The sequence below is a fragment of the Chiloscyllium punctatum genome, chromosome 36 (assembly GCF_047496795.1).
Source record: "Chiloscyllium punctatum isolate Juve2018m chromosome 36, sChiPun1.3, whole genome shotgun sequence".
NCBI classification, from domain to species: Eukaryota; Metazoa; Chordata; class Chondrichthyes; order Orectolobiformes; family Hemiscylliidae; genus Chiloscyllium; species Chiloscyllium punctatum.
This window is the reverse complement of record NC_092774.1, coordinates 161,887-233,975: the sequence shown is the minus strand read 5'-3', so window position 1 is coordinate 233,975 and position 72,089 is coordinate 161,887. Positions and strand designations below refer to the sequence as shown.

At 41.4% G+C, this 72,089-nt stretch overlaps 1 protein-coding gene across 1 annotated transcript; it reads right to left on the bottom strand.

The window, feature by feature from the left end:
- Window positions 1-15,135: 15,135 nt before the first annotated feature.
- LOC140461059 (scavenger receptor cysteine-rich type 1 protein M130-like) lies at window positions 15,136-71,636 on the bottom strand. The gene is made up of 29 exons (XM_072555842.1): window positions 71,478-71,636; window positions 69,000-69,314; window positions 66,991-67,308; window positions 64,587-64,904; window positions 63,100-63,417; window positions 62,959-63,015; window positions 62,560-62,877; window positions 62,397-62,438; window positions 62,102-62,218; window positions 60,628-60,735; window positions 59,035-59,148; window positions 58,485-58,604; window positions 57,800-57,931; window positions 46,265-46,318; window positions 35,235-35,267; window positions 34,199-34,513; window positions 33,319-33,633; window positions 30,748-31,062; window positions 28,739-29,056; window positions 26,379-26,696; window positions 24,891-25,208; window positions 24,750-24,806; window positions 24,351-24,668; window positions 24,189-24,230; window positions 23,888-24,004; window positions 20,084-20,191; window positions 18,479-18,592; window positions 17,244-17,375; window positions 15,136-15,188 (listed from the first exon to the last, which is right to left on the bottom strand). Exons 1-29 carry the CDS (start codon window positions 71,620-71,622, stop codon window positions 15,136-15,138), a joined length of 5,349 nt encoding a protein of 1,782 aa, XP_072411943.1. The 5' UTR covers window positions 71,623-71,636.
- Between the last annotated feature and the right edge of the window lie 453 nt (window positions 71,637-72,089).

Below are 72,089 nucleotides of genomic sequence, written 5' to 3'. Positions count from 1 at the left end.
TACCTCACACAAGAGCAATTCTTTTACACTGCTTCTGCAGGATTTCGCTAAGATCTGAGCTGAAGTATTGTGAGTAATTTTGATCACCGTGTAGAAGATACAGTGCTTTGTGACAGAATGATTGCAGTGACAGATTAATCGCCTGATACCTGCAATAGCAGATTTGTGGAGCAATGAGACTGACTGGGTTTAAATGCACTAGTGTTCGGAAGAACGAGAAATGATCTCACTGAAATGCAATTAATTATGAAAGGCCTGGGTAAGATGGTGCAGATTTGATGTTCCACTTGGCTTCGGGTATCCAGATAAAACAGAGTTTCACGGTCTGAGATTAGGAGGCAGGTTATTTCGATCAGGGTGAAGACAGCTTTCCTATTTCAGGTGATAGTGAGCTTGTGGAATTCTCGAACACAGATGACTGTCGTTCAATACATTCTATAAGAGATGTATAGATTTCCTGGCGTGAAAGTGTTTGCATGTAGTCTGTTGGAAGATAAAGGCAAAATATACAGTACCAGATGACTATTCGGCGGCTTTCTTGATGTGGGGGGGTGGTGGGTAGAGAGAGGGAGTGGTGGGGACAGAGAGATAGAGAGAGAAAGACAGACAGACAGAGGGAGAGAGAAAGAGACAGAGACAGAGAGAGACAGAGACAGAGACGACTGGTGGTGATTTTAAGCGGAGCCTCAGGATAGTGGTGAGTTTGAGAAGGAGAGCAGTCAAGGTATTCCCAGCTGATGTCAAAAATTGTTAACTGGACTGTCTGGGTTTAGCTTGCAATGCAGAGTAATGCCAGAAAGTAATTTAGAATTGTGTTGACATATGGGTCTCAGTGTCATACATAATCCACAGAAACAGACACTTCGGTACACCATACCTATGTTGACCAGCAAACAACCGAGTGGAAGATGTGCACAGCAAACAGCAAGGATTTCGGCACCAATGCTTGCGTTACACCGACGGTCACAAGATTCCAATCATTAAAAAAAAACCTCCACTATCTCTCTTTGCCTCCAATTTGCAAGCCTGTTTTGAATCTAGTTTTCCAACTTACCTTTGATCTCATGGGCATTGAACTTTTTGATCAGTTTTCCCTGTGGGAGCATGTCAAAGGCCTTGCCGACATTCATGTTAACCACACCATATGCAATACCCTGGCAAATATGTTGAATATATGAACCATCTTTCTGAAAGACTCAGTTAAAAAATCACACATGATCTCTCTCCAATGAATCAATGCTAACGATCCCTGATCAATTCCTACCTTTCCAAGTGTTTATTCATTCTGCCCCTCTAATTTTTTTTCCACTCCTTTCCCTGACTGTGACAGTTGATTTTTTTTCTACTTCTACTTCGCCTATTCCTGATGCCTTTATCAATGAAAAGCATCAACTATCTCCGGCCCACTGCTATTTTGTCTCGCTCCAATGAAGTGTTCAATATTTCCACCAGGGCCCCAATAATCTCCTGCCATGCACATGGAAGCCTGGTAAACAGTAACAGGCCCTGCGATTTATGCAACGTTATGCCCGCCACAGGATCAAACGCCTCTTCTTTCTTAGCCATGACATGTCTAACAACTTCACTACCCCAACTGCAATGTTTTTTTTTCTGAATAGAGGTAAAAGGTATTCAGTCAGCAACTCGCTCATGTCCTCAGTCTCAACGCACAGGCTACGCCATTGATCTTTAATACACCGCACTGTTCCCCTTTTCCTGGTAATATACCTACAAAATGTCTGCCGGTGGTAGTTGAGAGTGTTTTTTTTTTAAATTCTATACATCAAAGATGCGTGGTGGCTCCTCTGTTTCCAGCTTATTTTAAGAACACAGAAAACACATTGACACACACCTATCCACACGAACTCACATCCACTCATACAGACAGACAGACAGAAAGACAGACAGAGAGACAGACAGGCACACACACACACACATACACATACACTCTCTCTCATACTCTCCTGGTGTGTTCTTTTGCTCTGTTCCTGACGTATCATTCTGTCAAAATTTCGATATTTCTATAATTCCAATGCTTCCAGGATCTATACGTCCTTGCCTTCCACTCTTTCACAAGCACACCGGCTATGAATTCCCACTTTTTAAAGACTATCACTTTCCAAATGTCGAAGCAGCTGCTCCAAGTCTGTGTCTGCCTTTTCCTATGTAATGTTATTGAATCTGTTCTCAATTGTGATATCTGAATTTCTGCACTCTTTTTCTCTCTTTCCATAATGGCATTGAAGCTTACAAATTTGCGGTCACTATCCCAAAAATATGTTCGTTCACAGACGCTGCAATAATTTTAGAAGCTTCATTCCCCTGTTATTGGGTCTAGCACTGACCTATCTCCAGAAGGACAGTTGACATACTGACATAAAATGATCTCCTTGATGCGTTTTAAAAATTCTATCCTGTCTGCCCCTTTCACACTGACGTGAACCCGGGGAATGCAAGCAAAAATGAAACACCTTGCGCGTATTAATTCACCCCTCTCACTTTTTCAAAGATGAAGCAGTGTTGTCCGGCCGAACAGCCTAACGCTGACACTAAATTGTGTTTGTCTATGTGAATCCAATGTACGCTAATAGTTTTACATGCTCAGCCAACTACCCAATAGATATTTTTTACTTGTAAACTATCCGATGCTAATGAATTGGGCAGCCAGTCACAATTGTTTATTCACACGTTTATATTCTTCTTAATGTAATTTAGAATTCTCTCGGTTGGCATGCATTTTTAAGCATTCCTAACTGGCCTTGAACGGAGTGACTTGCTGAGCGAATTCAGTGATCAGTTAAGATTGAACTGCTGAACATTATTCTGGTTCTAGATTTAGAAATAGGCAAGGTGTATTTAGAATGGCAGGTTTCCTTCCATTTCGTGACATGAGTAGACCAGGTAAACTGTTATGATATTTGATTCATGGTCAGATACAGTTCTTGTTTAATAATAAAATAATTGAAATTCCACCATCTGCTATGGCGTGCTTTGTCATCAAGTTGCAGGGCCTCCGGATGACTGGCTCGGTATAATTTCATCTCCTTCACTATCTCTCCTCAGAACCCACATTCCAATCCATCCACCACCTCATGTATGCAAAACATAGAATTTCTACTTCAGAAACCCGTTGGCCCATGTAAATCATGCCATATTTAAGATCTTTACATTCTGGCAATTGTTTCCTAGTAATGGATAGAGCAATACAAAAGAAGATGAGCGATAAATTCCAATTAGTTCAGAGTTTGAACAACAGTTTCTTGCATTTTATAACATGTGGAGCAGAAAAAGGGACAGATCAGATTTTCTGGTGTGTGCTGCCATAAATGGAAATGCAGGTCATGTTCTGTACAACTTCACTGCGGCCGACTTCTCATGAGTATTTAAAAGTTATTCATGGGAGATGGTCATCTGTCGCTTGGCCAGCATTTGTTACCCATCTCTATTTGCCCCTTGAGAACGCGGTGGTGAACAGCCTTTTTGAATCTTTGTAGTTCATATCGTATAGACAGACCCACAATGCCGTTAGGAAAGAAAATCCTGGAGTGTGACACCGCAACAGTGAATGGGAACATATGTCCAAGTTAGTGCAAATGGGAACTTTCAGTGTTCCCCCAGATCTGGTGGACTTATTATTTTGGACTGCAGTGGTCGTGTGTTTGGAAGGTGCTGTGAGGGGCCTTGGTGAATTACTGCAGTACATTTTGAAATTGGTGCACATTGCTATTCCTGGGAGTTGGTTGTTGATGTCTGTGCATATTATGCCAATAAAGTGGGCTGTTTTGCCTTCCATGATGTCAAGCTGCTGGAGTGTTGTTGCACCTGAAACCACCCGAGCTTGTGGGAAGTAGTCTATTACTCGTTTTCACCATACTCGGATGCAAAAAGATACGCTGAGGTTTTCATCATTGTCTAAGTTTAATTGAGAGGTAATATCGAATGGTAACTTAGAATGAGCATTAGATTGCAGTTTATTGCGTTGCAAGTGCTGTTTGATAACACTGCTGATGAACTGTTCAATTCTTCAATGCTTGAGAAGAGTATACTGATAAGATAATATTGGCGAAGTTTAATTTTTCTTGCTATTTGTGTGAGAACGCACATGGTTAATCTTCCACAGTGACAGTCGACAGTAAAAGTACCGAGAAATTTAAACAACGGTCATTGTGTTCAGTTACTCTTCCCAGGGTGATGGCTTCTTGTGAACTGTGGGTCAAGCCACTCGTGATACAAAATTGGCTTTGTTGCAGAAGACAAAAGGAAGTTGTGGATGTGTGTATTTTGTTCAAATTCTGTGACCAGTATTGATCCAACAGGGTCAGTGATGGGACGTCAGTTGTTTGAAATATGGATAAGTGATTTGGATGAAAACGTAGATGGTCAGATCAGGAACTTACTGAGAGCCACAATTATCATTAATATCCATTTACAGTATTAATGGGTAATATTACACATATTTAGTGTATGGTACTTCACAAAGTACTACTTTATTACGATCAAACCTTTTGCTCTGTTTACTCTGGTTGTCTCTTTCCCTCGAGCATCACAGATGAACAATACATAAACCAGCATTATCCTGCTATCTTCAGTTCTGAATAACACTCAATAGACCTTATATTTCTACCTATTTTCTGCACCTTTTCCTGGTCTTAACTCAGACTTCCAACAAGCTCATAACTTTGATTGAGTTATCTTGGTTGTGAAACTGTATGAAGTTAATTGCATTCTGTTACAGTTATCCCCATAGCCAAAAATATCCCGTTTTACTTTTGCTGTTATGCTCTATTTGCCCAAACGATATTGCCTGAGTAATGTCTCACAGATATTCTGCAGAATTTCACAACGTATATGGGTTGTGTTAAATTTGCCAAACATCTGAAGGAATTCTTATTTTTTTCAGAGCGCAGCAAACTACATGAGCATACGTTATGTTTTCAGACATTCTGCACAATCTCCCTTGTTGAACCAGGAAGACATGGAGTACTGCCTGAGAGTATGTGAAAACATATTTTACAACCGATAGCCATTTGCAATTTCGCAAGATTAACGGAAGCGTCAATGCATGAAAAACAGCTTCTCAGTCTGCAGAACGGTCACTGTGTGTCGTGCGTTTCTGTTCAATCAACAGGAAACACCTGCCACCGTGGTAAATTCTGTATGCAAGTTTTTTTTTCGTCTGTTTATCCTTTAAAATTAAAAACTACAAATAGTAAAAGAAATGCAAATTCCGAATGAGAATTCAGAATTCATATAATCCCACTGTGTATTTCATCAAGGCACAGCGTTGTTCATGCCACCTTCTGTGGTAATGCATTCTGGTCACCTGTTAACATCCCAAAATGCATCGCTATCTCTTGTCAGGTTAAACGTTATCTGCTGTTTCTCCACCCAAATGCCCAATTGATCTATAACTTGTTACTCCCTTTGACATCCTTCTTCGTTTTTTACAACTCCCCAATTTTCGTGTCGTCTGCAAGCTTACTAACCAGACTACCCACACTTTCACATTAAATATGTAAATTTCAAACCTAAGGTGTCTCTCCACTGATCCTTGTGAAAAACCACTCGTCACTGATCTGCAGTTTGGGAAAAACATGGTTCTACGATCATTGTCTGTCTTCAATGGTAAATTCAAATTTGGATCAAACTTTCCAAATCCCCATGGATACCATCTTACTTAATCTTCTGAATGAACCTCCCATCAGAGATTTTGTCAAATACTTTATGAAAATCCTTGTCCTTCAGGAAAGCACTTCCCTCTTGCTCTTGACCGACCACGTGCATCAAATTACCGTTGTTTGGATCAAGATCCATCTGCTGTTTCCGTGTTTAACGTTCCTAATGATCAGTAGCCTTCTGTATCCTTTGACAGATTTCCTCACTAATCACATTTCTGCCAATTCCATGTTGTCTGGAAATTTTCTAATCAGATCAACAATATGTTTTACAAACAGTAGAGGTCGCAACAAAAATCCCTGTGGAACGCAATTGGTCACAGATCTCCAGTCAGAAAAAAAAAGAGTTCGCAAAGTATACCCTCTGAATTCTCTAACCAAGACAATTTTGGATGCAGCTTACGAACTCACAACCATACATCCCATGTGCTTTCGTCCGTTAGAATGTTGGAGCTTGTTTAATTATTTAGTAAAGTCGTTGTAGACAGCAACGTATACTGCTCTACCCTCAATATCCATCTTCATAACTTCCCCCAAAAAATCTTCCCCACACAAACCCTTGGCAACTAATCCTAATAAGACGTTTTTTTCCAAATATGAATAAGTCCTGTCCTGCAGAATTGTCTCTCAGAAGTTACCTGACATGGATGTAAGACACAGTGAACTGTAATTCCCTGAATCAACCGTGTTGACATTTTTAAACAAACGAAACGCAATGGCAGTTCTCCAGTGTCCTCATCTTTTTGGAGAGAGGATGCATTGATCACTGGCAAAGCCTGAGCAATTAACCCAGCCCCCAACTCCTTCAGTACCCTGGGATAAATTTCTGCAGCCCCGGAGCCATATTTCACCTAATATATTTGAACAATTCTAAAACGACTTCACTCCTGAGGTTGACATGCCCCAGAATATCAAGATATTCCTCCCTAAGCATGCCAGCATCCATCCCATTCTCCCTTTTGAATACTTAGGTGAGGTATTCGTGAAGGACCTGACCTCTTCCGCTGGCTCGAGGCATAATTTCCCTCATTTGTCCTTTAATCAATTGGCATCTAACTCTTGTTAATAACAATAATTTTCCTTGGTCCAAATTGCCAAGAACATGGCCTCTCTAATTCCTCTGTTCATTTCTTTCCTGCTTTCTTTATACCCCTCAAGTGTCTGAGTTCAATTCAACTTTCTGAATGCATGCTTTATTTTCTCCTTCTGACTAAACTTTCGATGTCAGTTGTCACTCGCAATTTGCGATTCTTGTCATCCTGAGCTTTAAAACTCACAGGAACCTGTTGATGGAGGTAGTTAAAAATTGAAAATATATTTGGACAGTTCCATGAATCGGAAATGTTCCGAGGGTTATGGGAAAAATGAGTGCAAATTGGATTGGTTTAGTTTGGGAAACTTGATTCTAATCAATGGGCCTTTAAATAGCTTCCACCTGTCAAAAATAGATTTCCCCAGAAAGAAGAGTCGACTAAATGTAATTTTTCCAGTTGCTTCCAAATACTATTATCATTTGCATTCCCTGTTCCTATGATGACTGTTCCTAAAACAGCTCAGCCCTGAAACCTTCGTCGCAAACAAAGGCAGAAATTGCTGGAAAATACGCAACAGGTCAGGTAGGTATTGAACAGACGAAGAATTAATGTTTCGGGTTCTTTGACCATTTTTTTTATCAATTCTGACTGCAGCTCGGAGACTGATGATAGATATGCTGGAGAAGCTGTTGAGGAGGATGAAGGAGTAGACAATAGGTGGCGATGGAACACAGAGATGAAAACAGTTGGGCAGCCAAAGGAATGTTAAAATGTCAACTTTGGAAGGTTTCAAAACATCACAGTGTTCTCTAGCAAGCGTCCTTCTCACAGTCTTGCATTAGCAATCCAAAGAAACTCAGCACAAATTGGACGAACAATATCTCATTTTGCGCTTGGGACCTGTGCAACCATTCTGGAGTCAAAATCTAGTTCAATACGTTTGGTGCTGAGGCACCTTCCTGCATATCCTTAACTAAGCCTCTCACATTGGCATTTTTTTCATCACTCGGGCTGCTATTGTACATGCTCACACAAGCACAGACAATTGCACTTGCTCTCAATTTCACGAACTCACTGACATACTCAGACACAATTACACTCATGTTCTCGCACTCATTGATACACTCACTCACAACCACTAACTAACATTCGCACAGAATAGACAGACAATTACACACTCTCTCACTCACTATTGCACGCAGAGAAACACAATTGCAATCGTACCTCTTACTAACAGACATTGACAGAGACAATTCCTCTTACACATGCACTAACTGATGCAGACGTACAAACACACACACAACTGCACTCAGTCTTCGTGACACTCACTCACTAACTCTCACTGACAGATATTTGCATTCGCACTACTACTTTTGTTGACAAATGTCCATCATGTGATTGCACGGACCCATTTCGCAAATTAACATGAGTTTATTGTGCAAATGAATGAGTTCATTGAACAGATGAACCCCTTTCCTGAGAACATACCGAAAAACATTATGTATACATGTTTATGAGAGTGTCTGCATGCCTGTGTCTGCACATGCGCGTGTGTATATGTGTGCTTGGTTCTGTGTTTGAGAAGGTGGGTGTGAGCTGCCTTCTTGAACGCTGCAGCTCATGTGCAATCGGGTAGACCCAAAATGTCCCTTAGGCAGATAATTTCAGGATTCTGACACAGTTACTGTTGCTGCACTATCCGCATTGACTCCCTCAATGATGCACACAGGTGGCAATGAGAGAGGCCAGGTACTCTGCTTTTTCTGTGTGTGGTGTAGACAGCTACTGGATTGCAACGTGTAAATGGACCCTGTTTGTTCAGCATCTCCCATTCATATCAACCTCCACATGGCTCCACTGTGTACCTGGAGGGCGCTCTTCTGCTGTAAAAATGAATGACTACTTACACCGTGTTACCCTGCCAGGCCAGCAGAAGTGCCATTGTGGGCGGCACGGTGGCACAGTGGTTAGCACTGCTGCCTCCACGACTGACTGTGTGGAGTTTGCACGTTCTCCCCGTGTCTGCGTGGGTCTCCTCCGGGTGCTCCGGTTTCCTCCCACAGTCCAAAGATGTGCAGGTCAGGTGAATTGGCCATGCTAAATTGCCCGTAGTGTTAGGTAAGGGGTCGATGTAGATGTAGGGGTATGGGTGGGTACGCTTCGGCGAGGCGGTGTGGACTTGTTGGGCCGAAGGGCCTGTTTCCACACTGTAAGTAATCTAATCTAATCTAATCTAATGTCCTTCACTCATAGGAAACCAGCTTCTCGACAGAGCGGAAGAGACTTGATTCTGAGAGTAACCGACCAGGATAATTACAACAATGGATTGAAGTTTCTACAATGAACTTTACTGGCTTTCCAGAATTGGAAATCTCTAACGTCTCGGGTACAGGACGTGATTTGGATTATTCAGGGCGTCTATGCCCCATTCTGACTATCACTGGCGTTCCTGGTATGCATCTGGTGGGGCCACAGCGTCCAGTTCGGCCACTTTGGTGTACCACGCTGAATTCTGCTCACCCTGCTATCGGAAGCATGTTATTAAAATGGAAAGAAAGCACAAATATTTACACTGCTCTTACCCTGACTGCAAGGTTTGCGTTGTAAGGAGAGGTTGGATAGGCTGAGACATTTTTCTCTCTGTACTATAGCGAACTGAAGAATAGCCTTACAAAGGTTTATAAAATCACGGTGGACATAGATAACGTGAATGGACAAGGTGTATTTTTTTTCCCAGTCTTGAGGATTCCAAGTCTTGAGTGCATGAGCTCAAGGTGAGCGGGGCAAGATTTACAAAGGAACTGAGTGGCAGCTTTGTCATGTGATCCGTTTATGGAGGGAGCTGTCGGAGGAAGTGCTGGAGGCTGGTATATTACTGTATGTAAAAGGCATCTGGATGAGTATATGGGTCATAAGGGTTTAGAGACAAATGGGACAAGTTTAGATTGGGAATCCTGGTGGACGTGGATGAGTCAAGCTGAAATATCTATTTCCGTGATGTGTGACTCTATGACTCAATTATCATCCATCCACCAGTTCTAGTGGAGTCTGTTAACTCCAGTGCTGCTTTCCCCTAACCATATTTTCTGAACACGTGCATCCCTTTCCCAGAGATAACCCGAACCCCAATCCCTATGCACCATAAGAGCATCAGACATCGGAACATACAGATCTACACCACAGAAGAGAAGGAGCATTTGAACCATTCAATGACAAACCTGATTCTCTTCAACTCCACTTACCTACCTTCTCTCCTCGATTCCCTTCCCTGATTAAGAAAAAAATATCTCTTTCATCCTCGCACGTGTTTGAGTTCAGGCAATGACTCAGTGAGACTGACATGGGATGCTTCATGTTGAAAGTGCCAGTTAATGTTCTGAAGTAGCTGGGTTCACGTCCTGATTTTTTTCGATGCTGGAAGTTTGATTTCAATACCAACATGAAGTTTAGCTTTTGACAGGGACCATGGAAACATCTGTCCTTAACTCACAGACTGCAGGGAGTCGTTAACTCGTGTAACATTGAGGAAGTATTTCAATGTGCAATGTCAAGGAAACGAGTGAAAGTCGTATTGAAACAGTGGGGCGAATTTTCCTTGACGGAGAGCATGGGCTGAATATGCTTTTCCTAAGGCGGACATGGCTATGAAACGATGACGCATCTCTGAGTCGGTTGCCGACCCCAATAATCTGTTTCTCTGTCTGCAGATGCGACCAAAGCATTGTTTCACGTTTAGGTACCAACCGCTTCCCTCTGAGCGCCCACCTTCCCCCTCCATTTCCACTCACTCGCTTTATACATCATGCCTGCCCTCATAGACCTATGGACTTTTTTTCCTGGTCAGGTACTGCCAGCCTATTAATTATCCAGGTCTTCACATCGAACGACCTCCCAGACTTCAAGTGGAAACCATTCCCAAGTCAATTTCCCTTATATTCTTATATTTTCTTCCTATATCTCGCTCCAGTTCCCTTCTTAAATCCAAACTTTTGAATGCAAGGTTCAGAGGAGTGTCGGAAATACACATTATATTAGAGGTGTGATAGCACTGTAGGGGAGGCAGAGGAAGATTCACCAGGATGTTGCCCCATCTGCAGAGTTTTGTTCATGGAGGAAGAGTAGAAAGACTGGGGTCGTTTCCGTCAACGCAGAGGAGAACGAGAGAGGAGACCATAGTAATGTGTAAAATGGTGAGAGACATCGATATGGCTGCCAGAAAGTAACTTTATCACTTAACGGAGGGATCAATGTGTGGGGGCATAGGTTGAGAGTAAAGAGCAGGAGACTTAGTAGAGTGGAGGTAAAGAAAAATGAGGGTGGGTGGCAGACTGAAGCTCAGTACCTGCAAGAGGCAGAAACCATCATCAGGTCAATGAAGTAATTGAGATCCAAAGGCAGGCTATGACACCTGCGAAGGGCGAGAAAATTGGATTAGAATCGTAAGGTGGATGAATTCCATCACTGTGGACCCAAGTTTTGAAAAAAATGTGAGAGTAATGTGGCCCGTGTACACAACAGCATTGTTCTTCAGTTAAATATTAAAATATTGTCAGGCCAGTAACAAACTCAAAAAATCTTTTCTCATGCTGCAGTATTTTCTTTGGTGAATATTGAGTTTTGTTTTTAGAAATTGAGCCAATTGGCTGTTCAATTCCATCGTCATCTTCCTGTAGCATTACAGCTCCAACTTCTGTATTGCCAGGGTAGATTGCAACTTTGAAAGGTTTCAAAAACATTGGTTTAAATAAAATTGGGGCAGTGGTTAATCTGGCTTTTAAAATCCCAAATGCCTCCTTATATTGTTCTGTTCACCGAAACTTTGTGTTCGTCTTTAGTAAATCCATCAACGGTGCTACCATGTGGCTGAAGTTTAGAACAAATGACTGATAGAAACAGTTAATTCAAATAGTCAAAGCAACTCTTTCTTCGAGGAGTTTCGTGGACATTCCTCGATGGACATTGTCTTCAGCTTCCTTGGGGTTTATCCTTCCATGTCTGGTGCGCGTCCCAAGAACATCACCTTATGGGCAACATTCTACGAACATGAGTGAAGGTTTGTCGTTCAGAATTCCCTGAGCCAAGCTGCTCCAATACAGTTACAATACTGGTGTCTGTGCGACAATGAGAAGAATTGCCCAGGTTCGTCTGTGCACAAAAACCAGGACAAATCCAAGCTGGCATGTTGCCATCCCTAACGCCTTCTTCCAATCATGTGTAAAGTGATGGTAAGTGTCATCAAGAGTGCTATCAAGGAATACCTGCTCAGCAATAACGTGCACAGTGACGCCCATTTTGGGTTCTGGCAAGTTGAAACAGCTCCTGACCGCATTACAGCCTTGGTTCAAACATGGACAAAGGAGCTGAATTTCAAAAGTGAGGTGAGAGTGATAGATGCTGATAACAAAACTACATTCGAGCAAGTCCAGCATCAAGGAGCTCTAGCAAACTTGGAAACAATGGATATCAGAGTCAAACTCTCCACTGGTTGGAATAAAACCTGACATGTAGGAAGTTTGTCATGGTTGATGGATGTGCGGTATAAGAAATCAAGCGCATCTGAATAAGTTCCTCAGGGAGATGGAGCAAGAGGGACAGGATGGGCGGGGGGAGGAGAAAGTGAAAGAGTGGCAGACAGTGAGGGAGAGGAAGGAGGAGAAGGAGGGATAAGGAGTGTGGAGAGGGGGTGGAGAGATGGAGACATGTAGAGAATTACGGAGAAAAGGAAAGAGGAAGGAAGAGCGAGGTGACAGTGGGACAGGGAGAGGGAGAGAGAGAGAGAGACGGGGAGTGAGAGGAGAGAAGAAAAGACAGAGAGAAAAAGAGATGAGGACAAATGTCTCTCTCCCGATTGCTCCCTTGTGTTGCAAGTGATACAATGCCCCCCTCTGCTGGCCTGCCCGTACCACTGCACAGGAGTTGATGCAGCGTGAAAGCCATCAGATATACCGTCAAAGACAGAGAGAGAGCAACTCACAGCAGCATCAACAGATACATAAAGACACCCATATATATTCCCACACACATAGACACACTGGCGCACATACACTCCACATAGACACAGGCACACAGACATGCTCACAGAGTAAAAGATGTTCATGTCGAGAAATGCACGAGTTCCCTCTGCAATATGGAATTAATTTATCTTTGGACTGTTTCCTGACATTGTTCACATTGAATCAAACGTTTTCCTGGCAATTGATTTCAGGCACCTCCCAGTGAAGTTGTTTTTGTAAGGAGACATGATTAATGTTCTTGCACGTTGAGCAATTTACAGTTCTGTGTAATCTCCTGAGTCAGATTCTAGGTGATGAAAGAATAAAACTTCTACATGCGCATTGTTTGATGAAGGAAGTAACTATGTAACCTAAGAGATTCACAAGCTTGGATACTTTTTCAAGAAAAAAGTATTTGCCACCTATGCATTGGTATTGGGTAGCATTGTCTCACTTGGACAACGAGACGAGGCAGGTTTGGCGGGTGGGGGGGGAGAAAGAGAATGAGAGAGAAACTTCAATCCGTTGCCTAACACTTCTTACTTTATTATTTCATTCAGACTTCCCTCTCAGACAAAGTGTATCTCATTGCAGGCAGATGCAGACACACTGATACAAACAGACCAAAATGCAAAGACACATATATGGAATCTCTCATCAACATGATCATCAGAGTTACATCATTTTGAACAAGACGGATGACTGAGAGAAAGTGGGGAGCGGTTTAACACTATTTGAACAGATTCAACATTTCCAGTAAACAGAGACTCCACTGCACGGAGACAAAGTCACAGATATCAGCTCTGGATCTGTTTTTTTATTATATCTGTCTCTACCTTTTCACTCTGGTTCTCCCACCCAACCCTCCTTTCCTGTTTAGACCTGAAAATATTACCCCACACATTGCTGCCTCGCAAATATGCCGTGCCTCAAGTCATACCTGTCTGAAGTTTCCTCCTTTCTGCCAGTTCAAAATTAACACCTCCCCGCCAAAAAAAATTGTGACTCCACAATTTGTTCCCCTTCGCAAATTTGGCGTCCTACCCTAAACGTGCCCCTCCAAACAGAGCATGCTGACTTCTAACCACGTCCTTTTCATGGTCCCACAGCTGCACGCTTTTTTTTAAGCAGTAATTAATTTTCCAGACTAACAGATTCTGAATGTCCTTGTTATTTATTTTTGTGTGTATTTAGAGCTCAGGAAAACACTTGTAGATAATGAGGGTCAACATGGTGAAGTTACCAACAACTAGTGTAATCAGCAGTGTAATCAGTTGACACTTGAGTAATCTGTAACTGATAGACGGATCAAGGCGATTCCACGACAAAACAAATCAGCGAACAACGAACAGTCCTGTACAAAACCAGGCCTTCCAGCCAACAAGTCAATGCTGACATATGATAACTTACAAAATTCAATTTTACGCTTTCATGGCCTATTTTCCCAGCCTATTCATGTATCTTTCAAGATGTCTGCCAAATTTGCCACCAATTCCTCTGGTAGCACACTCAAGTCATATGCCATCCTCTGTGCAACGGACCTGCATCTCACTTATCGTTAAAATTTAATCCATTTTATCTTAAACCGAAGTTGTATAGTAATTGACATTGCTAAACAAGGAAAACACTCCAGCTGTACAATCGAAACGTGCCTCTGCTCCTTCTGCAAACTACGTTCAGATCGTTCTGTTGGCCTCTGAATTTCAAGTGACAATGAAATAAATTTGCCCAATCTCTCCTTGTGGATAATACATCCCCAACCAGGCAATATCTGGTTTATCTGTAGCCGCACCAAAGCCTCCATGTCACTTCGGTGGAGTGGCAACCAGAACCGTTTGTCATCTTCCAAGTGTGGCCGAATTAAATTTCGACAACACGCAACCTGACTGGATAAAAATTGTACGACGTATTTCCTGACTAATGCAGGGAACCTTGTCGTGTGCCTCCTTGATTACCGAACCCACCTGCGTTGCAACTTTCATGGAAAATGCAGATTGTAAGACAAGATCGTTCTGCATGTTAACATTCCAAGTATACTTCCCTCCTGCAATCAGCTTTCCAACGTAATCGCAAAAGCACAAGTATTCTCATATTCAGAGATGCATTTGCACAAGGACAACGAATTACAACCACTCTCACTTACTCAGTGACACTCACACACATACACTGTGGCACTGACATTAATACAAGGACTGAAAATCCCAAAACAAACTTGTTATCACTGCATTTTTATTGATGAATTGTATTCTACATTTTGTAACATCACTTTCAGAAATATTCCGAGTTCATTGAGTATATGTTAATGGAGATAACATTTCAGTCAATAAACAGCAAAACACTACTTCATAGAACGCTTTGACTTGACAAGTTTAAAATCCTCCTTCATGCGGTATGAGAAAGCAAAGCAATTACACATGGAATTTCCTCAATAACTCATTGACAAGCCACAGGACCATCGTCCACTATTGTGACTTCAAACTTCCACACTGAGAAATGAATTACATAATATAGTCACACATAAAAAATAACTCCGATGCACTCTGTTTATACCCACTTTTAACTCATTAAAACACACAGCATGCAATGTTTCAAGTATATTTTAAATGTATATATATATGCAAATATATATATTTCAATGCCAAAGTAAATGCTGTTCAATTATGAACAATTGCAGCTTATATTGAGAAGAATGTTTTGCAAATTCAAAGCGATAGTCGGTGACATCTCGCAATATTAGGACGTCCCATGTTGAAACAGAATCTAAAATCGACCTGAAATGATAAAGAAAATAATTTGAGTCCACGCATTCAATTTGCCTCTGGCTCTATTCACAGCACATGAGTCAACCAATACCTAGCTGAAGCTCTCACTCCATGGAGTAGGGACAAGACTAATTCTGCCTCTGCAATGTCAGACTGATGACGGGCCATATTTGGAAGGCACAATGACATGTTTCTCTATCTGTGTGTTCAGTTGGATGGAAACGAGAGCCTGGAAATTATTCTGAAGAGTAGCAGAGATGTGTGCAGCAAGTGATCACTGGGCCAATATTTATTCTACAAACAACAAGCTCACTGAAAATATTATATAATGATCATCGCCTCTGGTTTGTGCGAATATTGGCCGGGCAATATCCTAAATTATAGTAGTTATGAAATGTTCAAAAGTATATCATTGGCCATGCACGATTTTGCAGGTGAGATGTTGATTGAAAGTGCAAGATAAACAAATATCTATGGTTTCTTTCGCTCTTCTAAAACAATTTAATAGATCTCTGTGAAACAATAAAAGTTGCTTTCTTCATTAATTTAAACTAGCCTCACGTTTGTCAAGTTTTCCAAGATGACTTTCAACATTACATAATGCTCAAGATATTTCAGAATTTTGCAGAAAGCCGAGGCATCCCATTCTCTCCTCTGCATCCGAAACATTGGAACTCAGAGGGAAACGTAGCAATTATGGGTTTGATGCGTACGTTGTAAAATTTTGGATCGCACATCCAGTGCATGTCAACAGTGAAAGTGCCACCGATATGCGAGTTATCAGGGGAAGTCAGATGGATTTTCTGTTTGGACAACAGAGGTAACATGGCAATGGCTGAATCATTGCTCTATCGAATCATGCAGTGCAGTGAAGCTCACTTGGCCATTCGTAATCAGAATCAAACAACGGGAATTGCTAGAAAAACTCAGCATGTCTGGACACATGTTTGGAAGGCATCAAAGTTAAAGTTACAGGCCCGGTGACCCTTCATCAAAGAAACATAGGAGCTTGGTTGTCGGTGTGGTGACCCTTACATGTTACAGGAGGGTTCTCACAACAGTAATTAACCAACTCTCTGTGAAAAAGGAGGGAAGGTGAAGAATAATGGAAGCGGATAACTGGGAACACATTGAACATTGGAGCAGCTTTTCTTTTCCAAAAGTCTATTCGAAAACACTGAAATGGTTAAGCAGTTGATCAGATAGTTTGGGTTTCAAAGGCAGCCGTAAGTTATTGCCATTTGTAATGTTCTGCTTCAGGAGATGTATTCGTCTTCGGGAATGGGTGTGAGTGCAGTTCCTGAAAACAACCACATCAAACGCACGCCTCTTTGCACATTCCAAGAAAAGGTCCTAGGCTCCGTAGTGCCTGTGAGCTGCAAGAACTAAACCATTCAAAATGTTGAGCATGGAAAACCCCATCTTTCGTATTCTCCATACAGCCAGGTGATGACGCATTGAAACAGCAATTTTGTAGATTTGTAATTACAAAATTGGGTGAAGATCAGCGATTCGAAGAACTGACACGACGCAGTGTATGATGAATAGCATCGAATTCATTTTTTAAAGACGGTTCTTATGCTGTTGGAAAAAAAAATCGTTCTCCAATAATACATTTCTTTCTTCGTGACAAGCTGTGGGGATAAGGCACAGGTAGCTTTGGACGTTGTTCTTGGACTTTCCAGTGAGTATAATATTATCATGGAATGAAAAGGAATTATGGAAGTGTGAATGCGTAGAAAGGTGTTTAAAGATGTGAGTATCTGTTATTCAACTCACCCAGTGAACAAAGACCACTGTCATCATCTGTAAGTGTGAGGGGTTCTTCAGGATCACTGTCCAATTGTAACTTTCCATCATGAGATTCTGCATCTTCAGTCTCAACATCGTCATAGTCACCACGAATTCGACCTAGTGGGAAAGATGAGCATCACTGATACAAATTGAAATACACAACAACGATAACGAGAAAACAAGGTTACTGCCTCAGATAAGGCAAGTGCTGGAAACTGAGAACAGAAGAGTTAGGTCGGTCATCGTAATTCTGAAGAGACGGAATGAGCAGAGTTGGTGCAAATTAGGATTGTTTTCTCTGGATATCAGAAGGTGAAAGGTTTTCTGATCGAATTGTTCAAGATAATAACCCGGATAAGATAGGGTATACACAGAAAACTACTTCAACTGATTAGACTATTTTAGCTCGAGGTATTATGCACAGAATTAATGCCAGACCGTTCAGGGGAAGATGTCAAGAAACGACAAAGCTGGACAGGATTTGGAAATATATTTCCCAAAAATTAGCTGATGACTGAACAATTCTTAATTTTAAATGTGGTCGAGATTATTGTTGGTCAAAGGTATTTATGCTCATGCTTCAAAGACAAGGAGGTGGATTTAGGCCACACCATAGTTTGGAATTATCTCATTGAATGCAGTAAGAGTTATGAAGGGCTGAGAAACCTACCGCTGTATCTATCTTGCAATTGATTGACTTGGAGCTGAGCATGCAGAGTTGCTGCCATGGCTGCGATGAGTCATGAAATGATAACGACTGTAGTTGGGGAAGAAAGGAACGAACATTTCACTATGGTGGAGAGATCAAAGATCAGGGATCATACATTTCAGAGAAGTGATGGGAGAAGTAAACAGGAAATCTTCGACACTCTGCCAGGAAGGTTGATAGAGGCAAAAGACAACCATAATAGTATTTAGTGGTACACTTGCAATGTCTAGAGATACAAGGCTGTGGGCCAAGGGGTGCTGGCAAATACGATTAGAATGATAACCTGGTTGTTTTTGGCCGGCACGAGCCGGACAGACAAGGTCCATGATCATGTGGTATCAAAACAGAGGTTTTCACTTTAACTAACACTCCTTATGAAACAGCCAGTGCTCACACTATCTTGTGAATGCAGTGGTCACATTACCTTGTGAGGGTTGCCATCGTGAAATTTTGGACAGTGTCGACAATGTAGGACAAAAAATGAATTGACAGAAAGTGAAGCCATACACACCTGGAATGCTGTTGGATTCCACCTCAAGATTTTCAGATCCGGGATTATTGTCAGTCAGGTTGTGGCTGGTGTAGTATTCAATGCGATTGAGTGAGTCAATGGAAGCATAAATTACTAAAAATAAAAATGGTGAGTTATTTTCAAGCTCGAATTCCAAGAGAATCCATGACCAAAAAGATTTCGAATAAGCTGAAAATGTGTTGCTGGAAACGCGCAGCAGGTCAGACAGCATCCAAGGAGCAGGCGAATCGACGTTTCGGGCATGAGTCCTGAGGAAGGGTTCATGGCCGAAACGTCGATTCTCCTGCTCCTTGGATGCTGCCTGACCTGCTGCGCTTTTTCAGCAACACATTTTCAGCCCTGATCTCCAGCATCTGCAGTCCTCACTTTCTCCTCGAAGACTTAGAATGAGGCAAGTATTCTTCAGCCAGAGGCTTGTGAATCTATGGAACACAGATGGCCATGGAGGCAAATCAGTGTGTATCTTAAAACAGAAATACAAAAGTTATTGATTAATAAGGGGATAAAAACATCCCAGGAGAAGGCAAAGCAAAGTGGATGAGAAGCACATCAATCCTTATTGAATAGCAGAATAAACTCGATGAGCCAAATGATCTAATCCTGCTCCTTTATGTCGCAGACTTATGGACTGTAGTTGAAGGATTTATGTTATTAATTGTCGGGTGACAACAGAAAGTATTGTTCTTTAATCGTGACTGCAGAACTATCTGGAATAATGTCAAGTGAACCCACTGCGGAAAAGAATATGATATAAGAACTAAGAGCAGGAGTACTCCATCTGGCCGTTCCAGCCAGCTCTGCCGTTCAATAAGATCATAACTGATCTTTTCTTGGCTTCAGTTCGACTTACTCATGATTTTAATGTTCACAACATCATTCACCCCAGCTCTAAAATCATCTGATGAGGCAGGGAATTCCATAAATTCTCATTCCTGTGGGTGAAAATGTTCCTCCTCAATTTAGTCCTAAATCTGCTATCTGTACTTTTCAGGCCATGTCCGTTCAAGTAATAGTCATTTCTAATTTTATTCCAACCAAAATGGATAATTTCACATTTATCATCTTCCAGACATTTTATTTCCATTCACTTACACTGTGTCTGAACACCTGCAACGTTTCAGAGTCATATGCAGACTTTCAGCACCACTCATCTTCTGTGACTCATCATATTTGTTTATACATTGATTCCTCAATTTTGCTTCCACTCTTTGGTGCTGTGTGATCCCTACTTATTGCAAACTTTATATTATTTTAAAATCAATGACGAATTGATTAGTTGTCCAGCTTTCTGCAGGGGTTTGGGTGGAACCAGGTTAGAAGTGAAATTGATAGTTCAGTTTGCTTTTTCAAATACATGCCAGAAATAATCTATCATGAGTGTAGGGCAGTGGGAATTATCATATTGAAATTCTTCATCTCACTAAATGCGGACAGAGACACAGTTATTGAGATAGCTTCCCACACAAGACGACCGTGTTTTAACTATTAATCATGTTCATTCAGTCATTAATCATGTAAGACTGCAAATTGAATGGAAGCTATACTTATCCAGTCACGATTCACTGTACAATACGAAATACATACCTGGTCCATTTTTGTGACCCGTCCTCTTGCCACGGGGCACATTCTCAATTTCTTCATAGATTCCTTGGTACAAACCAAGACTTGAGCCTCTGCCACCAAGGTAAAGTTCTGTTGAATAAAAGACATACTGGTCAGCATTTGTAGCTGAACACTCGCAGAAACAAAGTCTTTGTTTCTGAAGAACCTTTAGAGAGAAGAATGAGTTCACACAATGCTGGTGATTAGAATCTTCACACAACGTTAACTGATCGCTGAAGGCAGAAGATCTTGGAAAAAACAAATGAACACGCCATGATTAATTTCCTTGTCACATCAGTTACCGAACCCTAGCAGTTAAACAGAAAGAGCGAGTTGCACTTGTTGGTACAAATATGGGTATTTTGTTCGAATTTTGCTGATTCAAATATTTACTCAAGAAAATTTTCAGCTCACAATGGTGCATGTGAGTCAAAATGTTGAGTGCAGAAAATGAAACTCTTTAATTCAATGGACAAACTAAAATGTTAATAACCTATAGAACATAGAACATAGAACATCGAAGAATACAGCGCAGTACAGGCCCTTCGGCCCTCGATGTTGCGCCGATCAAAGCCCACCTAACCTAAACTAACCCACTATCCTCCATATACCTATCCAATGCCCGCTTAAATACCCATAAAGAGGGAGAGTCCACTACTGCTACTGGCAGGGCATTCCATGAGCTTACGACTCGCTGAGTGAAGAACCTACCCCTAACATCAGTCCTATATCTACCCCCCCCCCTTAATTTAAAGCTATGCCCCCTTGTAATAGCTGACTCCATACGTGGAAAAAGGTTCTCACTTTCAACCCTATCTAACCCCCTAATCATCTTGTACACCTCTATCAAGTCACCCCTAAACCTTCTTTTCTCCAATGAAAACAACCCCAAGTGCCTCAGCCTTTCTCATAGGATCTTCCTACCATACCAGGCAACATCCTGGTAAACTTCCTCTGCACCCGTTCCAGTGCCTCCACATCCTTCCTATAGTATGGCGACCAAAACTGCACACAATATTCCAGATGCTGCCGCACCAGAGTCTTATACAACTGCAGCATGACCTCAGGACTCCGGAACTCAATTCCTCTACCAATAAAAGCCAGTACGCCATATGCCTTCTTCACTGCACTATTTACCTGGGTGGCAACTTTCAGAGATCTGTGTACATGGACACCAAGATCCCTCTGCTCTTCCACACTACCAAGTATCCGACCATTAGCCCAGTAATCCATCTTTTTATTACTCTTACCAAAGTGAATCACCTCACACTTAGCTACATTGAACTCCAATTGCCACCTTTCTGCCCAGCTCTGCAGCTTCTCTATATCCCGCTGGAACCTGCCACATCCTTCCTCACTGTCTACAACTCCTCCGACTTTCGTATCATCCGCAAACTTGCTCACCCAACCTTCTAACCCTTCCTCCGGGTCATTTAGAAAAATGACAAACAGCAATGGTCCCAAAACAGATCCTTGCGGAACACCGCTAGTGACGGCACTCCAAGATGAACCTTTGCCATCAACTATTACCCTCTGTCTTCTTCCAGCCAGCCAATTCCTAATCCAAACCTCCAACTCACCCTCAATGCCATATCTCTGTATTTTCTGCAGTAGCCTACCATGGGGGACCTTATCAAACGCCTTATTAAAATCCATATATACCACATCTACCGCTTTCCCCTCATCTACCTCCTTAGTCACCTTCTCAAAGAATTCAATAAGGTTTGTGAGGCACGACCTGCCCTTCACAAAACCATGCTGACTATCCTTGATCACATCATTCTTATCCAGATGTGCATAAATCCTATCCCTTACAATTCTCTCTAAGACTTTGCCCACAACAGAAGTGAGACTCACTGGCCTATAGTTACTAGGATTATCCCTACTCCCCTTCTTGAACAAGGGAACCACGTTTGCTAGCCTACAGTCCTCTGGCACTACTCCTGTAGATAAAGAGAACACAAAAACCAAGGCCAATGGCTCTGCAATCTCCTCCCTTGCTTCCCAGAGAATCCTAGGATAAATGCCATCAGGCCCAGGGGACTTATCTATTTTCACCCTTGCCAGAATTTCCAACACCTCTTCTCTACATATCTCAAAGCCATCCATTCTACTTATTCGTGCCACAGTATTCATATCGACAACAATGTCCTGTTCCTGAGTGAATACTGACGAAAAGTATTCATTCAGTGCCTCCCCAATCTGTTCAGCCTCCACACGCAACTTCCCATTACTATCCTTGATTGGACCTATTCCTTCCCTAGTCATTCTTTTATTCCGAACATACCTAGAGAAAGCCTTAGGGTTTTCCCTAATCCTACCAACTAAGGACCCTTCATGTCCCCTCCTTGCTGCTCTTAGCTCTCTCTTCAGGTCCTTCCGGGCTACCTTATAACTCTCAATCGCCCCTATTGAACCTTCACACCTCATCTTTACAAAGGCCACCCTCTTCCATTTAACAAGGGATTCCAATTCCTTATTAAACCACGGCTCCCTCACACGACCCTTTCCTCCCTGCCTGATAGGTACGTACTTATCAAGGACACTCAATAGTTGCTTCTAGAACAAGTTCCACATATCAATTACGCTCTTGCCTTGGAATCTACTTTTCCAATCCACACATCCTAAGTCATCCCTCAACGCATCATAACTTCCCAGCCCCCAGCTATGACTCTTGCCCTGTAGTACACACTTATCCCTCTCCATCACTAGAGTAAAAATCACCGAATTGTGGTCACTGTCCCCAAAGTGCTCACCGACCTCTAGTTCTAATACCTGGCCTGGTTCGTTACCCATAACCAAATCCAGTATGGCCTCACCTCACCTATATTTCTTTTAAAAAACTTGATAACATTGAGGAGATTACAAATTAATGCTCAAGACCCTGTGGTGCTTACAAAAAAGGTTGATAATTATGTTGTTTGAATTGGACTACTTTCACTAAACAATTGCATAGTTATGACAATTCGGTAAAAACCAAACCGTGAGACGAATGAAATAAGGTGTATCTTGATGACATTGATCGTGATAGACGAAGTGCATAGTTTATGTGGCTATATGTAAAGGAAAAATTAAGAGCATGTGAAAGGATAGAAAATGATTGTTCTTAGTGTTGATTGTCATTGCCAACTCGTGGAAAATGGTTCCCAGGCAAACGCTTTTAAATTACTATGCAAAGTATAGAAGTATCATTTGCTCAGTCAAGGGAAGCCAGTTGTTGCCTAACTGGAAGTTACCTTAAAAGGACCCTTAATCCTCTCAATGTTCTTGGGTTGTGGTTGCAGCACCCAGACACTGAAGAACCATAAATGAATAGTAACTAATGAAGAAATATTTGGACGCAGTCTGCAAATATCTCAAAGAAATGGAGACATATTGCTGTATGAATTAACTTGTTCTGGGATGTCATGTATATGTTAACTGAAAGATAAGAAAGTGCAGTCTTTATATTTCTTTCCCAATGATAATGACTGGAGAAACTCCACATTATACGTTAATTCAGTTACACTCCAAATATATTGAACGACTTGGTGAATAATTCGCACAGTTAGAATATTCTTTTATCTGCTGTTTGCAGTTTTGATGCATTTTATCTGCGTGTTTATTAAAACTTAGCGTTTCATTGGGCAAACTCCCTCGAAGAAAACAAACAGCCAAGAATTACCGCACAATCGTGACCATCTCAGTCAAATGCTGGATAAGTGCAATAAAAATCTACAGCACCGAGAACATATGCAACAGTGAAATTTACGCAGTGTTAGCTCAGTCGGTAGATGTGATGCTTACCTTTCGTTTGCAATTTTCTCTGCATGACCACCAGTAATGCGACCAACTCACAGATTAACAAGATTCCCAAAGATGAACAGACGGCAACAGGCATAGAAATAGGTGGACTTTCCTGCCCTTAAAGGAGGGAGTACAAATGGGTTTAGCACAGTTAAGGTCTGCCATGGAAAATTGTCAATAATCATCATTAAGGAAACAATGGCACTAGCTTCCAAATCGTGAAAGTACGAACAGCATCAATGTCACTTTACTGGAAAGTAACGCGAAAACAAATACTAATCTTAGTATCAGTCATAAATACCTGCAGGTGGAGGTGAAGGGGAGGCCGTCACCAACTCGGATCCTGTGGAACAATAAATAGGAAAAATTATGAAGGAAATGTAACTGAGGAAATCAAGTATTTGCCCTGGTTTTTGACACGAAAGATCACGGGCAGGCGCCAGTCAGTCAGCATCAATCTTACCTGAACACTTTACACTGGCAATTTCCTTGTGATGACACTTCCTTTTAGCTGGAGCTGCGGAGAGACAGTCAAACAAAGAGAATTCTCTTCCCTTACACTTCACATCATTCTGCCAGATAACATCATTCTCCTGGGAGAGAACGGCCTCATCCCGGGCTGATACAGCAAAGCCACATCCCAGCTCTCTGCAGACAACATTAGCATCAGTTATATCCCAGGAATCGCCGCACAGCGTTCCCCAGCGTTTATCGCACATGATTTCCACTCTTCCAGAACAGTTGCTGCTTCCTCCATGCAGGTGCACACTGTCTTGCGTATCTGTGGTACAGAACTGATTATTAGTGAATTCAGTACAAAGCAGAATCTCCAAGAGTTGGCACAAAGAGAAAGAAGACGCACCTAATTGTTGATGGCAGTAAGTTGAACTGAGGGTCTGCTCTTTAGACACATTGCTCTCTGTTTGAAGGAGAAAGATGCTCAGTCTATTTGAAATTCATGTTTGAAATGACACCCGAACATTGAGAAGGCTTGTCATGTTACCTGAACAAACTACACCAGCATCGTCCCGGTGTTGACAGTCGTGTTGACCCCACGGATCTGTGTGACATTGCCACAGTGTCGACTCGTGGGACAGACACTCCATCTCATCGAGCCAAATAGTTCCCGTTCCTGCTCCGAATGATTGAGCGTCGTATTCAACATACTGGAACGCACCACAGTGCAGCTGCTTACAAATCACTTTGGCATCGTGTGAATCCAATGCGTCTGAACACACTGTTCCCCAGGTCCCATTGTAGAACACCTCCACTCTTCCCTCACAGCGATGTTTTCCATTCACCAGCCGCAGCTCCTTGTGTTCTGTTCAAACAATAACAGATATCCAGATTCTTAGATTGTTCATGTTTCTGGTGTGTCCTGTGATTGCCATAACGAGCAGGATGCATGATCGGATCAAAGGGAATTGCTGGAGGAACTCAACAGAATCTGTGAAGAGAGAAAGCACAGACAAATCTTCAGGTCCAGTGACGTGTATTCTGAATTGAGGAAGCGTCACTGGGCATGAAACGTTGACTCTTCTTTATCTCTCCGTTTGCTGTTAGACATATGGGTTTTTCCAGGAATTTTCCTTTTTGTATTAGATTTGCAGCATCCGCGGATCGTTGTGTTCAGTTTTCATCATGACACATATTGCATTGAAAAAAGGAGTGAGCCAAATGTGCATCGTGCATGGAGGTTTGAAAGACTTCACCAAGATAACTACTAGAATCTGGCTAACTGTTTGAGAACCCGAAATGGTCGAGAAGCAGAAACTGACAGAAAACAAAACGCCTGTGTTAAAAGTAAATTGTCCACTTTGCAGAAGTGACAATCCACTGGAAGTGGTTCTGATATCATGGCTGTACAATTTTATATATACATGCAATCAATTTTAAATTAGTATCACCAGGGAAGTTTCAAACTGCTCAGTTGGAAGCAAATTACGGAATATTTTTACTGTTCTGAAAAATCATGAAAAACGCAAGTGCACAGTAATAAATAGGCAGTACAGTTATGTACAGGAGCTATGTCTAATGCAGGGAAGTCTGGTCGGAAACATAAAGAGAAAAAAATCACTCCTTCATTTTCGAGTCACAAATAGTACGATAGACACACAAACAGGTCTCATAATTCTGGTGGCTCGATACAAAAATAAAGGTCATAAATTTGGAAGGACCTTTTCGTAGACACTTTTTGACATTGAGGACAATATTGACATCCACTTGGAGGAGTGACAACAGATCAAAGATGACACTTTTCATGACAAACGCGATTTGTATCAATATAAGGTGAAACAAACTGACAGAAAAGTAATTTAGATTAGAGAAACGAATTGCTCTATCACTTTCTGTGCAGCATGTAAGTGTCAGAGATCGTTTCTTTAAATTCCTGCCGCTGCTCTACATTCTTTCGAATTCAGTGAACATATGTCAGCATGACATCTCACCTACAACATTCGAGCAAAGTAAAAGCATTGAAAAATGGCCTCACCCGAGCACATAATTCTCACATCCTCTTTATGAGAACAGTCGTCTTGGTGACCCAATGGGACTGAAGGACATTCCCAGAGAAATGATTCGTTTCCAAAACACTTCACATCCTTCCACCAAATGTGGCCTGAGCCCGGTCCAGAGGAGGAAGGGAGTGTCATGTCCAGTGCTTTTCCACAACCCAGTTGTTTACAAACGACTCCAGCGTCGACCACATCCCATAAATCATCACAAACTGAGCCCCATATTCCATTGTAGTAAATCTCCACTCGACCAGCACAAGGGCTTCCACCATCTGACAGCCTCAGCTGAAAGTGTTCTGTGAAACAATTACACATTCAATGCACATTCCCTTCATCACTCAGGGCAACACAGTGTATAGATGCAGGAAATACCGTTTTAAATGTTCTCATGAGAAGTACTTAATGTGCTGAAACATAATTTCTGACAAAACTAATCGATCAAGTGTAACCTTTTAGCACGAATGTCCAGCACATAAATGTTTCAAAATATCTTATTGCACCTGGTACTGCCCGGTTCAGTTTCTCTTTGTATATTGAACGTTCATTGAAATATTTTGAAAACAGTTGTATTTGTGCTTTCTCTATCCTGTCACTCTGTATATGTCTGTCCACACGTTACTTTGTCTAATGCTCCCCCTATTTTATAGTGCACATAACTGTACGTTCGTCCAATATAAATAACGTCTCAGCTTTCATTCATCGGCGCACAAGGGAATACTATAACTTACGAGAACATAACTGAAAGATAACATATATATTGGAGTGACAGCAATAGCACTTTGAGTAGTTTTAGAATTGTAAATACTGAAAGGGCACGAAAAGTCATTTCAGGTTATTATCACGTGTACTTAGATAGAAAGGTCCAGAACGAATTCACAGAATCACAGATTTAAGAAGTCTTCAGCACAGAGAAAGAACCTTCGGCCCACCAATTCATTTCACAGCACTTGAGTTCGTCCTTAACTCCTTGGCATCACAAGTGCACATCTAAATATATCTTAGATTTCACTAACGTTTCTGCCTCTCCCACACTTACAGGCAGTGAGTTACAGACTACACCCCCGCCCCGAGTGGATGAAAAAGAATATCCTCAGGTCCCTCTGAACCTTCTGTCCATCACCTTAACTCTATGCCGCAAGGTAAGCAATTGCATAATATCGGGGAAAGATTCCTTCTTGCTCATTATACACCTCAATCCTGCCCATACTCAGTCGCCTCAGTTCAAAGGAAAAGAATCCAAATATGACCACGCTGTCTTCATACTTAAATTTTGTTCATCTCAAGAAAATCTCTCATACGTTTCCCCCTGTGTTGTCTCCATTACTGTCCAATCCATCCTCTGATGTGGATTCCTTAACTGCACACAGTTTTCTGCTCTGGTCTAAATCATGCTTCTTGCAGTTTGAGAATAAATTAAACTGCATCTCCCACTCCTCGCCATTTTTGCCTGTCTGATCAATATCTGTTCATATTCATTCTCATCAAAATTTCAAATCGTAACGCCAACGTCACTCTCACAAAATTAGAAATTGCTGGTGAAATGCAGGAGGTTTACTGGCCTCTTTGGGACGTGGTGTGACCATTTCAAATCGAGTGACTCTTTACCTGAACTAACGCATTCTTTGTGCACGTGTGTCAACTTTACTTTTGGGTTAAGAAACGCTAATTAGATTAGATTACTTACGGTGTGGAAACAGGATATTCGGACCAACAAATCCACACTGACACTCCGAAGAGTAACCCACCCAGACCCATTCCCCTACATCTAACACTACATGTAATTTAACGTGACCAATTCACCTATACTGGACATCATTGGTCTGTGAGTGGAAACCGGAGCGAACTCATGCAGAAACGGGGAGAATGTTCAAACCACTCAGACAGTTCCCTGAGGCTGGGAATTGAACCCGCGTTTCTGACGCTGTGAGGCAGTAGTGCTAACCACTGTGCCAGCGAGCAATCTAACCTTATCTAAGATTCGAGTCCCTCCATTGTGGAAAGTGGCCCTTTGGACCAACCAGTCCACACCGACCTTCCGAAATTTAACTCAGCCAGACCCATTTAACTATGACTGATGCAAATAACACTCTGGGCAATTTAGCATAGCCAATTCACATGACCTGCCACGTAATGCTTGTATCTGACAACAAAATGGTGTTAATTTTTCATATTCATCCTTCTGCACCCGCCTCCCACCTCAGATCTGCTTTCATCCGAGCAATGAATAAATGGTTTGAGTGACACTGACAAGCAAATGGTGTACATTCTCAATTTACTCAGTAGATGAATGTTTGGCTTGATATATCTGAGCTGGTTTAAATGTGAAGAGTCTACTTACCTGAACAGCGGACCCCGACGCCACTGCCTTCGGTGACAGACGAATTCAATGTGTTGGAGATTCTGCAGTCCTGGAGCTGTGATTCATGTCCATGACATTGGACAACATGTACCCTCGAACCACCATCACTCTCCCCGTACTTTGAAGAATTATATATTTCTAAGGCATAACCGCATCCCAGCTGTCTGCAGACAACGTTGGCATCATTCTGATCCCACACGGTGTCCTGCACTCCGCCCCAGCTTCCATTATAGTAAACTTCAACTCGGCCATCACAGCGGCTCTCGCCATTCACTAGTCTTAGCGCCCAATTTTCATCTGCAAAGTAAGAGTTACTGAGAACAGCGATTGACATGAACACAGATATTCGAGAACTGACAATCACAGGAAAATGTATGATTTGCAATCACAAAGATATTTTGTCCATTTACGTTTTCAAATACTTCTATCATGTCATCACATTTCTTCTCTAAACAAAATTGAGAGAGGCGTGGAAATAAAAGTGCTGCTATTCTAGCATTCGTTGAATATAAAGTCTCGACCTCATTCATTCAGGCTGATTCTCAGTCTGCAGATGCTACTCGTATGCTTTGACCATTTATATGTTGCCACTACTCTCATTGTTGACGGCAGAACATGTTGCACTGAGCAAATGACCTTCAACATGACTGAGGCAACGGTCAAGAAGATAATGGAGATTGAGGAACAAGTCTGTTTGAGAATTATAACATTCAAAACACTTGTGAAAATTTGGGATAACTCATAAATTTTAAAACGTGATACTGTCACTCACTAACGTAACTGCCAATATTCACCATTTTCTTTTGAAAATTGTCTCCACGCTATTGATACGTCAAAATCTTTTATTAGAAGGTACGCATACATCTGATTTCTGCGTCGCCATTTCTGCAGATTCTGATATTCCCTGCCAGGAGTTGAGGGCAGAATGTCATGTCATAAAAATGTTGACACGAGTATTTCAGATGGGTTATGCATTCTCTAGGGGAATGTTGGAAAATGTATGCTAATGAATTGGAGCCAAGTTTCAGCTCGTGAACAGGGAAACTATGAAGAAATATTGAAAACAAAACCCATGCAGCTCATAATGTTTGACAGGAAATCAAATCTGGTTTCCACATTTGATCGGCCCGACAAGGTCTTCAGGATCATAAAGGAGTGAGAAAATCATAACTAAAGGCCTGTAAAACCAACTTGGTTAAACTGAAATCAGGCATCAGTACAAAACCTAGTCTCACTGGTCACATCTGCGTTCCCTGAAACACTAAGTATCAGAATAGTACTCGTTAAAATGTTCGTGAAATATTCCAAATCTAAAACAGTACAGAGAGTTGAGAAGCACTCACAGAATTAGTAACCCAGACAGAATGGATGCATTTGTGGAGAGACAGGGGATTGACATTTGAAGAATGCGGCAGAGAGTTAGGAAATTAATTATCATCTTGGATGGCATTCAGAATTTTTTAAAAAAGATAATGTACATTTAATACAAATTAACTTCCGAAAACTCAAGTGTTGCATCTCAGAACATCATTGTGCCAAATCAAACATGGCCTCTTGATTTGCAAAGTGGAGGGAGAAATTAAGACCTGGTGGTGCTGAGGGTGCCCGAAATTCCAGAATGGCAGCTGGTAAAGATCAAACTGAGTTAATCGTCTGGAACGGAAAATTAGTCTTAGCGATGGTGACAGTCTAACGATCATCAATTCTCCTAACAACTCATCTGGATAATACTTATCCTTGTGGAAGGACATCTGCCAGTCTAACCTTTTCTGACTGACATGTGACTGCGGATTATTAACCATATAGTTGAAAGGTAATGACTTCCTGAAGTGAACATAGTGCACCAGTTAAACCGAGATTAATCACAAAAGGCCAACAGGCCATGGGCTCACCAGTGACATTCCATTAAGGTATAAATAAAATAATTCCAAACTTTAAGTACACAGAAACACTGTTTAGCAAAAGAAAAATTGCTATAAAGGACACACCCGAGCAGATGACATTGGCCATATTTCCATGTGAACAGTTGAAGCTTTCCCCATGTGAAACTGGACAGTTCCACAACCGTCGCTCGTTTCCGTGGCATTCATAGTTTTCCTTCCACACTGGTCGGGCTCCCCTCCCAAATCGAGCATCTCTCGGGATCGACTTTGCAGTCCCGCATAAAAGGTGCTCACAGACCACATTGGCGTCTTGTAAGCCAAAGTAAACACCGCACAGCGTTCCCCACTGCTCTCCATGTAGGACCTCCACTCGCCCAGAGCACCTGTTCTCCCCACCAACCAATCGGGGCCCATTGTTTCCTGTTTTGGATCAAATAAAGAAACAAACGTTTGCAAACATCCACGCACTTGTTCAAGATTCAAAAGAGAAAATAAATCAAATCTCATCCTCCATTGCCCAATACAATACATGACAGTTACAATGTCTTCAAAATAATTACGATTATTTCATGTCACTCTCTCCACTATTCACAGTTAAAGGGTATTCCCAAGATAGTGATTATGATCATTTACCTCAGTCCTGGAAAACATATGAAACGAGAATGTAAAGGTTTACTTGATGCAGTCCATAGTTTGATAACAGCAGTGTACTTTTAGTACCGATTGCTCGTGAAGGTTAGACTTTTGCAATCATGCAGTAATGCTTAACTCAATTTATTGATGAATACGTGACTGCATTCTCGTTAGAGAGATATGGTTGATGGTGATTTAACCTGATGGTCACTATTCGTCAGCCGAGGGATGAGTTCAGAAGGTTAGGACCATCATGGCAACTTCAGATTGTGGGTGGGGGGTGGGTGGGGGGGGGGGGGGGGGGGGGATGAACCAACGCTGATGGCATTACCTTATATCAAAGACCAGTCATTCAACCCACTGAGGTAGGCGATTCCATCAGGGTGTTACAATACAGTGCGGCTCACCAGGCGAATGTATTAAATAATTCTTTTTGAAGGCAATTTCTGAAACATGGGCAACAAATGAGCTTACAAGTTTGAGGCAATTGAGATATTTAGGATGTTCAAAGTTTTTTTGTACACTAAGATGTTGAGCGTCCAGGTGACCAAATCAAGACCAGTGCATCAGATGCTGGCGGCAATATACAGTTTCAATACTATTAACCTTTCATCTCCCATTGAACCTGTAATAATGAAATCAATTATAACCTGTGAATGTGTATCGTTTGGTAGAATGTGACATGGACTTTTCCGAATTTGCATTGAGATGCAGAGGAACACTTCAAAATTAGCCCCGGTACCATGCATCAATGTTTTCAAACCATGATTCAAGACTTCTCCCAACTTCAGTAGAGCATGCAAAGAGAACAGAACAGATAAGTAAGTGACAGATGAAACTTTAAGCAAAGACGTTTGAGGCAGTATATTTTGGCAGCCTGGAAAATGACGTACAACGTGCATTGAGATGTTTTCACCTTTTCCCTCTTCATGTTGTGAATAAGTGCACTTCGACAGAAGTACTGGAGCTTCAAAAACTGAGATACATCAAGTTGACAGAATACTTGGTAGAGTAGTCAGAAATGCAACTTAAACGTAAAATTCAGAATAGAAGAAATTAGGGCAGAAAGACAGAAATAATTACTATGCATTTGGGAAGATAGGAAAACCTTGTTTATAATTATGTGGAACACATAATTCATAAAGTGTGTCCTGGATCTTGAGGAGGTGCATACTCGAAGAGATACGCAAAAAGGCTTCTATTTTCGATTAATGAGTATTGGACAGGTTATGGATCGTATTGAAGCAATGGAGCTGGAACAGATAGAGGTATACGATAATATTACTTGTTGCCCAAAGCAACAAACGAAAGGAATGAATAGACCTGCCAATTGATCATCGAAAGTGTAGCAGGCAATAATGTAATGATTTGGGACAACAGGTGTACAGTATTACATATTGGAATATACTGAATCAGACTGTTGACAAAGTTTATATACCATGCAAAATAGAACGTGTTACAAAGGCAAGATAAATTTACAGCAACGTGAAAGTTCAGAGATTGAGAAGGGTCGCAAGTAAGGGGCAGAAAGGTGAATAAATTACCATAATCATATCTATCAGCCAACCAGTGTTTGTGAGCTGGAACTTCTTGCTGAAAAATTTGTTGGCAAGAGTGATCTTCAATGATGTCATACAGTCTGTTAGTATTGTTAAAAAAATATAACCGGGTCAGGGAGATTCAGAAAATAAACAATTGCTTTGTCATAACTTTAACTGTCTGAAGTTCACGTCAAAGTCTCTGTATCGACCAACGACTCATATTATCGTCCGTGAGCGACGTTTAGTCAATGTCCACACGAACAGATATTGACTGTGGACAGTTGAAGAAATGTCTTTCCCAATCCAAACGCCATAGTTTTTAAATGTGTAAATTTTCAATAATTTCGTGTAAATTTTGCCTCATCACTTTTGTGCCAGGGAAGATGAGAATCTTGAGGATTAGTTGAGATTTGTCACGATCAAAGCAATGTCAGGAAAGCCATTACTCTTACGCACATTAACTGGAAATGTGTGTTTCTCCTTTAGGTAAGCTTGTACTCACCTGAACATATCAGGGTGACATTGTTGTGTCCAGTGCAATCCTGGTGCGTGGTTGAAGACCGAGGGCACTTCTCCAGCTGAGTCTCATTGCCCATACATTTAAATACCTCAGTAGCCGTGAGAACAGCATTGCCTCCAGAATGCATCGCGCTTGAAACAGACACTGCGACTCCACAATGAAGCTGTGCACAGACCACATCGGCGGTTTTCAAATCCCAGTCAAGCCCACACATTGTTTTCCAGGTGTCACCGAACTGGACCTCCAGTCTGCCAAAGCATTGGGAATTTTGAGGTACCAACCTCGGAGCTCTGTGATCTGAGATTTTAAAAAAGCACAGAATCAAAGCAATTTGTAGCAACCGCGACTTAGATTATTTTCTGATAAACATTTATGTGATTAATTACAGGTCTGGCATTTCTGGAAATAAATTGTTCCTCCAATCAGTTTGCTGCCCTGTCGATCTCATTCATTTTCAGCCATAACCCCCAACCCTCAACTGTTCAGACAGAAAGCAACTTTCAACCTAAAGATAAATGACAGAAAGTGATTCTGCCATCCAACTCAATGTCGAATCTCAGTGTGCATTGGGTTGTAAATGTGATCATTCCTGCAGCGCAGTTCTCTCAATGTGGCTTCAAGTGACTTCACTATGGACACCTGTCGCGCCCCTTTACCGGATTGGAAACGGTAACGGGAATTCACCTCTCCCATTGTCTTCAAATATTCACGCATTATATTATCGTACCGAATGAATTGGGCGTTTAGTTATGATCATGTTAATAATATTTGGATAGTTGTCGCTCTGCTATCATATCCCTTTCTGGTTTCAGGCAGCTCCGGCTTGTGATAAAGCTCCAAAGAAATGGTAATAGATTTTTACCTGAACAGACGACACCAGCATCATACTCGTGTGAGTAGCCGTAGTGATCCCATCCCTGTGATTGACACTCCTTCAGAGCGCGCTCGGTCCCGCTGCACTGAACATTCCAGGTCACAATGGGTTCGGATCCTCGTCCAAAGTGAGCCCCGCCCGGGGCAGAGACTGCGGTCCCACAGTCCAGCTCCCGACACACAACTGCAGCATCCGGAAGGTCCCAATGATCATGATCAACTGTCCCCCACTGTCCCCTGTAGTGAATCTCCACTCGGCCAGCGCAAGGACTGCCCCCATTCGCAAGTCTCAGCCTCACCGTCTCTGTAAAGTATAGAAATGGAAACCAAAGTGAATACTGTGCAATTGTGAAAGCTCCAATTGCTGTCTGCATTCCCAGCTCACAATGCAATGGAAGTGATGGCATGGCAAAAAATGCATGCTATCGCAATGTAACTCACAATACGTGTTGTGGATGGTGAAATGCCATTTTAGAAGTGATGCTCACTCACAGAGAGCGAGGGTCAGAAAAATGTTCCCACAGAAACAATTCCTCTAAACCTGGCCAACGTGAGGAGATTTTGTATTACTCATTCATGACATATGGGAGCAATGAATGGCGAGAAAAACACAACTGATCCTCCCTGCGAACATCTGAAAATGAAACAGTACTTCCGCCTGTCACAGCCCGAAATATTGTGGGATGTATGGTCATGTGAGCACAATGTCACTGCTCAATAGTGAGTGAAATGGTTTATATACATTGCTGAAAGCAGCACTGTGTGTGTAACTGAATTTTCACAGTATCTCCATGTGTTGTCTCTGTCTGAGAATGGCAATGTGCGGAGGAACTGATCCTTCACACTCTACTCCCCAGCAATCCTGAAATGAGAGACCTTCAGAAGTCATGCACCCCCATTAGGTATGAACAGACAGCGGTTCAACATGAATTTTAAGGCAAAGAGATTCTTCGTACAATTTCGTGCTTGAACAGAATCATCAGAATATCGAGATTCGACTCCATATGAAAAGAGCATGCAGTTACCTTTACTATCGGCCTGAGTGTCAGCAACTCTGTCTGAAATAGAGAGATGAAAATTCAATTTAGCACGTTGAAATAAAATAGACAAATGCAACACATGCGGGCAATAATTTTCATTAGTTAGCCAAATAATCATATTTTACGCAGTGGGTGGTAAGCATATGGAATAAGCTGTGAGTGGAAGTGATTTAGGCGGGTACAGTAACAACACTTAAAAGATATTCGGACAATTACATGGATTGGAACAGTTGAGAATGATATGAGTCATGTGAAGGGAAATGGATTTGACATTTGTGGATTGACATTTGATCAGCATAGACCAGTTTGGGACAAAGGCCCTATGTCCGTACTATGACTGTATATGATATCTGGAAAGTTCAAAACCTCATTTCATGCAATGGTGACAAAAGCAGGAAATATAATTACTGCAATTATCAAATATTGTCTGTTTTCTTCTAACTTTGACCAAATTGTTTCCACACAGGAACATATGCTGCCAACTCTCTGACTGGTCTGCTCGTCACTGCATTGCTACCTTCCTCAACATTGTGATGATCCCCGGAAAGAGCGATAATACTCCCCAGTTACAAAAGCAAGGCACCCCCGGCCGAAGCTTTCAGCAGTTTAGAAACTTCAGTCGATCAGCAATACTTAAATAAACAATGTCGAACAGTGCTTAGTTCCCAACCAACACCCGAAAGTATATTTATTTTTTAAAGTGTTTACCATCTTTAATATACGGCTTTATTATGTTCCCCAATCTACGTGGCGACAGCATTACGAGATTCACTCATCAACAATATTCAGCAGGAATTATACATTTCCCTAATTCTGGAAAATGAAATTTTATGATGGATTGAAAAAATAAGATCAATATGTAACTGTCCACAAACCATTCTATGGTCACAACACAGGAAGAAGGTCATTCGGTACAAGGCGCCGATGCTACCTCTTTGAACACACTGCGTAATGTCTTCCAATGTCTATCGTCATTGCCAACAAAGTATCACTCTCAGTATTTTTAAAGCATGTTCAACTGCACTGGGGACAGGATGGTGATGAACCCGCTTTAAACTTTTTGTAAGTGTTTACTGGTTGGCGAACGTGGTGCCACTGTTTAAGAAGGGTGGTAAGGACAATCCAGGGAACGAAAGACCAGTGAGCCTGAGGCAGTAGTGGGCACACTGTTGGAGGGAATCCTAGTAGCAGGATATATATGTATCTGGAAAGGCAAGGACTGATTAGGAATAGTCAACATGGCTTTGTGCGTGGGAAATCATGTCTCTCAAATTTGATTGAGTTTTTTGAAGAAGGAACAAAGAGGATTGATGAGGGCAGAGCGGTCGATGTGATCCATATGGACTTCAGTATGGCGTTCGACAAAGTTCTCTGTGGGAGACTGATCAGCAAGGTTAGATCTCACGGAATACAGGGAGAACTAGCCATTTGGATACAGAACTAGCTCAAAGGTAGAAGACAGAGAGTGGTGTTGGAGGGTTGGTTTTTAGATTGGAGGCCTGTGACAAATGGAGTGCCACAAGGATCGGTGCTGGGTCCTCTACATTTTTTGTTGTTTACATAAACGATTTGAATGCGAGCATAAGAGGTACAGTTAGTAAGTTTGCAGATGACACTAAAATTGGAGGTGTGGTGGACAGTGAAGAGGGCTACCTCACCTTACAACAGGATCTTGACCAGATGGGCCAATGGCTGAGAAGTGGCAGATGGAGTTTAATTCAGATAAAAGCGAGATGCTGCATTTTCGGAAAGCAAATCTCAGCAGGACTTATACACTTAATCATAAGGTCCAAGGGAGTGCTGTTGAACAAAGAGAACCTGGAGTGCAGGTTGCTAGATCCTTGAAAGTGGAATCGCAGGAAGATAGGATAGTGAAGAAGGCGTTTGGTTTGCTTTCCTTTATTGGTCAGAGTATTGAGTACAGGAGTTGGGAGGTCATGTCGCTGCTGTACAGGACATTGGTTAGGCCACTGTTGAAATATTGCGTGCAATTCTGGTCTCCTTCCTACTGGAAAGATGTTGTGAAACTTGAAAGGGTTCAGAAAAGATTTAAAGGATGTTGCCAGGGTTGGCGGATTTGAGCTACATTGAGAGGATGAACAGGCTGGGGCTGTTTTCCCTGGAGCGTCGGAGGCTGAGGGGTGACCTTATGGAGGTGTACAAAATTATGAGGGACGTGGATAGGGTAACTATGCAAAATCATTTCCCTGGAGTCGGGGAATCCAGAACTAGAGGGCATAGGTTTATGTTGAGAGGGTGAAGATATAAAAGAGACCGAAGGGGCAACTATTTCACACAGAGGGTGGTACATGTATGCAATGTGCAGCCAGAGGAAGTGGAGGATGCTGGCACATTTGCAACATTTAAGAGGAATTTGGATGGGTACATGAATACGAAGAGTTTGGAGGGATATGAGCACGGTGCTGGCAGATGGGACTAGAATGGGTTTGGATATCTGGTCGGCATGGACGGGTTGGTCCGACGGGCCTGTTTCCATGCTGTACATCTCTATGACTCAACTGAGTTTGTCCTGTTATTGATGTTACCACAATATATTTTCCCCCTCTCCCAAGCTGACATATATTTTCAATTTTAGTTAAGTTCAAATTTCACGCACTGTGTGATACAGTTTGATGATTTTTAGCTTCTTGTGAAAGCTTTTCCATACATTTATTATACATTCTATAAACCTCGAATTGCTTGTTTTCAATCTCAGATTAATATCATGTCGATTTTTACACATCATGGGTCATCTGTACATGTGTTAATAGATGGTCGCTCACTATGGATTTATTCAATCCCTGCTGTACAACATCTCTCATAAACTGCATTCACCGACTTGACTGATCGTTCACCTCTTTATCATGCGTGTGCAATATCCCTACAATTCAATGTTAAATCTTTATTTTTTAATGTAATGCATGACAGAAAATGAACAGAAAATAATCTAAAACAATGTCTTGCACGCTGGCCCAATCATCAGACGTTTGAAGATCCTTACTCACTGGAGAGCTTTGGAAAACAACAAACACATATGAGATCAGTGGCATCATTGTGAACATTCTAACTGATGGCAGAACTGGTACAAACTAAATCTACTGAAAGACTGTTCATCGCAGTTTCAGACACATGTAACTGTGGAATAAATCTGTCTGGTTATGAACACGTATGTCCTTTCGAATTACTTTTGCAGCATTTACTGGCTCACATGAAATTTCTCTTGCAACATTGCAGAGGTCACAACTTTCAACGAGGAATGAGGTGAGAGTCGGTACAATTAGTATGCTACATATTTCACACCTGTGTAAGGACATAAGAACGTCGAGCAGGCGTGGGCCATCTGACCCATCAAGGCTGCACCACCATTCAATGAGAACATGGCTGTACTTTTCGTGGATTGAGTTCCACTTACCCGCCGATTCTCAACAACCAATAATTCCAGTACTGTTCAATAATCCATAAATCTACGTTTGATTTCATCCAACAAGATAATCTCAACTGCTTCACTGGGCGGGGAATTCCACAGATTCACAACAGAATGGCTGGAAAAGTTCCTATTTATCTCAGTCTGAAACCTGATCCTCCTTTTTTTAAGGCTACTTTCCAAGTTCTACTTTCACCCACTAGTGTGGTGAACCTCCATGGTTCCATCATATCTACTCCGATCATTATTTTCTATCTTTCTGTAAGATTCGCCCCTCATTCTTCTAAATACCAAATATAGTCCTAGTCTTCTCAAGCTGTCCTCTCCAGAATCAATGCTGTGAACCTTCTCCACAACCTGTCCAGTGCCAGTGCATTATTTAGCTAAGACAGATTACTGCCTACTTCCAGCTGATTCGCTGTATCGAGGAAGAAGGCAAGTTGATTTCCAGTCTGCTTCAACTACACATGAGGGACATGAATACCATTTTTTCTTTTACTGTTGCGTTCATTTAGATTTCAAAAAATCTGAATTTGTCTGAGATTTTGTAATTCAGTTAAGTGTCAATCGACACAGGGAATATAAAGAAACAAAATTATTGACAGCAGCAAAAATGCAGAATACTTGACATTTCTGTATGCAGATTAAAACTGAACACATATTCATTACTAAATTTAGAAACTAAACAATGCATTAACCTCGAATTTGATATGACTTCAAACATCCATTTTTCTTTACATAAAGGATCAATTAGATTTCATGGTCTACCGAAGTAGTAGAAATATGGCGCGAATAAAGAATTCAAGTCTTAGTAAAACAGAAAACATTGAGTTGAACATGGGTGCCTGGGAGTGATCCTTGCATTTCTTCTTGACTAATATAGAATATATAAAAGGGCAATAGTGGATTAAGAAGTCAGCTATTCATTTCTTGGGCACGAGGTGAATATTGAAGCGGTTTATGCACCTTGCAATTTCATATTTCATGCACTGTCCTAATAAGGGTCATAGAGTCATAGAGATGTATAGCATGGAAAAAGACCCTTCGGTCCAACCTGTCCATGCTGACCAGATATCCCAACCCAATCTAGTCCCATCTGCCAGCACTGGGCCCATATCCCTCCAAACCCTTCCTACTCATATCCCCATCGTTGTGCCTCTTAAATGTTGCAATTGTACCAGCCTCCTCCACTTCCTCTGGCAACTCATTCCATACACATACCACCTTCTGCGTGAAAAGGTTATCCCTTAGGTCTTTTTATATTTTTCCCCTCTCACCCTAAACCTATGCCCCCCAGTTCAGGATTCCCCCACCCCAGGGAAAAGACTTTGCATATTACACTATCCATGCCACTCATAATTTTATTAACCTCTACAACGTCACCCCACAGCCTCCATTGCTCTAGGGAAAATAGCCCTCGCCTGTTCAACCTCTCCCTAGAGCTCAAATCCTCCAACCCTGGCAACATCCTTGTAAATCTTTTCTGATCCCTTTCAAGTTTCACACCATCTTTCCGATAGGAAGGAGACCAGAATTGCATGCAATATTGCAACAATGGCCGAACCAATGTCTTGTACAGCCGCAACATGACCTCCCAACTCCTGTACTCAATACTCTGACCAGTAAAGGAAAGCAAACCAAATGCTTTTTTCATTATCCTATCTACCTGCGACTCCACTTTCAAGGAGCTATGAACCTGCACTCCAAGTTCTCTATGTTCAGCAACACTCTCTCGGACCTTACCGTGAAGTGTAAAAGTCCTGCTAAGATTTACAGCACCTCGTATTTATCTGAATTAAACTCCTTCTGCCACTTCTCAGACCATTGGCCAATCTGGTCAAGATCCTGTTGCAAGCTAAGGTAACCCTCTTCGCTGTCCACTACAACTCCAATTTTGGTGTCATCTGCAAACTTACTATCTGTACCTCTTATGCTCGTATCCAAATCATTCATGTAAATGACAACAAGTAGAGGACTGAGCACCGATCCTTGTGACACTCCACTGGTCACAGGCACCCAGTCTGAAAAACAACCCTCCACCACCATCCTCTGTCTTCTACCTTTGAACCAGTTCTGCATCTAACTGGCTAGTTCTCCTTGTATTCCATGAGATCTAACCTTGCTAATCAGTCTTCAATGGGGGACCTTGTCGAACGCCTTACTGAAGTCCATATAGGTCACATCGACTGCTCTGCTCTCATCAATCTTCTTTGTTACTTCCTCAAAAAACTCAATCAAGTTTGTGAAACATGATTTCTCACGCACAAAGCCATGTCGTCTATGCCTAATCAGTCTTTGCCTTTCCAAATACATGTGAAACCTGCCCCTCAGGATTCCCTGCAACAACTTGCCCAACACTGAGGTCAGGCTCACTGGTCTACACTTCACGGGCATATCTTGACCGCCCTTCTTAAACAGTGGCACCAGGTTTGCCAACATCCAGTCTTCTGGCACCTCATCTGTTCAACAACGATCGACAAAACATAATGATGGAGCCTTTTACCATCTCGTGCTCTATCATCTGATCCAAGAATGTTGCTACTTCTCGATAAATTAATATGAGATGAAGCAATCCAATTTGTCTCACTGTTTCACAAATTGAAAAGTTTCAAAGCATGCGATGAAACAAAATAGTGTACATGTAATGCAGAACCAGAGTAAATTTACTTCTCGGTCAAATTTATTGTCTCTTCTTAGTAGCCACTAAGACTGTTAATCTCGAAGTTACACAAACTCACTCAGAAATCTTTCTTTCAATGGTTCTGAGCAACCTCCATTTCTGTGGGAATTTATTCTTGCATCAGTCCCCAAACGGGTCTCCTTCCAACTGAACCCGAAATGCTTTTTCTTAAATTATATGAAACAACGTCAGGTTACTGTCTCTGGACGTCAAATTCACAACGTAAACAATTTTACAAATTAAGCCAAAATAATTGAGACACGAGGCTGATGGTAGAAAAGAAAAGTGCAAACTGAAAATCTGAAACAAATGTGGAGAATTCTGGAGAACCCCAACACATGCAGAGAGAGGAACAGTGTTAAAATTGCCACTATGTTGTGACTCCTTATTTTCTATCCTTCTGTTCTGAGCGATCGTATCAGACTCTAAACATTTCTGTGTTTCCCTCTTCATTTGTGTTGACAGATCTCCTGATTTCATCCAACATTTTTTAAGTTTCTTTAAGGTATGACGCGGTTATGCGTACTCCACAAAATTCATGTTAATAAATTTATATTCAACCTCTTTTGGTCATATATCATCTTATAAAATAATTTTGAAAGTGAAATCGAGTCTTTGAGTGACTTGAGCAGTGTTGATGTGCATGTCTTTTTTTTTATCTTAGGACAAAACAGACAGCAACTAAACTTTAAAGGAAATAATACCAGTTTAGTCTTTGGATATAAACTGCAATTCACTCTCAGTGTCACTGTATCCGTGATTTGGGTGTAAATGAATTGTCGAAATGCAGTCCATCAATAGACTCTAGGCACACCAGTTACTCTAACCCGTCATTTCGATCTCGAGAGGCTGATTTAACCGCTGTGATATGGTTTATGAAAATAATCCACAAGATTCTGATTCAAGCACTTAATTCATTAATGTACATGGAAATACGTACATGGGAAGAATGAAAAAGAAGGCTTCAATATCTTGGATAATTCATGTCACTGGATAAATACGAGTAAATTTTCCAGAGATTCAGAAACCTAATTCACCACAAAGCAATACATTTCAGTGTACATGAACTCTCTTAACATACTACGCCATAGCATAGACAGAATATTTTTTAGCTAGACTTTCTACGGAGTGGAAACAGGGCAATTGGCCCAAGTCCATGCTGACTCTCCGAAGAGCAACCCACCCAGACCCATTTCCCTCTGACTAATGCACCTGACGCAGTGTGGACAACTTGGCATGGTCTGCACAGCTTTGGACTGTGCGAGGAAACCGGAGCACCTGGAGGAGAGCCAGACATTCACAGGGACAATGTGTCAACACCACACAGTCACTCGCCCGAGGCTGGAATCAACTGAGCTGCTCCATATAATAATCTGAACCAGGATGCCCATCCTTTCACTACAAGTGGAGAACAGGTGCCAGATTTTCAGCATTATTCACTTTCTGACTGCTGAAGAGTAATAACTGTGAGCAACACTCAATCCGGCGATATTAACAGACATTCGCTGCTTGCTTTGCTGCATTAAACTGCAACATACACTCCCAAGCTGGAAGGCACTTCGCACAAAGCAATCGGCTTCATTTACACACCGCCCATTATCTGAACAACTTGAAGCATTCACCACCAAGATTCAGCAACAGATGTTGCGCCATCAATGTTAATGGCAACAACTCAACTAAACACCTTCACACAACCGAACAAAACTGCACCTGCACCAGCTGACAAGGTGCACAGAAAATGGAAAGTACCAACACTTACGAATTCCCATCCTGATTGGAATGGCGCTCTTGTTCCTTCACTGATACTTGATCCTGATTCTGTAATTCTCTCCTCACATATGATGATGTACCGAGCCTCAACTAATGCAGTGGACCATGAGTTCAGGTCACCGCCGCCTGGTTGGATTTTCTGTAACATTGACCAAACCAGACATTCCCACAGTTTTGAACAAAAAGAAAAAGAGTCGTGAAATAAATATCCTAATAATGATTTTCACCTCTCCCATTTGTCACTGAGAGTAAAGTTTGAAAAGGATTTGTTTTGGATATTTCATTTTTGAAAGGCTTGCGTAATGAAAATTGTGATGTAAAACAATATTGAGGTAAACATATTAATTCCACATCAAATCATACAAAAATTCTCGAATGCGGCGAACGTAAATTAAGTAACAGATGTAAACATCACAACTCCAGGTTATAGTCGAGCCAGTTTATTTGGAAACACTAGCTTGCAGAGTGCTGCTCCTCTATCAGCACAACGACATGATGAAGGGGCAGCGCTCTGAAGGCTAGTGCTTCCAAATAAACCTGTTGGACTCTAACATGATGTTGTGTGATTTTAAACGTTGTCCAACCGAAACTAGCACTGGCACCTCCACATAAAAGTCACCTAGTTCCATGAATAATATCACAAAACGGTCACACAGATCACAGGTTTCATCTGAGAGTATAATCCATTTGTGCGTGAGTTGAATCAATGGTGACACGGTGTTGACTGGTGTGTTACTGACACCATATTCACTGTTAGCCCAGAACCCGGTGGACCCAAATATAACAGACAACCGTTACAGCTGTTCAGAATTTCTTGAGAAGATTGAAAATTTCTTCCTTCTTGGCTTTCCATCAGTGATAACATCGTCAGCAAAACAAACTTTCAAACCAAGATAAGACGCCTAAACTGCCTCCATATTCCGATTCAGATCATGTCTGAAAGTAAGTCTAGCACAACTCTCATCAGAGAATGGGTACAACTCTCACCAGAGAATAGGAGATACATTTAAAGTGAGTTCAAATTTTCAAAGAGTTAACTCTGCCAACAAAATGATATTACTGTCGGGTTGCTCACTCAGCAGACTGTCCAAGTCATTTGGCAGAATGCTTCACCATTAGAACGTTCTAACAAGCAGGAAGATATCACTTGGGAAGGGCACAAACTGCGAGATCTCTCATGTACACCTAGCTAGTGTGCGGCTGCACACACTGCTCTCTCAGTGAATGCGGGGTTTGGAAGGGGGGCGGGGACACCGGTAGGGACTTAAAGTATATCCTTCTGGAATGGTCCTTTGCAAAGGATGTCTGGAGAAAGATGTAGTACTTTCTGTCGAGGGTCTTCACAAGCAAATCTTTGACTCAGGACACAGTGCTCTACGGTCAGTTCCCCATGACACACCCTGACACTGAAACAAACAACTGCACCTGGAAGGACACCAAGTCGCTGAAAAATGCACGTTTGTTGCCCTTAAACTCTTTGGTAATCCAGAGCAAGTATTTGACCCTGAACGAGGGTTGCACAGTGGCACATTCCAAGGACCAGGACAAAGTGTTGAGGAATGTATTTAAGGTTGGGGCAGCTGCCACTAAGACAGTGGAGAAAGACCACTGTCTTAGGTCTTAGAGCAGAAGGTATATGGGGGTCCGTTCAGTTATCAGACCTTCCTGATGACTCAAGTATGTATAGTTTAAAAACTGTCCATGTAAGGCATGCCTTTAGAGTATTCTGTAGAGAGTCAAATTCCAGTGTTTGTTTGTCCTTCACACAGGATTGTGCAGAAGGAGGAGAAAGTGAGGATTGGAGATGCTGGAGATCAAAGTCAAAAAGGGTGGTGGTGGAAAAGCACAACTGGCCGAGCAGAATCCGAGGAGCTGGAGAGTCGACGTTTGAAGCATAAGATCATTATCCTGATGAAGATTTTATGCTCTTAACATCGAACCTCCTATTCCTCGTATGCTGCCTTACCGGCTCTGCTTTTCCAGCACCACACTTTTTAACTACGGTCCAGTAGTGACCTGTTTCAATGACTACGTATGAATGTAAATGTATTTTACAAATACAGATGTTATTTGGAGAGAGAAAAGAAGCATCTTTCTGTTAAATAAGTTTACAGTAATTTGACTGAATTTCTTCAACAACTTTCCAAGTACAAGAAGAAGAGCTTTTGATACTTGCCTGGCCAGTGCCAATCATTCGACCAAATTCTGTGAATAACGAAACTGGCTAACAAACGAACTATGTATGTTGGAAATCAAAAACAAAGGAAAAATTGCTGGAAATATTTCGCAGATCTAGCAACATTTGCAGACAGAATGCAGTGTGAATGTTTTGCTTTGGTTATTTGAAGATGACCAGTTAACTGTGCCTATTATGAGAGCGACAATTCTAACAGATTTCTCGGAATAATTCTGTAACTTCCAAAATTACAGAACTGTCTCAACAATAAAATATAACAAATTACCACACAGCGCCTTTGTTTCACTGAGGATGTGAACGGCTACCTGCGCCCTTTATCACTGCAATGTTTCTTAGATTCCTCGGAGGAACCTGCCTGTCACGTTTCCAAAATTACACAACTGTCTCACCAAAAAAATGTCCCAAATTGGCCCAGAGTCCCTTCGTTTCACTGACATTGCAATGGCTCTGTATAAATGCATCACTATCGAGAAACTTTTTGAATATTAAAAGAAGAAATAATAACTAAAATCAGTGGCACATCAAGCTCCGAGAAATGGTAAAATATTCAGTTTCTATTTTACACGCTCCCAAACATTAACGAATAAATTTGGTAGATATTGTTCAGCAGGTTTCCCGAAGGCACACACTGTTGAAGCAGCGATGGGCACTGTTTCCAAACAAACCCGAATTGTCGGAGTAGGTTTTCAACTCTGTGAGCTGTACGGAAACAGCGAATAAGTGCAAGGATTGGGGGTGAATGAAGGTTGTGGTCGGGGAGCTCTGAAGCCTCAGAAACAGTTCCATAAAAAGTCGGAAAATACTGAAGACAAAATAATTTTCATTTCTGATCATGCCACTATTTTATCTCGCATGGACTGATCATTATATTTTTGCCACATGTATGTTACTAATCATTGACCTATCAATAGTTAAGTAAATGTATTCAAGAGACCATAACTCACAGTTCAATAGCTGCAGAAGAAGTAAGTTCACCAGGGTTACAACCATCGTCCCAGCTGGTGGTTCCAGATCAAATCTGAACATTTGCTGAATGCTGTCTCACAGATACTGAGCAGCAGTTCACATATCAAGTGACTCCTCGATTTCTCCAACAGTTGTTTCCTTCACCACGACTTGTCCAGGGGCTCGTGTTTCTTTCCATCAACCAATAGATTTTGACGTGAGTGGACTATGAAGTAAACTCTGTCCTCTCCACCAATGAGAAATGATGTGACCATTAATGGGTACAATGAAACCGGGTTCATCTTAACAGATCAATGACGTTTCCGATTTTGACTTGGAAGCGAGTCCCCACTCCGGAATCCATATCACAGAATCACACAACTACAGGAGGTTATTGGTCTCAGATTCTTTGAAGATTCTCTGCAACTCAGCATCTCCCCGAGCAGCTGGAGAAAGAGCTCAATTTCCATTTCGTCACTTTACACTCTTCAGGACTAAAAATGGAGACTAACAACTTCAGAGCTGAACCTCTACCCTTCCTTTAGATTACAAGTAACCCCTTTCCTCCCTTATATATTCCTGTCCTGTCGACATTGGTCTCAGCACAGCAGACCCATATTCATCTCATTCGCCTCACTCCTGAGCACCTATTCTGAGTCATAATTCTGTCCATTACTATAACTATCAGTCCGTTGTCTTATCCTCTGAGCACGCGGTCCGCCTGTTTCAGTCTCTTCTCCTCCCCAGTTTGTTCACAGTATTAAAAACTGTTTTTACCCAGAATAATCACATTTGATTCAAAATATTAACTCGCTTTGTGTGTCCACACATGCTGCTCAACTTGTTGTTTTCTTCAAATGTCGGTCTTGTTTGTTTATAAAAATCATCTTTCTGTTATTCTAAATGTGTTAATCATTGAATTAACTTTTAGAAAAACTTTTAAAAATCCCCAAAACTCTTACCTTATTTTTACTACAGTTTTAATTTCTATGTCTCTTCTGCAAACGTGTTCCCTCGTCTCCATCACCAGACCTTCCAATATTTAACTCATCAGGATCATTCGGTAGAATTTGTCCAACCCAGTTCGGAGAGGAAATAATTGTTTTCTTTTCCTCTTCCGATGCAAAATCTGCTCAAATTTCAAATCATATTGATTTCCCTCCTTGGATTGTCAGCTCTTATGGGACGGATACAGTGCAATACAACAATGTTTCGCAAATATTCAATTTTGCCAAATATCAAATTTCCTCTTGATGTGCCTCATCTTTCAAACTTGCAGGGCCTGACATCATGGCAACTGTGACTGTACATGTAGAGCATAGAACGTAGAATATCGAACATTACAGCGCAATACAGGCCCTTTTGGCCGTTAATGTTGTGCCAACTTGTGGAATCAATCCGAAGCCGACCTGTGAAATCAATCTATCCTACAGGAGTCCATTTTCATCCATAAGTCTGTCTAATGACCATTAAAGTGCCCTGAAAGTTGCCGGGTCTACTACAGTTACAAGCAATGCATTCTACGCCACTACGAATCTCTGAGTAGACTAAGTTATAAAAAAATGCAACAAGTTTGTCGCTTCATCAGAGAAAGTGAGGACTGTAGATTATGGAGATCAGAGTCGAACAGTGTGGCGCTGGAATAGTACAAGAGATCAGACAGCATCCGAGGAGCTGAAGAATCGACATTTCCGACTGAAGGCTTTCATTCGGAACGAATCGTGGAGACTGGTAAACTGCATGTTTTGGCACTAACTGAGATGGCAATAGATTTAGTACATGTTTTGGTTTGTCACAATGCAAAAGTATCCAAATTCTGAAAAGGAAACACGTCTGGAATAATAGGGATGGAAAATATGAACTGTCTGTTCTAAATTTGAGGAAGGGAGAAACAGGGATGTACAGGCTGACGGATTAATTGCAATATTCAGAACATGGTAGCGTCCACCATAAACAATGTGACAACAAGCTTCAATTGGGGCATACAAAATTGAAATTAATTATGGAAGAGAAGTCGAGGCCAGGACAGAGAATTGTCTCACAGAGAGAAAAAAATGTGCATTTTCTGTGGAAGGAGGTGATAGATGGAGTGCATGGGAAATCGAAGGTGCGAGATTAGCATTGTAAAACGCACTTCAGCGATTTTGGATGAGGGGATCAAATGTGACTTTGAGAGGTTTGCTGATCAGAACCATACAAGCAGGCTTCAAGGCCTTCTGGACAAGTTGAGTCAAAGAGCAAATGCGTGAAAGATGCCTTCTAACTCGGATCAGTGTGAGGTTAACGACATTGGACAGAAAACAGGACCGAATAGAACACCAGTGAGTAAAATAAATATTTAAAGGTATGTTAGTGATAATGAACAAAGAGAAATGGATGATTTGGTACACCATTAACTGAAAACAAGGAAGCAACTCCGAGACTGAAAGGTAAGTGCTAATGTGACCTTCTTTGACAAAACGGGTTCAGTCCAAGAACAAAGTTTTTTTAAAAAAGAAATACTTCTCCAGAAGATAGCAGAGACCGTTGAAGTATTATGTACCGTTTTGATCCCCTTGCCTAAGATACAGTGCCTTGCATTGGAATAGTTGCAATGAAATCCACCAGATTGATTTCTATCATATCAGATGTGTCTTGGAAGGAAACATTGTATTCATTGTGTCCACAATCATTGGTGAGGATCTCATTGAAACGCAAATAATTCTAACCGCCTTGACATGCAGGATGCAGGTTTGATGTTCGTCTGGCTTATGGTATCGAGAAAAATGGGTCATGGTCTTGGTTTACAGGCTTGCCATTTCGTAGGGTTGCACAGAGATTTTGTCACTTCGGGAATTGTGAGTGGAATTCTCGAAAAGATTGTGATGTCATTGGGTACATTCAAGAAAAAAAGCATCAGTTACCTACCAGCGTGAACACTGTGGAAGCTAAATGTAGAAGGTAAAGTTAGAATACAGAACATTGAACAATACAGCGTGGAACAGGCCCTTCGGTCCTCGGTGTTGCGTCGACCGGTGAACTATTCTCAGTTCGTCCCCCTACACTATCCCAAAATCATCCATGTGCTCATCTAAAGATTGTTTAAATTTCTGTAATGTGGCTGAGTTGACTACATTAGCAGGTAGGGCACTCCACGCCCTTACCACTCTCTGCTTAAAGATCCTGCCACTGGCATCTGACTTGAATCTATCACCCCTCAATTAGTAGTTGACTCTTTCATTGCACTTTGTGACATGTGGAGCAGAAAGAGGGATAATCCAGATCTTCAAGGGTAATCAATTGTGGAATGGAATGCAGATCATGATCTCAACCTCAGACCATTTCCCTTTAATCAACTTCACAGTTCTGTTTAAAATTCTATCACTGGATACGGGCAGCGCTGTCTCTGCCAGCATTTATTACCCATCGCTTTTTTTAGCCTTCAGAAATTCGTCATGATCTGGGTTCTTAAAACTTTGAACTCGAAACGCTGAAGTTAGACCGACAATGGCGTGAGTAAGGTATTTTTCAGGATTTTGAAAAAAATGTACATTGCTGTTGCTGAGTGATGGTATTGGATGTTTGTGTATGTGGACACAGTCACTTCGCTGCTTTGTTCTGGGTGCTTTTTAGCTTATTGAGTTTTGTTGGAGCTGCACAAAGTCTGGCATTTGTGGAGTATTCCATCACTATGTTTTTCAGTCCACAGACGCAGCGAGACATGGTGAGATTTGCAGCATTTTTGGTGTTTGATTAAGAGCTAAATTGCCCTGTTGGAACTCAGACTGGGAATCAGTGTGCAGTCGATTGCCATGTGGAACCTGTTTGACAGCATCATTGATGACCCCCTTCAATTACAAGACTACTGACTGAGAATAAACGGGTTTAGACAATATTTGGCCTGGTTGGATTTGTCCTGTGGTTAACACAGGAACACATGTGGCCCATTTTCCGCACGACCTCTGGACATGAAAAGTGCAGAGACATTGATATAACGTTATCGTGTCAAAATTACCCTTTTGCAGGTGACCACTCCTTATGGAAGTGTAGATCACAAAATACGTGAAACAAAATTGGATGATCACAGAATGCAAAGTGAAGTTGTGGAAGCGTGTGCGTTATTTTCTCTCCCTGAAAGTCTGTGATCAATGTTATTACAACAGCATCAGTGCTATAACTCAGTTGTTTGTAATGTACATAAGTGTTTTGGATGAAACTGTAGGTGCTCTCATCAGTGATGTCCTGATCGTCACACTTATCATCAATATCGATTTAGAATCCACATCGCGCCTTTACTACTGAACGGCCTGTCTCTGTTTTGTTGTCTGCTTATTCTCCACATCTATTTCCCTTGAGCATCTCAAATGAACTGCACATAAATCAGCATTATCCAGCCCTCTTCAAGTCTGAATAACAGTCAATGTACTCGAAACATTAAAATCATATTTATCGCTAAGTTTCTGCAGTTCTTCTCTGTTCTTAATTCAGATTGCCAACCCCGTCAGAACTTTGATCGTGCTACCATAGTTTCGAAACTGGGTACAGTTTAGCGTTATTGATTACATTCAATCACATTATCAACGATTTCCGTTTTATCCTGTGCTGTTTTGCACTATTCATCGACAAGACAACGCCTGAGCCATGTCTCACAGATGCGCTGCAGAATTTCACATCATATATGGGTTGTGTTGCGATACAGGGCAAATTGCCAATCATCTGAAGAAATCTGATCTTTCAGACAGAGGCGATATGCATGAACACACATTTTGATATCAGAAATGCTGGACATTACCAACAACTTAATTACATCTAAGAGCCGTAGCATGTTGTTAGAAAACAGGCAGAAGCATATTTTACAGCAGATCATAATTTGGAATTTGTCAAGATTTATGGAAGGTTCAGTGTATGAAAAGGCAGCTTCTCAGTCTGCACAACCACAGAACCGTCACTGCACGTCTTGCCTTTCTATTCAAACAACAGGAAACACCTGGTACCATGTAAATTCTGTGCTCTAATGTTGTCGCCGGTTTCTCCATTAAAATAAAAAAAAATCCAGAAAAGCAGTAAATTCGGAATTAGAGTAGAGACTCTACAGAATCTCAAAGGGTACTTCATCATGGAAGAGCACATCACAGCTCCAAGCTCATCTCAACTGGGAATCTATAAATATGTTAACACCTTAAATCCTGAACGGTCGCACATAATTTCTGTAATCTAGTTCTGGTAAACTAACGTCTAACAGAATGATTCAGCGTGACAGAAAAGATCAGTTTGAGATCCAATCAGTGCGAACAAACGTGAATTATGATCAAAGATTGAGGCTATACGTTTGAAGACAATCTGTCTGTCACCGAATCACTGAGTTCCAACAGCGTTGCAGACTGGAATGCGTTTGTTCGGCCAATCGTGTCTGTACTGGCTGTTCAAACACTCATGATTACCTAATGCCAGTATCCTGTCTTAATCGGATAATCTTGCATATACTTGCTTCCACATTCATCTAATGCTGTGGCAAGTTTCAATCTGCATTCCCCAAATTTCCAGGCAGTGCCGTCCATATCCTAACGTCCATCTTCGCTGCTTTTGCAGATCTCTAAACTACTGTTGTCACCTGCTTTTCCCATTTGTTTTCGGGAATGCTTTCTCCCGATCTCCTCTGTCCAGAGCTCTCAGGCAGGCAGGAGGGGATATGAAGCATGAGCAAGACTTAGAAATCATTACCATCGAGAGACGCAGAAGAGGGAAAGTTGCACTAAGTCGGAGCAGTGATAAAGCAATGGGAATTAGACAGAGAAAGACATTGAGCACTGATGTCACAGAATGATATGATCACAACATAGAACATAGGACAGACCTCCAAAGGAACTGGCCTTTCTGCCCAATATGCTTGTGTCCACCATGATGCTGTTCTAAACTGATTCCATTTGCATGCATATGGTCTGCTACTCTCTCTATCCTCTACCTGTTCATTCAACTGTCGAATTCATGTTGCTTGTCATCTGCGTGTGTGGCTACTAAGGATAGCTGGTCATGTCGTTTCGTGGCTCGTTGGTGTTCATGGATGCGGATTGTTAGCTGTCTTCCTGTTTGTCCTATGACAAGCAACATGAATTCGACTGGGATAACACTACTATTATAGGACAAGCCAAACAGAGAAGAGTCAGGGAATTCCTAGAGGCATGGCACTCATCCACAGATTCAATCAATAAGCACATCGATCTGGACCCAATATACCAGCCACTGCAATGGACAACTGGAAGTGACAACCGGAAGTGGCAGATTCAAACCACTACAAATGCCGGAGGAAAGATCACAGAAGCGCTTCACAGGAGGCTCCCAAGCACTGAGGATGTCACCTAGACAGGGGACGAAACGTCTGCACCACAAACTCCCAGCCTGGCCAACACAACCACAACAATTCTTCAATTTGTGTATTATTCAGCTAATTTAAACCGAGTCTAATTCTAACGGTAGGTAAGATGTGTGGCTGGAGAGATGAAATAGTTTTACAATTGGTGAATTCGCTGTTCGAAGATCACTCTGTGACTTCATCAACAAAAAATATATTTCTGCACAATACAAAAATAACACCCATCTTTCCTCCACTTCAGACGCAATGTTCTCAAACAAGGACTACACAGAATGTGTTTTCATCACGTGGTTGCGGACAATGTAAAACAAAACGCGATATTGAAAAAGGCATTCCCATTCTTTTGATAATTTCTTCTTGTGATTTCTGGTCTCCTTGTCCAGGTTTTAGTTCAATCGTAAAAAAAAATACATTTTTACAAGACCTTGGTTTGGCAACACGTGGTATGCTGTGTTCAATTCTGATTACCATATTACAGGACGGATGTGGAGGTTTTGCAAAGGGTTCAGAAAAGGTTTACAAGCATGCTACCTGAATTAGACGGAACGAGAAGGAGAGGCTAGTAATATTTGGCTTGTTATCTCTGGAGTGGCAGACGATGAGAGACACTAGATAGAAGTCTGTACAGTTATGAGATGCATAAATAGGCTGGATGATCACAATCTTTTTTCCCGGAATTGAACTGCATCAAACTCAGGAAATGCATTTAAGATGTGATTGGGAAAGTGCAAAAGAGATGTGAAAGGCAAGTTTCTCACACAGGGTGGTAGGAGTGTGCAACTGGTATATTGCCATCCCGTAAGCCTACTTCCAGTCATCGTAAATGTCATGTTAAGCGTCATCAACAGTGCTATCAAGCAGTGCCTGATAGCATTAAGTTACGCAGTTACTCCCAGCTTGAGTTCCTCCAGGTTCAAACAGGTTCTGACCTCATTACTGCCTTGGTTCAAACATAAACAAAAGAGCTGAATTCCAGAAGTAAGGTTATAGTGATAACCGCTGATATCAAAACCACATTCTAGAGAGTGTAGAATCAAGGAGCTCTTGCAAAACTGGAATCAATGGATATCAGGGGCCAAACTCGCCATTGGTGAGCCATGACTGACATGTGGGAAAATGGTCATGGTTTATGGACGTGCGGCATATCACCTCAAGCAGCTCTGCGGGAAATACTCAGGGAGAGAGAGGAAGAGGGACAGGGCAGACAGGAACATGAGAAAGTGAAAGAGTGAGAGACAGTGAGGGATCAGAAGGAGGAGTGGAAGGCTTAAAGGTGGGGCAGAGGGTGTGGAGAACGGGAAACGTGTAGAGAGACATGGAGCAAGGGAGAAATGAAGGAAGAGCAAGGTGAGAGTGGGACAGGGAGAGAGAGAGAGCGAGAGATCGAGGAGTGAAGAGGAAAGAAGAAGAAGGCAGAGAGAGAGAGACGAAGAGAAATGTCTCTGTATCAATTGCTCCCTTGTGTTAAAAGTGATACAACGCCACCCTCTGCTGGCCGACCAACGCCACCGCACAGGAGATGCTGCAGCGTGAAAGCCATCAAGCTCCCATCAGAGAGAGAGATGCAGGCATACAGGTATGTGCACACTCGTGAGATGATTGCAATTGTACTTCGGGTTCCCTCAGAGTGAAAGATGTTTGTGTTGAGAAAATCTATGAGTTTCTTCTGCAATGTCGAATTGATTTATCTTTGGGCTGTTTCCTGACATTGTACACATTAAATCGAACATTTGCTCGCAACTGCATTCAGTCACCTCCCAGTGAATTGTTTTTATGAGGAGACACGATGAATTTTCTTCCACTTTGTGCAATTTACAATTCTATGTAATTTATTGAGTCAGATTCTAAGTGACGGAAGAATTTAATATTTGAGGGGGTCAGGCCAACACTGGATCTGTTTATCTCCTTCTGCTCATATCTTGGGGCAAGATCGATTGAACAAAATTTCTACAAGCGGAGGGTTTGAAGAAGAAAGAATCAATGTAACCTGGGAAATTCACAAGCTTGAATGTTTTATCCATGAAAAGATATCTGCCGTTTATGGACTGGTATTGGTTGGCATTGTCTCATTTGGAATACAAGAGGAGGACAGGTTTGGAGGAGGGGGGAGAGAGAGAAAGTGAGAGAACTTCCAAGCCTTTGACTCACGCATTTTTTAGTTTATTTTTTTATTCAAACTTCCCTCCCGGATAAAGCGTATCGCATTTCAGGCAGGTACAGACACACTGGTACAAAGACAACAAAATGCAAATACACACAAATGGAAACTCGCATCAACATGACCATCAGTGTTATATCACTTTGAATAAAAGGGACAACTGAGAGAAAGTGGGGAATGGCTTAACCCTGTTTCAACAGATTCAACATCAAAAATAAACAGAGACTCCACTGCACAGAGACACAGTCACAGATATCGTCTCCGGATGTGCTCTCTATTTTTTAATTTCGGTCACTACCTTTTCGTTCTGTCTTTCTCACCCACCACTCCCTGCTTGTTTACACATTAAAATATTACCCGACACATTTCTGACTCTCAAACATGCCCTGCCTGAAATCATAGCTTTCCGAAGTTTCCTGCGTTGCTACTTTTACAGAAAAGCAGATTGTAAGCCACGATCCTTCTGTATGTTAACTTTCCAAGTTCCCTTCCATTTCCTGTGTACTTCCCTCCTGCAATCAGCTTTCCAACGCACTGGCAGAGTCACAAGTATTTTCATATTCAGAGATACAGTTGCACAAGCACGGCTAATTACAACCTCTCTCACTTACTCACTGACACTCACACACATACACTGTGGCACTGACATCAACAAACGGACTCAGAATCCCAAAACATACTTGTAATCATTGCATTTTTATTGATGAATTGTAACCTACATTTTGCAACATCACTTTCAGAAATATTCCAAGTTCATCAACGATATGTTACTGGAGAGAACATTTCTTTCAATAAACAGCAACACAGGACTTCATAGAACTCTTTGGCTTGACAAGTTTAAAAGCCTCCTTCATGCGGTATGAGAAAGCAAAGCAATTACACATGGAATTTCCTCAATACCTCATTGACAAGCCACAGGACCATCGTCCACTATTGTGACTTCAAACTTCCACACTGAGAAATGAATTACATCATATATTCACACATAAAAAATAACTCCGATGAACTTTGTTAATACCCACTTTTAACTCATTAAAACACACAGCATGCAATGTTCCAAGTTTATTTCAAATGTATATGTATTTGCAAATATATACATTTCAATGCCAAAGTAAATGCTGCTCGATTACGACCAGTTCCAGCTTATATTGAAAAAATATTTTTGCAGATTCAAAACGATAGTCGGCGACTTCTCGCAATATTAGGACGTCCCATGTTGAAATAGCTTCTAAAATCGACCTGAAATGATAAAGAAAATACTTTGAATCCATGCATTCAAGTCGCCTCTGGCTCTATTCACAGCACTGAATCAACCAATCCTTCGCTGAAGCTCTCACTCCATGGAGGAGAGACAAGACTAATTCTGCCTCTGCAATGTCAGACTGATGATGTGCCATATTTGGAAGGCACATTGACATGTTTCTCTATCTGTGTGTTCAGCTGGATGCAAGCAACCGCCTGGAAATTACTCTGAAGAGCAGCAGAGATGTGTGCAGCAAGTGATCACTGGGCCAATATTTATTCTACAAACAACAAGCTCACTGAAAATATGATTATCGCCTCTGGTTTGTGCGAATATTGGCCGGGCAATCTCCTAAATTATATCAGTTATGAAATGTTCAAAAGTATATCATTGGCCATGCACGATTTTGCAGGTGAGATGTTGATTGAAAGTGCAAGATCATCAAATATCTATGGTTTCTTTCGCTCTTCTAAAACAGTTTAATAGATCTCTGTGAAACAATAAAAATTGCTTTCTTCATTAATTGAAACAAGCCTCACGCATGTATTAAATGTTTAACTGAAAAATAAATGTCAAGTTTCCCATGATGATTTTCAACATTCCATAATGCTCAAGATATTTCAGAATTTTGCAGAAAGCCGAGGCATCCCATTCTCTCCTCTGCATCAGAAACATTGGAACTCAGAGGGGAACGCAGCAACTATGGGTTTGATGCGTACGTTGTAACATTTTGGATCGCACATCCAGTGCATGTCAACAGTGAAGGCGCCACCGATATGCGAGTTATCAGGGGAAGTCAGATGGATTTTCTGATTGGACAACAGAGGTAACAAGGCAATGTCTGAATCATTGCTCTATCGAATCATGCAGTGCAGTGAAGCTCATTTGGCCATTTATAATCAGAAACAAACAACGGAAATTGCTAGAAAAACTCAGCTTGTCTGGACACATGTTTGGAAGATATCAAAGTAAAAGTTACAGGCCCGGTGACCCTTCTTCAAAGAAACATTGGAGCTTGGTGGTCGGTGTGGTGATCCTTACATGTTATAGGAGCGTTCTCACAACTGTACTAAAACAACTCCCGGTGAAAAAGGAGAGAAGGTGGAGAATAATGGAAGCGGATAACGGGGAATACAAGGAACATTGGAGCAGTTTTTCTTTCCCAAAAGTCCATTCGAAAACACTAAAACGGTTAAGCGGTTGATCAGATAGTCTGGGTTTCAATGAGAGCCGTGAGTTATTGCCATTTGTAATGTTCTGCTTCAGGAGATGTATTCGTCTTCGGGAATGGGTGTGAGTGCAGTTCCTGAAAACAACCACATCAATCGCACGTCTCTTTGCACATTACAAGTAAAGGTCCTAAGCTCTGTATTCCCTGTGAGCTACAAGAACTAAACCATTCAAAATGCTCAGCACGGAAAACCCCATCTTTCGTATTCTACATCCAGCCAGTTGATGATGCATTGAAACAGCAATTTTGTAGATTTGTAATTACAAAATTGGGTGAAGATCAGCGATTCGAAGAACTGACACGACGCAGTGTATGAAGAATAGCATCGAATTCATTTTTTAAAAACGGTTCTTATGCTATTGAAATAAAAATCGTTCTCCAATAATACATTTCTTTCTTAGTGACAAGCTGTGGGGATAAGGCACAGGTAGCTTTGGACGTTGTTCATGGATTTTCAAGTAAGTATAATATTATCATGGAATAGAAAGGAATTATGGCAGTGTGAATGCATAGAAAGGTGGTTAAAGATGTGAGTATCTGTTATTCAACTCACCGAGTGAACAAAGGCCACTGTCATCATCTGTAAGTGTGAGGGGTTCTTCAGGATCACTGTCCAATTGTAACTTTCCATCATGAGATTCTGCATCTTCAGTCTCAACATCGTCATACTCACCACGAATTCGACCTAGTGGGAAAGATGAGCATCACTGATACAAATTGAAATACACAACAACGATCACTGGAATACGAGATTACTGCTTCAGATAAGGCAAGTGCTGGAAACTGAGACCAGAAGAGTTAGGTCGGTCATCGTAATTGTGAAGTAACGGAATGAGCAGAGTTGGTGCAAATTAGGATTGTTTTCTCTGGAAATCAGAAGGTGAAAGGTTATCTGGTCGAATTATTCAAGATAATAACCCGGATAAGATAGGGTATACACAGAAAACTACTTCAACTGATTAGACTATTTTAGCTCGAGGTATTATACACAGAATTAATGCCAGACCGTTCAGGGGAAAATGTCAAGAAACGACAAAGCTGGACAGGATTTGGAAATATATTTCCCAAAAATTAGCTGATGACTGAACATTTCTTAATTTTAAATGTGGCCGAGATTATTGTTGGTCAAAGGAATTTATGCAAATGCTTCAAAGGCAGGGAGCTGGATTTAGGCCACACCATAGTTTGGAATTATCTCATTGAATGCAGGAAGAGTTACGAAGGGCTGAGAGACCTACCGCTGTATCGATCTTGCAATTGATCGACTTGGAGCTGAGCATACAGAGTTGCTGCCATGGCTGCGATGAGCCATGAAATAATAACGACTGTAGTTGGGGAAGACAGGAACGAACATTTCACTATGGTGGGGAGATCAAAGATCAGGGATCATACATTTCAGAGAAGTGATGGGAGAAGTAAACAGGAAATCTTCGACTCTCTGCCAGGAAGGTTGATAGAGGCAAAAGACAACCATAACAGTACTCAGTGGTACACTTGCAATGTCAAGAGATACAAGGCTGTGGGCCAAGGTGTGCTGGCAAATACGATTAGAATGACAACCTGGTTGTTTTTGGCCGGCACGAGCCGGACAGACAATGCCCATGATTATGTGGTATCAAAACAGTGGTTTTCACTTTAACTAACTCTCCTTATGAAACAGCCAGTGGTCACACTATCTTGTGAAAGCAGTGGTCACATTACCTTGTGTTGTTTGCCATCGTTAAGTTTTGGACAGTGTAGACAATGTAGGACAAAAAATGAATTGACAGAAAGTGAAGCCATACACACCTGGAATGCTGTTGGATTCCACCTCAAGATTTTCAGATCCGGGATTATTGTCAGTCAAGTAGTGGCTGGTGTAGTATTCAATGCGATTGAGTGAGTCAATGGAAGCATTAATTACTAAAAATAAAAATGGAGAGTTATTTTCAAGCTCGAATTCCAAGAAAAGCCAAGACCAAAAAGATTTAGAATGAGCTCAAAATGTGTTGCTGGAAAAGCGCAGCAGGTCAGACAGCATCCAAGGAACAGGCGAATCGACGTTTCTGAGGAAGTGCTCATGGCCGAAACGTCGATTCTCCTGCTCCTTGGATGCTGCCTGACCTGCTGCGCTTTTCCAGCAACACATTTTCAGCCCTGATCTCCAGCATCTGCAGTCCTCACTTTCTCCTCGAAGACTTAGAATGAGGCAAGTATTCTTCAGCCAGAGGCTTGTGAATCTATGGAACACCGATGGCTATGGAGGCAAATCAGTGTGCATCTTAAAACAGAAATGCAAAAGTTATTGATTAATAAGGGGATAAAAACATCCCAGGAGAAGGCAAATCAAAGTGGTTGAGAAGCACATCAGTCCTTATTGAATAGCAGAATAAACTCGATGAGCCAAATGATCTCATCCTGCTCTTGTCTGTCGCAGACTTATGGACTGTAGTTGAAGGTTTTATGTTATTAATTGTCGGGTGACAACAGAAAGTATTGTTCTTTAATCGTGCCTGCAGAAATATCTGGAAAAATGTCAAGTGAACCAACTGTGGAAAAGAATATGATATAAGAACTAAGAGCAGGAGTACTCCATCTGGCCGTTCCAGCCTGCTCTGCCGTTCAATAAGATCATAACCGATCTTTTCTTGGCTTCAGTTCGACTTACTCATGATTTTACTATTCACAACGTCATTCACCCCAGCTCTAAAATCATCTGATGAGGCAGGGAATTCCATAAATTCTCAATCCTGTGGGTGAAAATGTTCCTCCTCAATTTAGTCCTAAATCTGCTATCTGTACTTTTCAGGCCACGTCCGTTCAAGTCATAGTCATTTCTAATTTTATTCCAACCAAAATGGATAATTTCACATTTATCATCTACCAGACATTTTCTTTCCATTCACTTACACTGTGTCTGAACACCTGCAACGTTTCAGAGTCATATGCAGACTTTCAGCACCACTCATCTTCTGTGACTCATCATATTTGTTTATACATTGATTCCTCAATTTTGCTTCCACTCTTTGGTGTTGTGTGATCCCTACTTATTGCAAAAGTTATATTATTTTAAAATCAATGACGAATTGATTAGTTGTCCAGCTTTCTGAAGGGGTCAGGGTGGAACCAGGTTAGAAGTGAAATTGATAGTTCAGTTTGCTTTTTCAAATACATGCCAGAAATAATCTATCAGGAGTGTAGGGCAGTGGGAATTATCATATTGAAATTCTTCATCTCACTAAATGCGGACAGAGACACAGTTAATGAGATAGCTTCCCACACACGACGACCATGTTTTAACTATTAATCATGTTCATTCAGTCATTAATCATGTAAGACTGCAAATTGAATGGAAGCTATACTTATCCAGTCACGATTCACTGTACAATAGGAAATACATACCTGGTCCATTTTTGTGACCCGTCCTCTTGCCAAGGGGAACATTCTCAATTTCTTCATAGATTCCTTGGTCCAAACCAAGACTTGAGACTCTGCCACCAAGGTAAAGTTCTGTTGAATAAAAGATAGACTGGTCAGCATTTGTAGCTGAACACTCGCAGAAACAAAGTCTTTGTTTCTGAAGAACCTTTAGAGAGAAGAATGAGTTCACACAATGCTGGTGATTAGAATCTTCACACAACGTTAACTGATCGCTGAAGGCAGAAGATCTTGGAAAACACAAACGAACACGCCATGATTAATTTCCTTGTCACATCAGTTACCGAACCCTAGTATGTTAAACAGAAAGAGCGAGTTGCTCTTGTTGGTATAAATATGGGTATTTTGTTCGAATTTTGCTGATTCAAATATTTACTCAAGAAAATTTTCAGCTCACAATGGTGCATGTGAGTCAAAATGTTGAGTGCAGAAAATGAAACTCTTTAATGCAATGAACAAACGAAAATGTTAATAACCTACATTTCTTTTAAAAAACTTGATAACATTGAGGAGTTTACAAATTAATGCTCAATACCCTGTGGTGCTTACAAAAAAGGTTGATAATTATGTTATTTGAATTGGACTACTTTCATTAAACAGTTGCATAGTTATGACAATTCGGTAAAAACCAAACCGTGAGACGACTGAAATAAGGTGTATCTTGATGACATTGATTGTAATAGACGAAGTGCATAGTTTTTATGGCTATATGTAAAGGAAAAATTCAGAGCATGTGAAAGGATAGAAAATGATTGTTCTTAGTGTTGATTATCATTGCCAACTCGTGGAAAATGGTTCCCAGGCAAACGCTTTTAAATTACTGTGCAAACTAAAGAAGTATCATTTGCTCAGTGAAGGGAAGCCAGTTGTTGCCGAAATGAAAGTTACCTTAAAAGGACCCTTAATCCTCTCAATGTTCTTGGGTTGTGGTAGCAGCACCCAGACACTGAAGAACCATAAATGAAGAGTAACTAATGAAGAAATATTTGGACGCAGTCTGCAAATATCTCAAAGAAATGGAGACATATTGCTGTATTAATTAACTTGTTCTGGGATATCATGTATATGTTAACTGAAAGATAAGAAAGTGCAGTCTTTATATTTCTTTCCCAATGATAATGACTGGAGAAACTCCACATTATACGTTAATTCAGTTACACTCCAAATATATTGAACGACTTGGTGAATAATTCACACAGTTAGCATATTCTTTTATCTGCTATTTGCAGTTTTGATGCATTTTATCTGCGTGTTTATTAAAACTTAGCGTTTCATTGGGCAAACTCCCTCGAAGAAAACAGACAGCCAAGAAATGCCGCACAATCGTGACCACCTCAGTCAAATGCTGGATAAGTGCAATAAAAATCTACAGCACCGAGAACATATGCAACAGTGAAAGTGACTCAGTGTAAGCTTAGTCGGTAGATGTGATGCTTACCTTTCGTTTGCAATTTTCTCTGCATGACCACCAGTAATGCGACCAACTCACAGATTAACAAGACTCCCAAAGATGAACAGACGGCAACAGGCATGGAAATAGACGCACTTTCCTGCCCTTAAAGGAGGGAGTACAAATGGGTTGAGCATAGTTAAGGTCTGCCATGGAAAATTGTAAATAATCATCATTAAGGAAACAATGGCACTAGCTTCCAAATCGTGAAAGTACCAACAGCATCAATGTCACTTTTCTGGCAAGTAACGCGAACACAAATACTAATCTTAGTCAGTAATACCTGCAGGTGAAGGTGAAGGGGAGGCCGTCACCAAATCGGATCCTGTGAAACAGAAAGTACGAATAATTATGAAGGGAAATTTAACTTTGGAAACCAAATGTTTGCCCTGATTTTCGACATTGATGATCACGGACAGGCGCCAGTCAGTCAGCATCAATCTTACCTGAACACTTTACACTGGCAATTTCCTTGTGATTACACTTCCTTTTAGCTGGAGCTGCGGAGAGACAGTCAAACAAAGAGAATTCTCTTCCCTTACACTTCACATCATTCTGCCAGATAACATCATTCTCCTGGGAGAGAACGGCCTCATCAAGGGCTGATAGAGCAAAGCCACATCCCAGCTCTCTGCAGACAACATTAGCATCAGTTATATCCCAGGAATCGCCACACAGCGTTCCCCAGCGTTTATCGCACATGATTTCCACTCTTCCAGAACAGTTGCTGCTTCCTCCATGCAGGTGCACACTGTCTTGCGTATCTGTGGTACAGAACTGATTATTAGTGAATTCAGTACAAAGCAGAATCTCCAAGAGATGGCACAAAGAGAAAGAAGACGCACCTAGTTGTTGATGGCAGTAAGTTGAACTGAGGGTCTGCTCCTTTGTCACATTGCTCTCTGTTGAAAAGAGAAAGATGCTCAGCCTATTGGAAATTCATGTTTGAAATGACACCCGAACATTGAGAAGGCTTGTCATGTTACCTGAACAAACTACACCAGCATCGTCCCGGTGTTGACAGTCGTGTTGACCCCACGGATCTGTGTGACATTGCCACAGTGTCGACTCGTGGGACAGACACTCCATCTCATCGAGCCAAATAGTTCCCGTTCCTGCTCCGAATGATTGAGCGTCGTATTCAACATTCTGGAACGCACCACAGTGCAGCTGCTTACAAATCACTTTGGCATCGTGTGAATCCAATGTGTCTGAACACACTGTTCCCCATGTCCCATTGTAGAACACCTCCACTCTTCCCTCACAGCGATGTTTTCCATTCACCAGCCGCAGCTCCTTGTGTTCTGTTCAAACAATAACAGATATCCAGATTGTTAGATTGTTCATGTTTCTGGTGTGTCCTGTGATTGCCGTAACGAGCAGGATGCATGATCGGATCAAAGGGAATTGCTGGAGGAACTCAACAGAATCTGTGAAGAGAGAAAGCACAGACAAATCTTCAGGTCCAGTGACGTGTATTCTGAATTGAGGAAGCGTCACTGGGCATGAAACGTTGACTCTTCTTTATCTCTCCGTTTGCTGTTAGACATATGGGTTTTTCCAGAAATTTTCCTTTTTGTATTAGATTTGCAGCATCCGCGGATCGTTGTGTTCAGTTTTCATCATGACACATATTGCATTGAAAAAAGGAGTGAGCCAAATGTGCATCGTGCATGGAGGTTTGAAAGACTTTACCAAGATAACTACTAGAATCTGGCTAACTGTTTGAGAACCCGAAATGGTCGAGAAGCAGAAACTGACAGAAAACAAAACGCCTGTGTTAAAAGTAAATTGTCCACTTTGCAGAAGTGACAATCCACTGGAAGTGGTTCTGATACCATGGCTGTACAATTTTATATATACATGCAATCAATTTTAAATTAGTATCACCAGGGAAGTTTCAAACTGCTCAGTTGGAAGCAAATTACGCAATATTTTTACTGTTCTGAAAAATCATGAAAAACGCAAGTGCACAGTAATAAATAGGCAGTACAGGTATGGACAGGAGCTATGTCTAATGCAGTGAAGAGTGGTCAGAAACATAAAGAGAAAAAAATCACTCCTTCATTATCGAGTCACAAATAGTTCGATAGACACACAAACAGGTCTCATATTTCTGGTGGCTCGAAACATAAATAAAGATCATAAATGTGGGATCAATTTTTCGTAAACCCTTTATGACAATCAGGACAATATTGACATCCACTTGGAGTAGTGACAACAGATCAAAGATGACACTTTTCATGCCAAACGCGATTTGTATCAATAGAAGGTGAAAACAACTGACTGAAAAGTAATTTAGATTAGAGAAACGAATTGCTCTATCACTTTCTGTGCAGCATGTAAGTGTCAGAGATCGTTTCTTTAAATTCCTGCCGCTGCTCTACATCCTTTCGAATTCAGTGAACATATGTCACCATGACGTCTCACCTACAACCTTCGAGCAAAGTAAAAGCATTAAAAATGGCCTCACCCGAGCACATAATTCTCACATCCTCTTTATGAGAACAGTCGTCTTGGTGACCCAATGGGACTGAAGGGCATTCCCAGAGAAATGATTCATTTCCAAAACACTTCACATCCTTCCACCAAATGTGGCCTGAGCCCGGTCCAGAGGAGGAGGGGAGTGTCATGTCCAGTGCTTTTCCACAACCCAGTTGTTTACAAACGACTCCAGCGTCGACCACATTCCATGAATCATCACAAACTGAGCCCCATATTCCATTGTAGTAAATCTCCACTCGACCAGCACAAGGGCTTCCACCATCTGACAGCCTTAGCTGAAAGTACTCTGTGAAACAATTACACATTCAATGCACATTCCCTTCATGACTCAGGGCAACACAGTGTATAGATACAGGGAAGACCGTTTTAAATGTTCTCATGAGAAGTACTTAATGTGCTGAAACATAATTTCTTACAAAACTAATCGATCAAGTGTAACCTTTTAGCACGAATGTCCAGCACATAAATGTTTCAAAATATCTAATTGCACTTGGTACTGCCCGGTTCAGTTTCTCTTTCTATGTTGAACATTCAGTGAAATATTTTGCAAACGGTTGCATTTGTGCTTTCTCTATCTTGTCACTCCGTTTATGTCTGTCCACACGTTACTTTGTCTAATGCTCACCCTATTTTATAGTGCACATAACTGTACGTACGTCCAATATAAATACCGTCTCAGCTTTCATTCATCAGCGCACATGGGAATACTATACTTTACGAGAATATAACTGAAAGACAACATATATAGTGGAGTGACAGCAATAGCACTTTGAGTAGTTTTAGAAGTGTAAATACTGAAAGAGGACGAAAAGTCATTTCAGGTTATGATCACGTGTACTTAGATATAAAGGTCCAGAACTAATTCACAGAATCACAGATTTAAGAAGTCTTCAGCGCAGAGAATGAACCTTCGGCCCACCAATTCTGTTTCTGTCAAAAACAAGCTCCGAAATATTTTAATCTCATTTCCCAGCACTTGGGTTCGTCCTTAACTCCTTCACATCGCACGTGCACATCTAAATATATCTTAGATTTCACTAACGTTTCTGCCTCTACCACACTTACAGACAGTGAATTCCAGACGACTGCCCCTCCCAAGTGGATGAAAAAGAATATCCTCAGGTCCCTCTGAACCTTCTGTCCATCACCTTAACTCTATGCCGCAAGGTAAGCAATTGCATAACATAGTGGAAAGATTCCTTCTTGCTTATTGTACACCTCAATCCTGCCCATACCCAGTCGCCTCTGTTCAAAGGAAAAGAATCCAAATCTGACCAAGTTGTCTTCATAGCTAAATTTTGTTCATCTCAAGAAAATCTCTCATACGTTTCCCCCTGCATTGTCTCCATTACTGTCCAATCCATCCTCTGATGTGGATTCCTTAACTGCACACAGTTTTCTGCTCTGGTCTAAATCATGCTTCTTGCAGTTTGAGAATAAATTAAACTGCATCTCCCACCCCTCGGCATTTTTACCTGTCTGATCAATATCTGTTCATATTCATTCTCATCAAAATTTCAAATCGCAACGCCAACGTCACTCTCACAAAATTAGAAATTGCTGGTGAAATGCAGGAGATTTAATGGCCTCTTTGGGAAATGGTGTTAGCATTTCAAATCGAATGACTCTTTATCTGAACGAACGCATTCTTTGTGCACGTGTGTCAACTTTACTTTTGGGTTACGAAATTGGAATTGGATTACTGATTAGATTAGATTAGATTACTTACAATGTGGAAATAGGACCTTCGGCGCAACAAGTCCACACCGACCCTCCAAAGGGCAATCAACCCAGACCCATTCCCCTACATCTCACACTACAGGCAATTTAACATGGCCAATTCGCATATCCTGCACATCTATGGACTGTGAGAGGAAACACACGCAGAAACGCGGAGACTGTGCAAGCCACTCAGACAGTTCCCTGAAGTGGGAATTGAACCCGGGTTTCTGGCGCTGTGAGGCAGTAGTGCTAACCACTGTGCCAGCGAGCAATCTAATCTAATCTAAGATTAGGATCCATACATTGTGGAAAGTGGCCCTTTGGACCAGCTAGTTGATACCGACCTTCCGAAATTTAACCCACGCACACCCATTTCCCTCTGACTAATGCAAATAACACACTGCGCAATTTAGCATAGCCAATTCACCTGACCTGCCACGTAATGCTTGTATCTGACAATGAAATGGTGTTAATTTTTCATATTCATCCATCTGCACCCGCCGCCCACCTCAGATCTGCTTTCATCCGAGCGATGAATAAATGGTTTGAGTGACACTGACAAGCAAATGGTGAACATTCTCAATTTACTCAGCAGATGAATATTTGGCTTGATATATCTGAGCTGGTTTAAATGTGAAGAGTCTACTTACCTAAACAGAGGACACCTACGCCACTGCCTTCGGTGACAGACGAATTCAATGTGTTGGAGATTCTGCAGTCCTGCAGTTGTGATTCATGCCCAAGACATTTGACAACATGTACCCACGAACCACCATCACTCTCCCCGTACTTTGAAGAATTATATATTTCTGAGGCATAACCGCATCCCAGCTGTCTGCAGACAACGTTGGCATCATTCTGATCCCACACGGTGTCCTGCACTCCGCCCCAGCTTCCATTATAGTAAACTTCAACTCGGCCATCACAGCGGCTTTCGCCATTCACGAGTCTTAGCGCCCAATTTTCATCTGCAAAATAAGAGTGACTGAGAACAGCGATTGACATGAACACAGATATTCAAGAACTGACAATCACAGGAAAATGTATGATTTGCAATCATAAAGATATTTTGTCCATTTACGTTTTCAAATACTTTCATCATGTCATCACATTTCTTCTGTAAACAAAATTGAGAGAGGCGTGGAAATAAAAGTGCTGCTATTCTAGCATTCGTTGAATATGAAGTCTCGACCTCATTCATTCGGGCTGATTCTCAGTTTGCAGATGCTACTCGTATGCTTTGACCATTTATATGTTGCCACTGCTCTCGTAGTTGACGGCAGAGCATGTTGCATTGAGCAAATGACCCGCAATATGACTGAGGCAACGGTCAAGAAGATAATGGAGATTGAGGAACAAGTCTGTTTGAGAATTATAACATTGAAAACACTTGTGAAAATTTGGGATAGCTCATAGATGTTAAAACCTGATACTGTCACTCACTAACGTAACTGCCAATATTCACCATTTTCTTTTGAAAATTGTCTCCACGTCATTGATACCTCAAAATCTTTTAATAGAAGGTACGAATACATCTGATTTTTGCGGCGCCATTTGTGCAGATTCTGATATTCCCTGCCAGGAGTTGAGGGCAGAATGTCATGTCATAAAAATGTTGACAAGAGTATTTCAGATGCGGTATGCATTCTCTGGGGGAATGTTGGAAAATGTTTGCTCAGGAATTGGAGCCAAGTTTCAGCTCGTGAACAGGGAAACTATGACGAAATATTGAAAACAAAACCCATGCAGCTCCTAAAGTTTGTCAGGAAATCAAATCTGGTTTCCACATTTGATCTGCCCGACAAGGTCTTCAGGCTCATAAAAGAGTGAGAAAATCATAACTAAAGGCCTGTAAAACCAACCTGGTTAAACTGAAATTAGGCATCAGCACAAAACCTGGCCTCACTGGTCACATCTGCGTTCCCTGAAACACTAAGTATCAGAATCATAATCGTTAAAATGTTCGTGAAATATTCCAAATCTAAAACAAGTACAGTGAGTTGAGAAGCACTAACAGAATTAGTAACCCAGGCAGAATGGATGCATTTGTGGAGTGACAGGGGATTGACATTTGAAGAATGCGGCAGAGAGTTAGGAAATTAATTATCATCTTGGATGGCATTCAGAATTTTTTAAAAAGATAATGTACATTTAATACAAATTAACTTCCGAAAACTCAAGTGTTGCATCTCAGAACATCATTGTGCCAAATCAAACATTGCCTCTTGATTTGCAAAGTGGAGGTAGAAATTAAGACCTGGTGGTGCTGAGGGTGCCCGAAATTCCAGAATGGCAGCTGGTAAAGATCAAACTGAGTTAATAGTCTGGAACGGAAAGATAGTCTGAGCGATGGTGGCAGTCAAACGATCATCAATTCTGCTAACAACTCATCTGGCTAATACTTATCCTTGTGGAAGGACATCTGACGGTCTAACCTTTTCTGACTGACATGTGACTGCGGATTATTAACCATATCGTTGAAAGGTAACGACTTCCTAAAGTGAACATAGTGCACCAGTGAAACCGAGATTAATCACAAAAGGCCAACAGGCCATGGGCTCACCAGTGACATTCCATTAAGGTATAAATAAAATAATTCCAAACTTTAAGTACACAGAAACACTGTTTAGCAAAAGAAAAATTGCTATAAAGGACACACCCGAGCAGATGACATTGGCCATATTTCCATGTAAACAGTTGAAGCTTTCCCCATGTGAAACTGGACAGTTCCACAACCGTCGCTCGTTTCCGTGGCATTCATAGTTTTCCTTCCACACTGGTCGGGCTCCCCTCCCAAATCGAGCATCTCTCGGGATCGACTTTGCAGTCCCGCAAAAGAGGTGCTCACAGACCACATTGGCGTCTTGTAAGCCAAAGTAAACACCGCACAGCGTTCCCCACTGCTCTCCATGCAGGACCTCCACTCTCCCAGAGCACCTGTTCTCCCCACCAACCAATCGGGGCCCATTGTCTCCTGTTTTGGATCAAATCAAGAAACAAACGTTTGCAAACATCCACGCATTTGTTCAAGATTCAAAAGAGAAAATAAATCGAATCTCATTTATTTTCTCACTGCTCACAGTTAAAGGGTATTCCCAAGATAGTGATTATGATCATTTACCTCAGTCCTGGAAAACCTACGAAACGAGGGTGTAAAGGTTTACTTGATGCAGTCCATAGTTTGATAACAGCAGTGTACTTTTAGTCCCGATGGCTCGTGAAGGTTAGATTGACTTTTGCAATCATGCAGTAATGCTTAACTCAATTTACTGATGAATACGTGGCTGCATTCTCGTTAGAGAGATATGGTTGATGGTGATTTAACCTGATGGTCACTATTCGTCAGCCGAGGGATGAGTTCAGAAGGTTAGGACCATCATGGCAACTTCAGATTGTGGGGGGGAATGAACCAACGCTGATGGCATTACCTTATATCAAAGACCAGTCATTCAACCCACTGAGGTAGGCGATTCCATCAGGGTGTTACAATACAGTGCAGCTAACGAGGCGAATGTATTAAATAATTCTTTTTGAAGGCAATTTCTGAAACATGGGCAACAAATGAGCATACAAGTTTGAGGCAATTGAGGTACATATAATGTTAAAAGTTTTTTTGTAAACTAAGATGTTGAGCGTCCAGGTGACCAAATCAAGACCAGTGCATCAGATGCTGGCGGCAATATACAGTTTCAATACTATTTACGTTTCTTCTCCCATCGAACCTGTAATAATGAAATCAATTATAACCTGTGCATGTGTACCGTCTGGTAGAATGTGACATGGACTTTTCCGAATTTGCATTGAGATGCAGAGGAACACTTCAAAATTAGCCCCTAGTACCATACATCAATGTTTTCAAACCATTATTCATGACATCTCCCAATTTCAATAGAGCATGCAAGGAGAGCAGAACAGATAAGTAAGTGACAGATGAAACTTTAAGCAAAGGAGTTTGAGGCAGTATATTTTGGAAAATGACGTACAACGTGCATTTAGATGTTTTCACCTTTTCCCTCTTCATGATGTGAATAAGTGCACTGAGACAGAAGTGCTGGAGCTTGAAAAGCTGAGATACATCAAGATTACAGAATACTTGGTAGAGTAGTCAGCAATGCAACTTAAACGTAAAATTAAGAATAGAAGAAATTCAGGCAGAAAGACAGAAATAATTCCTTTGCGTTTGGGAAGATAGGAAAACCTTGTTTATAATTATGTGGAACACATAATTCACAAAGTGTGTCCTGGATCTTGAGGAGGTGCATACTCGAAGAGATACGCAAAAAGGCTTCTATTTTCGATTAATGTGTATTGGAGAGGTTATGGATCGTATTGAAGCAATGGAGCTGGAACAGATAGAGGTATACGAGAATATTACTTGTTGAACAAAGCAACAAACGAAAGGAATTACTGGACCTGCCAATTGATCATCGAAAGTGTAGAAGGCAATCATGTAACGATTTGGGACAAAAGGTGCACAGTATTGCATATTGGAATGTCCTGAATCAGACAGTTGACAAAGTGCATATAGCATGCAAAATACAACGTGTCAGGAAGCAAGATAAATTGACAGCAACGTGAAAGTTCAGAGATTGAGAAGGGTCGCAAGTAAGGGACAGAAAGGTGAATAAATTACCATGATAATATCTATCAGCCAACGAGTGTTTGTGAGCTGGAACTTCTTGCTGAAAAAGTTGTTGGCAAGAGTGATCTTCAATGATGTCATAGAGTCTGTTAGTATTGTTAAAAAATATAACCGGGTCAGGGAGATTCAGAAAATAAACAATTGCCTTGTCATAACTTACATTGTCTGAAGTTCACGTCAAAGTCTCTGTATCGACCAACGACTCATATTATCGTCTATGAGCGACGTTTAGTCAATGTCCACACTAACGGATATTGACTGTGGACAGTTCAAGAAATGTCTATCCCAATCCAAACGCCAAAGTTTTTAAATGTTTAAATTTTCAATAATTTCGTGTAAATTTTGCCTCATCACTCTTGTGCCAGAGAAGATGTGAATCTTGAGGATTAGTTGAGATTTTTCACGGTCAAAGCAATGTCAGGAAAGCCAGCGACGTTACCCTTACACACATTAACTGGAAATGTGTCTTTATCCTTTCGGTAAGCTTGTACTCACCTGAACATATCAGGGTGACATTGTTGTGTCCAGTGCAATCCTGGTGCGTGGTTGAAGACCGTGGGCACTTCTCCAGCTGAGTCTCATTGCCCGTACATTTAAACACCTCAGTAGCCGTGTGAACAGCACTGCCTCCAGAATGCATCGCGCTTGAAACAGACACTGCGATTCCACAATGAAGCTGTGCACAGACCACATTGGCGGTTTTCAAATCCCAGTCAAGCCCACACATTGTTTTCCAGGTGTCACCGAACTGGACCTCCAGTCTACCAAAGCATTGGGAATTTTGAGGTACCAACCTCGGAGCTCTGTGATCTGAGATTTCAAAAAAGCACAGAATCAAATCTATTTGTAGCAACCGCGACTTAGATTATTTTCTGATAAACATTTATGTGATTAAGTACAGGTCTGGCATTTCTGGAAATAAATTGTTCCTACAATCAGTTTGCTGCCCTGTCGATCTCATTCATGTTCAGCCATAACCCCGACCCTCAGCTGTTCAGACAGAAAGCAACTTTCAACCTGAAGATAAATGACAGAAAGTGACTCTGCCAGCCAACTCAATGTCGAATCTCAGTGTGCATTGGGTTGTAAATATGATCATTCCTGCAG

Excerpts from the sequence above, each read along its gene's own strand:
- LOC140461059 (XM_072555842.1), bottom strand. The coding sequence starts at position 71,622 with ATGCATTCTGGAGGCAGTGCTGTTCACACGGCTACTGAGGTGTTTAAA. Across the intron at positions 69,315-71,477 it reads TGTCACCCTGATATGTTCAG|GAGACAATGGGCCCCGATTG; the intron begins GTGAGTACAAGC and ends GATCCAAAACAG. Across the intron at positions 60,736-62,101 it reads GAGAAAATTGCAAACGAAAG|AACTTTACCTTGGTGGCAGA; the intron begins GTAAGCATCACA and ends TTTATTCAACAG.